The sequence below is a fragment of the Solea solea genome, chromosome 21 (assembly GCF_958295425.1).
Source record: "Solea solea chromosome 21, fSolSol10.1, whole genome shotgun sequence".
Taxonomy (NCBI): Eukaryota; Metazoa; Chordata; class Actinopteri; order Pleuronectiformes; family Soleidae; genus Solea; species Solea solea.
In genome coordinates, this window is record NC_081154.1 from 11,408,173 (window position 1) to 11,479,576 (window position 71,404).

The 71,404-nt window shown below is 41.7% G+C and overlaps 5 protein-coding genes across 6 annotated transcripts in view; 2 read left to right on the top strand and 3 right to left on the bottom strand.

Annotated features, from left to right (window-relative positions):
• Positions 1–5,770: 5,770 nt before the first annotated feature.
• On the top strand, positions 5,771–18,081 carry ldb3b (LIM domain binding 3b). Its single transcript, XM_058621182.1, has 10 exons — positions 5,771–5,841; positions 6,038–6,344; positions 9,308–9,459; positions 9,844–9,919; positions 12,772–12,794; positions 14,151–14,348; positions 15,424–15,447; positions 16,245–16,417; positions 16,514–16,550; positions 16,839–18,081. The coding sequence occupies exons 2-10, from the start codon at positions 6,249–6,251 to the stop codon at positions 16,933–16,935; spliced, it is 876 nt and encodes a 291-aa protein (XP_058477165.1). The 5' UTR covers positions 5,771–5,841; positions 6,038–6,248; the 3' UTR covers positions 16,936–18,081.
• Positions 18,082–20,560: 2,479 nt separating this feature from the next.
• Positions 20,561–28,447, top strand: sncgb (synuclein, gamma b (breast cancer-specific protein 1)). Of its 2 annotated transcripts, XM_058620480.1 has the most exons (7): positions 20,561–20,696; positions 20,804–20,995; positions 24,151–24,192; positions 25,013–25,140; positions 25,837–25,854; positions 26,698–26,739; positions 27,219–28,447. In XM_058620480.1, exons 2-7 carry the CDS (start codon positions 20,875–20,877, stop codon positions 27,225–27,227), a joined length of 360 nt encoding a protein of 119 aa, XP_058476463.1. In that variant the 5' UTR covers positions 20,561–20,696; positions 20,804–20,874; the 3' UTR covers positions 27,228–28,447. The 2 variants fall into 2 exon arrangements, with proteins under 2 accessions (XP_058476463.1, XP_058476464.1); XM_058620481.1 differs by lacking the exon at positions 25,837–25,854 and having other exon boundaries at positions 20,564–20,995.
• A 2,393-nt stretch (positions 28,448–30,840) lies between these two features.
• Positions 30,841–44,008, bottom strand: glud1b (glutamate dehydrogenase 1b). Its single transcript, XM_058620479.1, has 13 exons — positions 43,442–44,008; positions 39,893–39,973; positions 39,522–39,577; positions 38,906–38,969; positions 37,705–37,799; positions 36,801–36,980; positions 35,119–35,256; positions 34,809–34,946; positions 34,622–34,702; positions 33,946–34,069; positions 32,887–32,978; positions 32,280–32,342; positions 30,841–31,751 (listed from the first exon to the last, which is right to left on the bottom strand). Exons 1-13 carry the CDS (start codon positions 43,836–43,838, stop codon positions 31,632–31,634), a joined length of 1,629 nt encoding a protein of 542 aa, XP_058476462.1. The 5' UTR covers positions 43,839–44,008; the 3' UTR covers positions 30,841–31,631.
• A 6,513-nt stretch (positions 44,009–50,521) lies between these two features.
• On the bottom strand, positions 50,522–54,924 carry epas1a (endothelial PAS domain protein 1a). Its single transcript, XM_058620763.1, has 9 exons — positions 54,463–54,924; positions 53,664–53,830; positions 53,145–53,371; positions 52,452–52,536; positions 52,244–52,344; positions 51,981–52,144; positions 51,193–51,299; positions 50,914–51,082; positions 50,522–50,772 (listed from the first exon to the last, which is right to left on the bottom strand). The coding sequence occupies exons 1-9, from the start codon at positions 54,486–54,488 to the stop codon at positions 50,718–50,720; spliced, it is 1,101 nt and encodes a 366-aa protein (XP_058476746.1). The 5' UTR covers positions 54,489–54,924; the 3' UTR covers positions 50,522–50,717.
• A 76-nt stretch (positions 54,925–55,000) lies between these two features.
• prkcea (protein kinase C, epsilon a) overlaps positions 55,001–71,404 on the bottom strand; it is a 37,059-nt gene continuing 20,655 nt past the window's right edge. Inside the window, exons 3-15 of the mRNA XM_058620762.1 lie at positions 67,993–68,158; positions 67,846–67,880; positions 66,605–66,693; positions 65,572–65,701; positions 64,516–64,658; positions 63,485–63,587; positions 62,706–62,905; positions 61,717–61,890; positions 61,441–61,595; positions 60,734–60,872; positions 59,463–59,651; positions 57,969–58,115; positions 55,001–56,946 (exon numbers count right to left, since the gene is read on the bottom strand). Coding sequence (XP_058476745.1) covers positions 56,797–56,946; positions 57,969–58,115; positions 59,463–59,651; positions 60,734–60,872; positions 61,441–61,595; positions 61,717–61,890; positions 62,706–62,905; positions 63,485–63,587; positions 64,516–64,658; positions 65,572–65,701; positions 66,605–66,693; positions 67,846–67,880; positions 67,993–68,158 — 1,820 coding nt within the window. The 3' untranslated portion in view covers positions 55,001–56,796. The remainder of the gene's footprint in view (positions 56,947–57,968; positions 58,116–59,462; positions 59,652–60,733; positions 60,873–61,440; positions 61,596–61,716; positions 61,891–62,705; positions 62,906–63,484; positions 63,588–64,515; positions 64,659–65,571; positions 65,702–66,604; positions 66,694–67,845; positions 67,881–67,992; positions 68,159–71,404) is intronic.

Genomic DNA, 71,404 nt, shown 5'->3' on the forward strand with positions numbered 1-71,404 from the left:
CCCGCGTGCCTCGCGCTCTCACCCGTTCATTCACCGCGCGCGGTACTAGTTATTTTCAGTACCAGTTATTTTCAGTACCAGTTATTTTCAGCGGCGTCCCAGCACATGTCGATCCAAATTTCGGGGGGGATCGGGCAACGTATGGCAAAGTTATAGGGCACTTCCTGTTTAAAATGGCCGACTTCCTGTTCGGTCAAATGCGCGTCCGTAAACGTGTTCAGGGAACTTCCCTTGTCTTACATATCAAGTTTTTTTCAGATCGGACAATCTTAGAGTTTACTTCCTGTTTCGGGCATTCCACTTCCTGTTGGGAGGTCATCTTTTGCAGACATGCTCAGGACAGGTCCCTGGTGTCACATATAAGGTTTCGTGCAAATCGGACAACATACGGCAAAGTTAGAGGGCACTTCCTGTTTACAATGGCCAACTTCCTGTTCGTCTCTGGAAACATGTTCAGGGAAGGTCCTGTAACTCACATATCTAGTTTTGTGTCAATCGGACAATGTAAGACTTTACTTCCTGTTTCGGGCGTTACACTTCCTGTAGGGAGGTGACCTTTTATGGACATGCTCAGGACAGGTCCCTGATGTCACATATAAGGTTTTGTACAAATCGGACAACGTACGGCAAAGTTAGAGGGCACTTCCTGTTTAAAATGGCCGACTTCCTGTTCGGTCAACGGCGTCTCCGGAAACATGTTCAGGGAAGGTCCAGTAACTCACATATCTAGTTTCGTGTCAATCGGACAATGTAAGACTTTACTTCCTGTTTCGGGCGTTCCACTTCCTGTAGGGAGGTGACCTTTTACGGACATGTTGAGGAAGGGTCTGGGGTCCCACATACTAAGTTTCAAGTGGATACAACAATCCCTGTTGGAGCAGCATCAAAAACTATAAATGTAATTCTGTCTGCTGTCACCAGGGGGCGCTGTATTTGAAATTGAATATTGTCATATAGACGTGTTCAGGGCCGGACTGTCATCAATCCTTGCAAGTTTGGTTCAGATCGGACCAGGATTGGCAAAGTTGTAACAGTTTGTTTTTTTAGAATTTTCTACCACCACCAGGAGGCGCTGTTTTCAAAATGTACCGTTTCAGCAACATAGTCGTCTTCAGCAACTAACCATCATCAACTATAGCAAGTTTGGTTGGGATCAGACCTTCCATCGCGAAGTTATAAGAGTTTCATTGTCTGTTATGAAAAATTATTATTATCTCCAATTTTGGCGCCCCCTATCTCGTACGCCATACAATATTTTAAAAAGCTTTTGATAACTTTTGATGCTCAACTCGTCCACATTGATCTCACCAAGTTTGAAGGTGATCGCACAAAAGCTCTAGGAGGAGATAATTGAAATACAAGCTGTCATATTGTCTGCTGTCACCAGGGGTCGCTGTTTTCGAAATTGAATATTTTCATATGAACGTCTTTAGGGCCGGACTATCATCAATCCTAGCAAGTTTGGATCAGATCGGACCAGGATTCGCGAAGTTGTAGCAGTTTGATTTTTTGTCCCGAAAATCCGACTTTGCGTCGTTGCCATGGCAACACCGTTAAACGATTTGTCGTCATATTGCTCACGCATCATCTACCATGTGTTTTGACTGTTGTCACCAATTTTGAGTGCAGTACGATTATCTGTGTAAAAGTTATTCCCGAAATTGTAAAAAAACTTTTTTTTTGTGTATTTTCTTTCACCACAAGGAGGCGCTGTTTTCAAACTTCACCGTTTTTTCGTAGACGTCTTCAGCCATGGCCCATCATCAATGGTAGCAAGTTTGGTTCGGATCGGACCTTCCATCGCAAAGTTATAGGAGTTTTATTTTTCTGATGCGAAACATCAGAATCATCACGAACTTTGCCGCCCCCTATCTCGTGCGCCGTGCGACATTTGAAAAAACTTTTGATACCGTAAGCTCCTCAACTGGTCCACAGGGACCTCACCAAGTTTGAAGGTGATCGCACGAAAACTCTAGGAGGAGTTAGTTCAAATACCATTGCTGCGAATTCGCCAAAATCGCCAAAAAATGGCCAATCAACCCAAGATGGCGGATTTCCTGTAGGTTTCACAGGAAAGTCGTCATCGACTTTTTTGACCGTCCCCACCTAATGAACGTGTGTACCAAGTTTCGTTCACGTACGTTAAACCCGACATGAGTTGACCTAATAGAAGTTTTTTGCGTGACTTTTTAGCCCCTCCCACTTCCAATTTTCCACGCATTTTCCCCGAACGACTTTCAGACGTAAATTTACACCAGGATTGATGCGGTCACAAAAATCTGTGAGTTTTGGGGTATGGGAAAGGCCTCAAAAATGCGATTTACTTTTAGGAATAATAATAATAATTAAAGCTGCAAGCAGCGTTGTACGGGACCTCGCGGCCGCCACCCTCTACCGGCATGTCATGTATAACGTGGGCTCTGGCCGGGTTCCTTATCTCGCATGTGAAGTTTAGTGCAGATTGGTCGACGTATGGCAATGTTACGGGTCACTTCCTGTCTGGGAGACCTACTTCCTGTGTGCAGGTCATGGTTTGCAAACATGTTCAGGGTGGGCCCTTGGTACCACATATCAATTTTGGAGCCGATTGGTCAATGTATGGCCAAATGACAGGGCACTTCCTGTTTCGGGCGACCTACTTCCTGTGTGCAGGTGATGTCTTGCAGATGTGTTCAGGACGGGCCCTTGGTACCACATATCAAGTTTCGGGCCGATTGGTCAATGTTTGGTGAAGTTAATGGGCACTTCCTGTTTTGGGCGACCTACTTCCTGTGTGCAGGTGATGTCTTGCAGATGTGTTCAGGGCGGGCCCTTGGTACCACATATCAATTTTCGAGCCGATTGGTCAATGTATGGGCAAATGACAGGGCACTTCCTGTTTCAGGCACCCTACTTCCTGTGTGCAGGTGATGTCTTGCAGACGTGTTCAGGGCAGGCCCTTGATACCACGTATCAAGTTTCGGGCCGATTGGTCAATGTTTGGTGAAGTTAGAGGGCACTTCCTGTTTCAGACGATCTACTTCCTGTGTGCAGGTGATGTCTTGCAGATGTGTTCAGGGCGGGCCCATGGTCTCACATATAAAGTTTGGAGCCAATCGGTCAATTTTTGGGCGAGTTACAGGGCACTTCCTGTTTAGCGGCGAAACGCGATAATCAAAATGGCCGACATGGCGTTGGGGTCAAGTTCGCATTCGTAGACGTGTTCAGGGGCGGGGTCTCGAGTCACGTATGAAGTTTCGTGTGGATAGGCCAAAGTATGGCGAAGTTATAGCACACGTGTTGTTTCGTGGCGAGCCGCCGAAATTCGCCAAAATTCCGATGGCTGCCGTGGCCACGCCCCTTTGAATCTGCGAAAGTTTTCTATAACTTTAGATCTTGGATGGGTCTGGAACAATTTGACGCGTTTTCCGCGTCGCTACGATGAACGCCCTCAGACAAGTTCGTTCAGTTACGAAACTTGTAAAACGCCAAGATGGACGCCAAATCCAAGATGGCCGACTTCCTGTTGAGTCGAGGTCATGGTGTCAAAAGGATTTTTTGTTCGGCTTGCGCCGAACAATCGCCCCTCCAATTTTGGGGAAATTCGGTGAAACTAAATTTTGCCTGCTCCATAGGCACGTGACCTGTGGGGGCGCTACTGAGCCATTTTGCATAGTTTTTTCGCAATTCCACTATTTTATCGAATTTTTCGGCAGTTCTGATGTGCGTGCCAATTTTCGTCCGTTTTCACGCAGGGTCAGGGGGTCAAATTTGAGATCCCGTGGCATGAAAGAAAATAATAATAATAATAATAATAATAATTCCTAGAATAACAATATGTCCTCGCCCACTGCGTGGGCTCGGACCCTACGCGCACTGTGTGAGTGCTTGGTCCTTGGTCCTTGCACACTACTGTGTTTGTGCACGGTCCTAGGTCCTTGCACACTGCTGTGTGAGTGCGCGGTTTATGTTGCTCGAATTACAATAGGTCCTCGCACACTGTGTGAGTGCTCGGTCCCTAATAATAATAATAATAATCTTTTGCATTTCAATAGGGTTCTTGCAACCTTGTTGCTCGAACCCTAATTATTGCATTTAAAATGTCAGTCAAGTGAAAGCTGAGTATTAAAAGTTTTCATTCGGTATAGGAATTTTAAAAAAGAAGCTTCCGAAAGTAAGGTCAGTGACCCCTGAATAATCTTATCTAAAATAGAGCAACATATGACGCCAGCTGTGTGTGTATGTGTGTGTGTGTGTGTGTGTGTGTGTGTGTGTGTGACAAATACACAGTGCAATCACACCTGTTATCCTTCACAACATCCGCAGGGAACAGTTGTAATGTTCTGCTCACGTGTGTCTTTGTGTGAGCGAAATGTGATGATATGTGTATGATTCAGATTATTTCAGTCGGCACAAATTATACAGTAAAAATAATAATAATAATAATAATAATACATTTGTGAGTCTATATAAATAATGTCATTCAGTTTACCTATCGCAAACACAAGTAAAGTCTCCGGTGCTACTGAGGACATGACGCACGATCCCTCTTGGCAACTGCACACTACATTAAGCATTAACAAGCCGGTCTGCCAGGAAGTCGTCTCTGTTCGCCATGTTAGCGGCTATTTTGTCATGTGTGTGACTTGTTGAGCTTTGATAGTGAATAACTATAGCTATGTTCAGAATCACACTGGTCATTTTCAAGGTGCATGTGACAAATGATCAGTAAAAAACATCCAGAGCATATTTAGTTTTTACCATCACCAGCTACAAAAGGACCAGTGTGTAAGAATTAGTGACCTCTAATGATGAGACTGCTTGTTAGGAGACTATGGTGGCCCTTGCGGACCAGAAAGGATGACCTATGATCAAGCTGCTGTAGGAATATAGCGACACAACATGGTGGCCCCGTAAATCAAGACCCTTCCTTTAGAAAAAAGCCTGTGCATGCCTTTTGAACAAAAACTCAAACAAGTGTTATTCTACATATGGTTTATACTGTTCAAATTTCAAATTTAACATGCAAAATCTGATGTTCGTGTACAACATGTTTTTTTTTCTCAAAATGTTTTTGTTTTTCTTCATTTTAACTTCATTAAAACTGCCAGATATTGAACGTGCAAACGTGCACTTGCTCACAGGACATTTTTTTTATGGTTAAAATAAGCAAAGAAAAAAGTCCAGACGGACATTTTGAGGCTTAGGTGTTAAAGGGTAATAACATGTGACAGGATTATTCTGTGATTCCTAAATGTTACAAATTTGGGCCCATAAATAGCGTATTATTATTATTATTATTATTATTATCATTACTATTATTATTATTATTATTATTGTTATTATTGTTATTACACTACACTTAACTGTGTGTGATTTCATTTGAACAGCAGTGGCTGGCCGATCACATGCACAGACTCAGACAGAAGCTGTTTCAAGGGAATCAGCACTGGTAATGTGTCGTTTCCTTGTCTCGGGCACGGTGAAGAATGCGAGCATGAAAAGCAAATGACATCAGTACAGTGTGCGGATAATAGTGTGTTAGCAGCATAGCAGCATGAACTGATAGCAAAGAGAGTGAATGAGAGAGAGAGAGAGAGAGAGAGAGAGAGAGAGAGAATGTGTTGCAGTAAGAGGGGTCTATATTGGCCATGTGAATTGGCAGTGAAGCATTCTGGGGCTTCGTGTTTCAGGCCTTATAAGGGCCACGGCCCCCAGTGCCTCTGCTCGCGTCGGCTATTCTTAGGCTGTCTGTCCCTCACCCTCAGCAACCCTGCAGGCAAGAAACTCTTCTCCATCTTAAGTTTAAATTTAATGTTGGGTTATTTGACAATTTGCTTCGAGTTTTTCCTCAGAGTTGAGGTTTGTTGAGGCTGTTGTTTGACTTGAGGAAAAAGAGCTTTAGGAGGAGCTTTGCCCTTTATTCTCTATCTGTGTGTGTGTGTGTGTGTATGTCTGTGTGCACGCATGCGTCTGTCTGTCTGTCCACACATATGTGTCTCTGTGTGTATTTGTGTGCATGGCTGTGTGTCCCCGCATATCTGTGTGTGTGTAACAGACGTTCCTCAGCAACACCACAGCCACCAGAGGGTGTTTGTCCTGACGAGTGGGCGCAGACACGGAGGTGAAGCCAGGACTGACAGAGGAAGTACCGGTCAGGACAAAAGGATAGCAGGGGAGGACGCAGAACAAGGGAAGGCCGAGCAGGAGGAGAAACCACACAGCCAGCAGGAGTTGTTATCAGGGGGAGTGTTGAATTAGAATCCAAGATGAGTGCGTACACAGTGACTCTGAGTGGCCCTGCTCCATGGGGCTTCAGACTACAGGGCGGAAAGGACTTCAACATGCCGCTCACCATCTCCAGGGTAAGGACAGAATCGACTCACACCGGCTCAGACTCAATGTGACAAAGCCACTTCCAAAGCCAAATCTATGTGACACTGCAAAACAATAATCTGATGTGAGGAAACAATGCACCGGCAGTGTCACCCACACTATGATCACATGTGACAAAAACCTTACATCAGTGACACCAAACTGAAACTAAAGACTAATATTACACACAGCTCATTATGCCGATCCACACTCATCCCAGTTTTAAGCACAACACATTGTGCTGCAAGGTTAATGTTTCATGGCCTTCTGACTAACTCAGTGTTTTAATGATCACAAAGTGCTACAGGTTTTTAATGAACCTCCTACAGAGTAAAATACAATTGAACCCTTTTATCCATTATTGACGACAGGCTGTTTTCAACTTTGCATGTGCATAATGATGTATGGTGCACACCTGTGATTAGTGTGTCTGTCTGTGTGTGTGTGTGTGTGTGTGTGTGTGAGCGTGCGCTAGCAGATTGTGTTGGGGTTATGTAATGTTTCTGTAAATGATGAAGACATGGACGGCTCACATGTAATCTGGATTAGGTTTCTAGAATAGAGCAGTAGAGGAGACACTTTCCCTGGGTGCTGGTGTGGCTGCACTGGTTACATGAAAATGTGCTCTCAAGAAACTAAACGAAACATTTTCATGAAGATCTTACTCTGGTAAAGACAGGGATAATTCTCAGCTCAGTAGAGTCATATTGTTAATTAAGGGAAGGGCAATTATTGAAGTATTTAAGATTATTTTTTATTTAAACAATCATAATCCACTACAATACAAAGTAGGTCACCCAAATGTATTGTTTTACATTAATAATGTAATTTTTGTAGGAGGGAAAAGCAAATATGAGTTCATGTCTCTGTGAGGGTCTTCCTCTGTTTCCCTGCCCCCCCCCCCCCCTCCCTCTCTCCCTCGCTCCCTCCCTCTCTCTGGCAGGACTTCTGGTGTATTTCAAGCATTTCCTTTAAATAGCATTGATGGTGGATGAGGTGTTGGATGGAGAGGGGTCGGAATAGGACAGGAAAGACGCAAGGCGAGCGAGGAAGCTAATGGCAGCTTGTGTTACTATTAGTAAGCTTATTCTTCCCTTACAGTCTTTGGCCATAATGACAGTGGGACGGACGCCGGGAAAGAAGAAAGTAGAAGGACGGTGGGGGGGGGGGGGGGGGGGGGGGGGGGGTTTAGAGGAGGTGAATGTGTACCTCAGAAAAACAATGTGGGATATTTACTCTGCTCGCTTCCACACATACGGCCCCTGAGTCTAGATTGATGCTCTGCTGGAAGACAGTCTGTGTTTGTATTGATTGACAGCGACACAAACCTGCTCGTTGATTGGCCTTTGATTCCATTAAAGATTTCACCTTATCTCAGGGAAGAGGAGGGCTTTGATTCAAGTCAGGTATGGCTTGATTTGTGTCACTTGATGTGTGTTCATCCTGAGGTCACGATGGGCGGCTCTGGCAGGTTAACATGAAACACTGCAGTTTGACGTGACAAGTCGGGTGCCATTACAGCCTGACATTACTGCCGTGGTTTGGATTTCACGCGACTTTTGCCAAGAACTAAGAAGGCAAAGAGGAACGAAGAGTGGGCTTTGCTGCTGTCCAGTCATTTTATACATTTATACACGTTAACCTAACCTTATTTAACACGTGTCACCAATGTCATTGTGCTCTATTTACATTCTCTCTTGAGGCTGAGATATTTATATTTGGAAAAAACACGTCTCTGTTCTCCGATTGGCTGCTGTCATTGAGCTAATGCACATGAAAAAAAAAAAGGGAGAAAATAACCCAGAGTCTATTTTTATCAACTGATCTAATGCATTTTGGCACACTGTAAAAAAAAAATAACAACCATTAAAGTAATTATAACTGCTCATCTGTCTAAGAGAGTGCTGATCTATGTCCATACTAACAACGTGTTATGTTTGATTCATATGAAAACATGCCTGACAGCGGGGGTCACGTGCCATCATGTGGCTACATGTGGTTGATTACACTGGGTTGGCCATGCAGAAGGTCTTGTGGGGCTTTGAGAATTCAAATACATCAAACAGCAACGAAAAGGAAGAGAACAGCTGAGACACTGCAGCATGATGGATGATGTAAACACAATAAATGTCAGCAACAGGTGTGTGTGTGTGTGTGTGTGTGTGTGTGTGTGTGTGTGTGTCGGTTTGGGGAATGGGGGGGTTTGGGGGCACAGTTGGGGCAATCATAGTGAAGCCACAGACAGTATTGCTTATTTTTAACTCTTAACAAGTCGACTGTAAGCCAAGTCACAGTTCAATCACTAATGTCTGGTCTTTGCAGCTTACTTAACTGAATATATTTTTATATTATTTAATGTACCTGAAGGTCTGTGACGTCATTTATTGCAAAGATAGAATTTAAGTTGATTTAACCATCGCAAACTTCCATTCAGTCCATGTTGACTCTCATTAAAAATGTGTCCTGCTTTTTCTTCTGCCCAATCACCAGAAATCCCGCTTGCTTTTCTCCTCATTTATTTCACCAACAGAGTCTCGTATTCTTTCTGTGGACATTGTTCTTACTAAAAAACTGTGGTTCCACTCCGTTGGTCGACCTAACGCAGAGAATCTCACGCAGGCCCTTCGTCTGCGGATCAGATGAACTATTTTGCTTCATCAACTTTTCTCCTCTCCAACTTTAAGTCTTGTTTGCCGAGCTGCTGATGTGAACTGAGGCGTTATATTACAGAGGAAATCACACATCAGCTGAGCTGTGCTGGCCTGGGATTTGAAGTGGACAAAATGAACATAGTGTAATATCCTGATATGCATCAAAGCTCTCTTTCTTTTATGGAATGACACCCACTCTATAGGGCAATTAATACCAGTATGCAGAAATCTTTATGTAAAATGTCTGATTCCCATGCTTGTGTGTCGGTGCGTGTCTGACTTGCCTCGTTGACCCTTCACAGATAACTCCGGGCAGCAAAGCGGCAGGCGGCAGCCTGGCCCAGGGCGACATCATCTCAGCCATAGATGGGGCGAGCACTGATGGGATGACACACCTGGAGGCTCAGAACAAGATCAAAGCTGCCTCCACCAAACTGATGCTCTCCATGCAGAAGTAATCGACCTGCACACTTTCCAGAAAACACAATTGAAGCCTTCAGTATTTTTGCACGTGTTGCATCAGTGGTCAGACACATAAAATGGATCTGCAGTCGATGATTTGTGTCTGGTATGGCCAGATTTCCGATCATTAAATGGGATTATGCAAATATTTTTTCCACTGCGGCTGTAGGCAGGATGTTTTTGCAGGATGTGAATTTATTAAAACAAAAGCGCTGGAAGTATCAAGTTCCCAGGCTGAGGCTGAAATGTCTAAGAATGAGAATAAGAAAAAGTAATATTTGAGTGAAGGGAGACGTGACAGTTTTTTTGTTTTTTGTTTTTTTAAAAGAGAAAATAACCAGTCATTTTAAAGAGGGTTTTGTTGTTTAATCTACAGATCAAGACGCCCTGCACCAGTCCCCACAGCAACTCCAAGAATGGACTCACCCATGCCAGTCATCGCCCACCAGAAGGTACAAACCCCCACAGTGCCCTCAAATAAACACAAGTCAGCACACACACACATACAGGTGATCATGGAAAACCTAACTTACATATATATATATATATATATATATATATATATATATATATATATATATATGTATATGTCTGCAAATGTGATTCCTGTGTTTGTGAGAACTCTCCTCTTTGTAATCCCACACTGGTGTTGCACACTGCTGCCCTCTACTGCAAATTATTCACAGTGCAACTGCTTTGCAGAGGTCAAAGGTCAAATACCAACCGCATGACAGGGAAATTAAGACCAAACAAACCACCACCCCTCCCCCACCGCCAAGTCTAAAGTGTCTAACTGGAATCAACATTTTGGGGAAGTTCAAATAGAAATGTCAGTGTCCTGTGACAAAAATGACTCCCAAGTCCATAAAGAAGGATCTAGAGCTCTTCTCCACCAGAGTCAAAGCTCCTGCCTCCTCACCAACGGCAGCAGGACATTTCCCCCACTGACCTCTGCTCTCCTGAAACTCTGAGAGAAATGATGCTGATGCAAAGAAAATGAGGAGACGGTTCAGCAGCAGCTCCCTGGGGAGTTTCTTCTATGGAGTCGGTTAAAAAAAAAAGGGATGATTGATAATGAGTTTAATTCATTCAATTCCTTTATGATCCACTTTAAAAGACGACACACTCACAATCTAATGTAACAAAGGTAGAAGACAAATAAAAGCACACACACACTTTGCCTGTTTGACCTCACATGAACAGGATATAGTCAGAACTTTCCATCGTTCCCTCACATGTGGCACTATTCAGAGGCTGCATACACACAGACATAGCTGACCAGCAGCCAGGTTACAGAATAGCAGGAGATCAGACTACAGGGCCATTTGAGGATCTTTATTACAGGCAGATGTGACACACTGAACTAAAGGTCGGGTCGCCACAGCGTCGGACTGAATCGTTTCAGTTGCTGTTGGAAAACGTTTCAAAATTCATGTGGTCAAAAGTTGAAAAAACATGACTGCACAACTCTTGTGAATGGTATTGGTTCATTTATTGTGAAATAATAAGGAACTAAGGAGATGATGGTGCAAAAAGTAAACCGTTTTGGAGAACTTTCATCTCTCTGACTTCCCCTTTTGAGGCTCATCTTCTAATGAATGTCTCTCACTTAAAATTGCTGTTGAGTTGCAAGAATGAGATTTTTCTAGGAAGAAAAAAAAGGGGGAAAGAAGCAAAGCAATGTCAGGCATTAGAAACATGTCACATGCTCATGTAATGGGTCATGGAAACATGTAGTTCAACTTATTCAGTCAAACTAAAATAGCCTAAACTAAAAAAAAATATAACTAATGAGGTAGAGAGTGATATTACATATTTACAAGATTATGTAAGTTATAGATTTATTCGTTTCATGAAAAGATAATTATCAACAATGAAGTGTGTTACTCAACTCCAGGTTCATCGTTTCCTCTCAAAGATGTTTTAAAATACATTGACGATGCAGATACAATTTCACTTTTATATTATCAACTAAACTCAGAGGCACTGAGACATAACTGCACTAACTGAACTGTATGTTGCAACAGCAGGAGTGTGGATACAGTTACTGTGAGGGAGCTCACCTCAGTGGGATGGGTGAGTTTTTAGTCGAGGACTCAGTCCGAACTGGCCGGAGGTAAATTTAGGGGTGTAATCTGCTCGGCCTCTGACATTTCACATCCAGATACCAGTCTCTACTAATGCATTGCCCCTCTGGAGCTGGGCCTCCTTCACACTCACAGCCAATCGCTACAGTCAGGTGTCGGGGAAACGTGCTCCGGACAGACCACAGCACGATGACGGCAGCGTGCTCATGGAATGTTCTGCTCTGGTTACACGTTAGCACTCTGAATCCCCTGAATGCCTCTTTTCCAAACCTGAGATTAGCCAACCCATCTCTCCCACCCCAGCCTGGCAGGACAGAGAGGTCCCAAATGTGAAGCATGTTACACTTCACCTACTGCTTTACCTTCAGTAAATGTGTGTACAGTAGAGCACTCTGTTCATTTCTCAGCCCAGTGCTGTAGAAGATGGGAAATATTCCAGCCATGGAGCCCCCTCATGTGTTTCCTTTATGTATAATGAAAAGTAATGTCTTACAAAATGATCATTCCTGTACAATTCCTTGCACTGAGAATAAAATGTAGGATTTTATGATAGTTTTGTTGGACAAATCCTTTATTTGTTTAGCACCCCTGCCATTACTGCAGTGGACAGACTCAAATTCATACATAATAATGACAACGGTGGAATGTACCACCTCAGTGTGAATTACAAAGTGACGTGAAGACATATATTATATGTATCATTAAATTAGAGAACATGTGCGACATTGTAGAGTCTCTATTGTAATTCTTGGCATTTTGGTGACTGTATTTCCACGTAAATGTGTTGAACTCCTTTTTACACGTGCTACAGCGAGACCACTCGTCTCCTGTTTGTCTCCTGTATGAAACGGCAGCTGTGGTGACGTACGTGGATAAGGTGGCCTGTGTGTGTGTGTGTGTTGTGTTTGCGTCGTTGTGTATATTTGCGTCCGACCTGTGCTATATGTGTCCCTGCAAACTGTCATGTGATTAAGACACGTCTGCCGTTGTCACTCACCCACCCCCGCGCTGATGCAAGGGAAGCTGGGAAATATTTTGGCGGTGACAAGCGGCTGCTATTCTGACCTGTACACGGGGATTACATGGAAGCGCTGCTGCATAGCTTCCCGCAAACACACACGGTGCCATTGTTATCACCAAAATTCCACTCATGAATAATTACATTCTCTCCTTCTGTCTGTCTGTCTGTCTGTCCATCTCTCTCTGGTGTGTTTCAGGTTATCGCAAACACAGCTGCAAAGTCAGTACCGTCCCATCTTCCATATTTAGTGTTGTGCATGAAGTCTGCTTGGAGTAGCAGGAGCAGTGGTTTGTGGAGATACTGTGTGTCGTGGTGTCTACACAACATGGATTCATGTGTGTGCAGTCAAAACTAAAGCATAACGTGTAACTATAGTGTGTGCTGGTCAATTGTGTGTCCGTGTAACTTCAGCAACAACTTGCAGGCAAGTTATTAACAGCATCTGGCCCCCAGAGGTGGAAACTTAAAGGTCAAGTGCGTAAAGTTTAGGAGGAAAAACATTTTAATAAATATAAAATGAAGCTTTATTAAACAGTTTATGGAGTAGTTTGACTGTATGGTGAATATACACATAACTAAAAGGACCAAAATCATCACTTTGAAGAATATTTATTGTTTATATTTAATGGTTTTCCACCTCTGCTGGTCCCTCTTGTGGATATGAATCAATTTGTAGTATCTAACTGAATAAAAGCATGAGCTGTAGTGAACCAGTAAAAACATCATCTGCAGTGTGTGTGTGTGTGTGTGTTCCATTGTGTGTCATTTGAAAAAAAAGCACATAATAATCTGTTAGCATATCTGGCTTTCACTGGTCTCATTTCCCTTTGGGTGAAAATGTATATGTTCAAACATAGAGTTAACCCTTTAACACCAGCGCATCGCAGATGACGCGTTTGTGCAAGAGCACTTTGCATTACTGGAATTACGTGGCGGTTTGTGCTATCAAAACATTCGGAAACAACAGTTTGTAAAAGCTGTTTCTCAAAGCCAACATGTGCACATCAGCATCTTTGTCTCCAGAGAGGAGAGAGTTGGAAAAACACCTGTACATAGTTTCCATTTTTTGGCCTGTTTTTTGAACAGTGAGACAAAAACTCAAACACTTGTCAATTTTGATATGTGTTGTACTGTTCAAATTCTAAATTTAACACGCAAAATCTGGTTTTCATACAACTACAGTGTTTTTTTTTTCTGCAGTAAATTGTAAATAACTGCCAGATATTGAAAGTTATTCTGGAAAAATTGACAAAATCACTTAGTTACAGAACATTTTCTGGCCCTTTTATGGTTAAAATAAGCAGAAAAGTACATTTTGAGGCTGTTAAAGGATTAAAATGCAAGTCCTGCTGGATTAAGTCTATGTTCCAGTTCCACACGACATAGTAACGCTAACCACCTCTACTCACTGCCCCCTGTCTGTTAGATCACTACACACCAACCCAGTTTCCTGGTTTCTCACTTTGTCTCTTTCTCTGTTGTTTCTTTTCCTCCTTACCCTCCATCTCCCGCCTTGACTGTTAACCTCTCATCTTCACCCGTGCACCTGAAACCACCTCCCTCCCTCCCTCACAGTGTGGAGTACACTCCCAGCTTCAACCCCATAGCTCTGAAAGACTCTGCCCTGTCCACCCACAAGCCCATTGAGGTGAGAGGTCCGGGCGGCAAGGCCACCATCGTTCATGCCCAGTACAACACGCCAATCAGCATGTACTCGCAGGACGCCATCATGGACGCCATCGCAGGGCAGTCACAGGCCAAGGGACACGAGGGGTGAGGTCACACAGTGAAACTAACCTCCAGTCTTTTACCTGCTCTCTACAATCACACACTCATGATATAAAGGGTCAGTTCACCCAAACGACTGCTGCTGCTCAGTGCTGAGCAGGAAGTATTAGTGAAAGAAATATCTTTTTGTAAAATAACATGTAAGGGGGAAAAAAAAGTATTGATATTTGAATTATGGGGCAGGGTTTTTATAAACGGTGTGTTTTTTGTGTCCTGTTCATCTGGGTAACCTGAGCAAGTTTGCACAACCAACACCTGCTCGGCTCATGGGTATCATCGTTTTTAGAGTTAGGGATGAGTCAAAATAATATCCAGCATCAGTCAAAAAAAAAGAATTATATAAAATAATTATAAAAAAGTTTAAATTCAAAAACCCCAAATATCATGTAAATGGTAAATTAAGCTCAGGCTACACCAACGTCTTGTGTCCAGAAGACGAGTGAGAGATACAGTGATTGTGTGGACTCATTTTAAGATAAATGTAAATGTGCAATTTTATAAAAAAAATACAAATAAAAGGGTATTTGTAGATACTCAAGGCTGTGATATTGGAATCACTAGTGGACACAAATGGTATTTAGCCATCCTAAAGTCATTTATCATTCCAAACTGATGAAACAATATCTCAGAAATGTTAATATACTGTATTAATTAATTAGTAGTAAGTAGTTTAATTACCTTCCCCACATTTTGCAAATTGATATCTCACAGCCTCTACAAAAAACAGATACGTCTTGCAAAGAGTTTTTATTATTATTATTATTATTATTATTAGTATTATTAGTATAATCATTATTATTATCATCATCATCATCATCATTATTATTATCATTATTATTTTGGGTGAACCATCCTTCAGCATATTTTCCCTGAAAAGCCCAAACCAAAAGCAGCAGTTAAACACAGACGCACATTTACAGCCTATGCTGCTTCAACTTCATGTACTCCTCGGTGCATTTCAACCACTTTCCTCTGCTCATTTCATCCACAACCAACCAACCACACCTGTGCTGTTCTCCACCCATCCCTCCCCATCATTCCTTCCCGGTTGTGACCTCAGTGAGGAGGCCGGCTCCCCCCTGGCGTAAGTACAGCGGCGCTCCTTTTCCATCCCGTCTCTCCTCATACATGCGTCTCCTCTGTGTCATGATTTCTTAACAGCGTGTGTGCATCGCTCCATGAACTAATGCACCACTGGATCTCTCTGTCCGTGTCAATGGGTTTATGGTTTTTATAGCTCTCCTGGATACAGTGTGTCCAAGATGTTTGACGGATAAACTCACTAACCTAAACTCGGCCAACATGGACTTATGTGTATTGTGGTCCGAGTGTAAGAGAGTGAATGTCATGCTTGAGGTTGTTCTGGTTTTTTTTTTGGAGTCCTGCTCCAAAAGCACCAAAGCCTAAAGTTATCTGATGGGATTTCATGACATGGAATCACATTGGGGGTTTTCTGACTGACCTTTCTAACTCAACATTAAAGAAAACACTACAATCAAAAAAAATGGACCCTCAGAAGTGTAAAGGTGACTTAAACTTAACAGGAGTTTCTTTATTGTGTAGTGTCACACTTTGCTGTTTTATCTTAACTCCCGTGTGACAATAAGCACATTAGACTTGAAATGTTTACTCCTGAAATGTTAGAACAAAAGTAGCCGATGTATAGTTTTCATATTTTCCCTTTAACAACCTAGACAAAGACATTAAACATGGGAGTTTGAAAATGCTCCACCCTTTTTGTGTCGTATCGTTCCAAATGTGAGACAACAAGAAACACAGGACAGATATAATCTCATCTTTGTTCCATAGATTATCACATAAACCGCGCACACACACACTTTCATATTCACAGGTCTAACAGTTGTCTCTCTCCCCCTGAAGTGGGGCTGCTCTGCCCGTCAAGGACCCTGTGGTAGACTGTGCATCTCCCGTGTACCAGGCAGTGATCAGGCCAGACGCAGTATCTCAGGACATGTCTGAATGGGCTCGTCGTGCTGCCAACCTGCAGTCCAAGAGTTTCAGAATGCTGGCCCACATCACCGGCACTGAATACCGTCAGTAAATCCACCGCTTCCACCTTACAGCCTTTTCTCTCTTTCTATTCTTCTCCACTCATATAGGGGACTAACCACGTCTCTCTCTCCATACAGTGCAAGACCCAGATATTGAAGCCCTGCAGAAGTCGAGGTAAGGACGAGTTATGACCTCACTTTTTGCAAACACCAAATTGAGCTCAGCATAAAATGAATACTTCATCATTTTTTCTTTAAGGAAAGATGAGAAAATCAATAGTCTCATGTCAATAGAGTAAATAATGTATCTCAGAGGCCATTGATAATTTGCATACACAGGCTTTATCATCATATTTCTCTGTACAGACATGGATATCAAACGTCGAACCTTGAACAACAATGCAACGAAGTGTACTAACATGTGATATAAGAGTCTTGTTTGTCCTGCCTTCCACACCCACAGAGACAAGTTTGAGTCAGAGATGAGAGGACCTCGCTTTGCCAAGCTGAAGACCTGGCACAACGGACTGTCTGCACAGATCCTCAATGTCCAGAATTAAAGAGGAGCAGGACAGACGAGAGAGAGAGAGAGTGAGAAAATAGAGAGAGGGAGAAAGAGAGAGAGAGAGTGCGAGAGGAGGACCTGGACAAAAGCAGAGGCTTTAACAGGAAGAGGATAAATAGCAGAGAAAAAAAAAAGGCAGGAGGAGGAGGAAGGAACTCCTCAGCGATGTGAGATACTGTTGTAGTAGATTAGTAGAATGTGAGATACTGTTAGTGTGAGAATGCGTAATGTGTTCATAGGATCAGTATTACCTGTCAACTGTATCTGTCTGCTGCTAAGATCTGATCTGGCATTTAGGTTTGTCTTTTTTTTCCTTTTTTTTTTCCTGTTTGGATTCTGTCTCTCTTAAACGAAAGGGAAATTGTACAAAAAATAACGAGTATTTCAAGTGACAAACACAGAACTGATCACGTTTCTTCTACGCCACCCAGTGCATAAACCGCCAAGTCGTGATTTACAAACACCAGTCAGCAGCATGCGTGCAAGACGAAGACACAAGGATAAACACACACTTTGACATTTATCTATATGCACAAATACTGTATGTATAAAACAAACAAACACATGCACTCAAAAATGTATTGATATCAATGTGAATAAATATTTTCTTAAAACTAAACAACCGAGTGATTACGAGTGTTACAAATGAAATGTGTCACTCGTCGTGGCACGTGTCCTGACTGACAGACAGCATTCAGACAGAGCGTCTAACAGCTTTGGACAGGATAATATGAAGATAATATGATGAGCTGGTGGCTCCATGGACAGTAACAAAGCTCCATGAGCGACTTAAGACCATCAGTGCCACATTGTCAGAGCTTATTTTTGTTTGTTTTTACAAATCTGCAGAGCTGCAGACCTCGTGCTCAGACTTGACCATTTGGAAGTGCAGAAAACTATAAACAGACCATATTTTTTGCAAGCACTTTACACACTAAGCTGACACACACACACACACACACACACACACTGCAGCACTATTTTCATTTATGTTTTGTGCTCTCAAATGTTAACCCAGTATTTATTGTCCTTTGAGCTCTGTATTTGGTCTCCTCCTGAGTTAAACGGCTGAATGTACCACCCATAAGTATGTATGTATAGTGTATAATTACTTTAAAATAAAGACTCCTTGGATTTCTTAGTCTTAGAGTAAGCCTTTTATATACTCAAACATGTACACTGACAGTGTCAACTCAAATGCTTCAAAGCATCGCCAAAATGCATTGTGGGTCTTTTGCTTCACTTTGCTTGGCTTTGCTTGCATCGTACGAGTAAGAAGTTTAAAAAAATATTTAACTTCCCAAATGGCAGCGTGCATAATTATGTAAGTATACCAATAAGTGCTAGTCAATAAAATGTATGCACACTACAGAGCTCTAAACAATGGTGGACATCACATCATCATCATCATCACTATAGATGATCAGTCGCCTTCGAGCATTAATGTTACACATAAGGTGTTGGCTTTACAGAAACTGGCATCTTTGTTACTTTCTACAGCAACCTGAGTGGACTCTGGTGATATATTTTGAAGCGAGAGCTTAATATGCAAGCACTGGTGCATGGCTTTGCCAACAGAAAGTGGATGCATAGACCGATTAATAAGAAGAAGAAGAAGAAGAAGAAGAAGAAGAAGAAGAAGAAGGAGGAGGAGGGAAAAAAAAGAGGGTTGTACTTTTCATGTAAGTAAAGGTCACCGTAGTTTCTTGACACACGACGGAAAGGGAGGGCTGAGGTGTCTCATTCTCACTTATTCTTACACACTGGAACTTAAATGACACTGACAAGAGTGAGAAAATCCTAATCGTTATATTCACAGGGAAACTGCGGCCAGATGCAGATGATATTGCACAAGAGGCGGGGCAGATTCTGGACAGATTCTGGACAGATTCTGGACAGATCGCCAGCCTCTAGCACAGGGGTGTCAATCTCAAATGAGCTGGGGGCCAATGAGCATCTAGTCTGGTCAGGAAGGGGGCTGTCTAGATGGGCATGGATGGATGGGCAATATGATATAAGATATTCATGATATTATTACACAGAATTTCAAAGTAAAAAAGCTTCTTTTGATATGGATTGCCATATGCTTCACAACATAAACATATTTATGATGCAAAATAAATCTCTTAATATCAAAAACCGGAATAAATCTAAAATGAAGTCAGTAATAATGTAATTAAAATACCTAACAAGCTCATACATGTAACTTAAAGTTGAATATAATACATTTACTTATGTGTTAATTACAACTGAATGTCTTATTATTACCATTATATAAATATTACATATATACATTATAATATTCTATCACTTCACTGGCAGCTGTGCCTCAGCTACACTCGTCGAAGGCCATGTTTTCATCGATTGAGGGGCTTCATGTGGCCCGCGGGCCCCCAGGTTGACACCTCAACAGTACATGGCCACCATACAAAGACAAAGAACCATTCACACACGTGGAGAATAAAGTCCACATACAAAGACTGTGATGAACCCAGTGAGCCTCTCACAGCAACACCGTGACCTCACCATCATTTTGCTCGACTTGGTCTCAAAACAAACAAACAAACACTGTGTTACTGTGATGCAGCTCTTCATCAAACTGCACACACTTAATACATTCTAAATTCTAAAATATCATAGTCCAATCACTAGCGTGGCCATATTGCTGTGTCATTATGTAAAACTTCATGGGTCCACCAGGGGGCAGTGTGACCCTGTACATTCAAAAACCCAGAAGACGAGACCTCATCCTCTGCAGAACAGCACTTCATGGATCAGTTGCTCCACAATAAATCACTTCACGCTTCTCTCTTCGACTTTATCAGACACGCTTAAAAAAATAAAAAAATAAAATAAATAAATAGGAGGAGAAGCACCAAGAACATTATTCTGCTGCAGCAGTTGTTTATCTCTGCTCGCCACCCTTTGAGTAAAAAAAAAAAAATGTGTATATATAAAAAATGGAGCTGTGATTTAATCAAAAGCATCAACACCGCTGACTCAGCAATATATGGCAGCAGTAGGACCTTCAGGAGGAGGGGAGGAGGGGGGAGGCAGTTATGACTCAGTCAGGTGAAGATGACAAAGCAATTTCTCTTCTCTCACAACAATAAAAAAAATGTCTGCATGCACTCTCTCTTTCTGTCTCTTCATTTTAAGATTTGCTGGCATTCCCTCTTCAAAGAGTATACTATATAATAATACTTAGAATAAATAAATGCAAGATTATAATTTTTTTAATTTAATTAAGTATCTTTTTATATACAGTATATTTATTTATTTATTGTCGTACTTTAACACCATAAAAAAGAAAGACGTTTGAGCTAAATTTGGAGACACAACACAAATACAGATTAAATGACAAAATCTCATAAGATTTCATAAAAATCAAATCAAAAGTATTGCTAAAGCTCTGCTCCGTTATGTAACCGTTCTCACAAGCTCAGCATCTCGAAAAGGTGTGTCCAGAGCGGCACGCCAATCATAATATGCAAACAGCTTGACAGAGGCTGTGCTGTGCATGAGTGAGCATCATCAGGAGGAAGATGGATGAGAGTGGAGGGATAGCTGAGGGGCGGGGCTGCAGCAGGACTTGAAAATGCTGCAGCATCAGGCCATCTCTCCTCCTCCTCTTCCTCTCCTTCGTCTCCTCTCCATCTCGTGCATACCCGTCGTTTCCTCCACCCTCTTCGTCTCATTCTGCGAGCTCTCGTCCTGCTGTGCAGTCCTCTCAAACCCTCTGTTGTAGCACCAAAGGTAGGAGGAGCCACCAGCACACACACATTCACACACACATTCACACACACACACACACACTCCCTCTCTCTCTCGCTCTCTGACATCCCTGCTGCACACACTGTAAGCACTAGCCAGCCATTCAGCCAGCCACCCAGTCAGGCCAGTTTGGAGCAGCCCAGCCGTTTCATCGCCCAAGATGGATGTACTGATGAAGGGGTTCTCCATGGCCAAAGAAGGAGTGGTGGCCGCCGCAGAAAAGACCAAAGCCGGGATGGAGGAGGCAGCAGCCAAGACTAAGGAAGGGGTGATGTATGTAGGTATGTAACACGTCCCGTCAGTCGAAAGTTTTGTGGGCAGATGCTTCTCGTTTTCCTGACGTGTGAACGCATCATGTGTTTTTGCACCACCTGAGGTGGGGTCCCACGGGTGTCCGTGTCTGAGACACTTGTGACAGGTGAGGAAGAGGAGGATGCAGGAGAAGACAGAAAGGAAGGATGAATGGACGGACAGAGCACAGGCAGGATACTGCTGCAGGACTGGTGCAAGGCAGAGGGTGGGGGTCTGAACGAGCGAGGGATGGATGGATGGAGTGAGGAGGATGGTTGGAGGGATGGAGACAGAGATGATGAAAAAACTTGTCACTGAGGAGCAGGACAGGAACTAGTGGAGGACTGGTTTGTCTTGGGGGGGAGAAAAAGAATAAAACGGAATGAGATGAAGACAGAGGAAAGACGAGATACTGCAGAATGAATCATTTATGTGAATGTATTATATTTTTATTCACATTAAATGGGTAGCAGTTTGTAAAACGATGTGAACCAAACAAAGCTACAATGTTCCTCATCTGTCGGCTTTTTTTTTAATTCTCAGAATGGCGATAAGCTACATTTCACTAGCTCTCATTAATATTGAGAGCTATTTTTTCACATGCATTTTAAAAAGAAATGTACAAATACACCATGAAAATGAAAATGCACAATGACAGAACATTTAATATGTGCAGAAATATGAATGATATACATTTTAAAGCTCAGATCTGGTGTGGTCCTCTTGCAGTTCAGTGCCCTTTACAAATTAGCTTTAGCAACAACTGCGTCACATCTCAAGGTTACCCCTAGCACTAGGCTTTTAGGCCTCCTAAGAAAGGAGGAAGGAGGAGGAGGAGGAGGAGGAGGAGGGGTGTAAAAGTGAGACCGTGGGTGAGGAGTGAGTGAACTGGAAGTTAACGTCATCTGCAGTCCGTCGCGTCTGTGCTGTCACTGGCTGTCACGGCGAGAAATCTTAATGAGGATGATGTCAATTTAAAGAGACTAATGCACTCATTTCAATGTCACACAGCTGAGGGTGTGTGTGTGTGGGGGGGGGGGGATGCAGACGGGGGCAAGGATCACTTTAACGTACTGCAGTATTTGCCCTGCCACCCCTACCCCACAAAGGAAAAGCCTGTCAGCTGATGCTGCTTTGATGACTAACCCCACAGCTCGTAAAACGCCCCTCCCCCAATCCCCACCCACAAACCCATCCCACATGAAGAGAGAAGGATGGAAAAGATGCAGAAGGAAGAAAAAAGATGGAGAGAGAGAAGAGAGTTAGGAAGAGAAAGGGAGGGGTGTTCTGGTCTGGTGGCTCCTGGATGAGGAGACAAGGGTGACAGGATGAGAGAGAGACAGGTGACATGTAGTGATGGAGAGATGGATGATGGGGTGAGGTAGAGGCACAGGAGTCACCAGGAAATGAAACATGGATCTTTAAAAGGAGTTCAAGGAGATGAAAGGGAAGAGGAAAAAGCAGAACGGAGAGAGGGGAGGATGTGATCACTGAAGTGAGGACAGTCGATAAACGTCTTGAGCAGAATGCACAAGAACACGTGTGGTTACACAGTATCGAGGTGTGCATGCTCACTGTAACACACAGGCCCAGACCTGGACACACACTTTGATTTCATTTAACTGAAACATACAGAATGTTCTGTGTTTTGAATGAGCACAACTGTTTATATATCATGATAAATCCATACACTATCCATAAAAAAATATGAAAGAAACTTTTTTTTTTTCAGATATTCAAATTTAGCTTTCTTAGAATGATTTGTGCTTTAGTGAACAGTGAACACACGTATGAATATTCCAGTGCATATCATTTACATAACTCTTTGTTGCTGCAAAGACATTTCAATTAAACATGGGGCACTCTGAGCTTTAATCTCAAAGCACACACATCCTTTACATTAATCTATATTTTTTTGTGCATTTCATCATTTATTTTATTACCAGGGGGGGAAAGCCTTCACACACTCTAATCCATGCAATCTTCATTCAGTGAGGTATTATCGTTTATTATCAGGATTATTCTAACACTCAGCTGTGCCCCTGTGCATCACCTTAAAATAAGACTGAAAGCTGAGAGAACTAAACACGTATAGTGCATCGCTCTGTATGACGTGAGGGGGCCAGATCTCCGCACAGACTCAGAGACTTGCAGCACGCTCCCTCTGTAGGGCTGAGAGAAAGAAGCTGTGTCATTGCAGTGAGAGCGTGTATGTGCAGTGCCAGTGCGTGTGTCGGTCTGTGCTGCAGTGCCGCTCAGCACTCAGGCACGTGGCTCATGTATCACGGGGAGCGTGCAGACAGATGGAAGGGGAAGCAGAACACAGAGGGAGGACGGCTTGGATGCTGTCAATGGCAGCATCTGCATCTGTGGAGCGACGTACAGACACAGAACAGTGTGTGTGTGTGTGAGACTCACTCTTCCCATCCCTCACTCAGGCAGATTATATAACCACAATTTAATCTGCTTGGGATCATATTATAATGAGCATAGGAACTGGTGAGCAGGAAAATGCAGAGAGAGGTGGCAGGAAATGAAAGTGTCTAAGCAGATAACCAACCGATAACCGTTCAAAGCCAAAGACACAAGCGGCAAAACGTAGCGTGTGGAAAAACTAGGTCTTTAGGTGTATTTTTAGAAAGAGCAATGGATAACAGCAGCTGAGGCTGCCCTGACTATTCCTGTCTGGGGAACTGGGTATACTGCTGAGATCAGACTTTCTCTATATATGAAAAAAAGAAATGACTGTTCACAAGATTAAAAACACTACATCACCTGTGCCAGCAGACGCAAGACACAGAAGCAGAATAAGGAAATTTAAAGGTTCACGTAAAGAAAAACATCATACAGCAGACCAAAGGGTGTAATATGTACTGTATGTTCATATCATTTCGACTTCTGTCTTTCTGTCAAGGGAAAAGTTAAATGGTTGAATAAAATCTAATGATTGCACTCTGACGTTCAGCATTAATATTATAACAGTTTATTCTCCTTTCATTGTTTAAGATATAGTGAACATCATGAACTAAGCATGTAATCGCACGCAGTTTAACTACAAATTTACAAAAAAAAAACATGGAACTGTCACACCATCATGCACTGAATGACTTCAAACTGTAAATGTAATGTTGTCTTTTATTTCCAGGCAGTAAGACAAAGGAGGGAGTTGTGTCATCAGTAAACACAGGTAAGACATGCTTTATATTCTGAAGCATTTTAGAGGAATTCTCGTGCTATGACTGTTATAATCTGCTTGAACATCATAAAAACATCTTTTGTCAGGGGAGACAAAACCAGTACTTCATGCTGAATACTGAATTTATTGGATAGTGCCTGTGGACACAGGGCACAGTGTCATGCAGCAAAGCGAACCACAGTCCAATGTCAGGCGTGGCTTCGCTGATAAACTCTGAGATTAAAATCTCTAGTCCACGTTGAAATGACTCACACAGTGGACGAGACACGGGTCCTTGATATTCGCGTAGGGAAGCTGTGCACTGATCTCTGACAGAGATGTGGCGGTTCAAGCCTTTACCAAACAAAACAGGGATACTGTTGTCTAATGAAACTTCAAGGAGCGGGACCAGTTTTTTTTTTTTATTATTTTTCTAAATTGTTCTTTTGTTAGATGTTCAATATATGTGGAAAACACTGGATATAAATCATTTTAATATTCTCATGTGCAAAAAGCAACAAGGTGACAAGTCACAATGGCAGCCCAGGGCCAAGAGGAAAGGAATCGGACTTCTAACTGAAGGGTTGCCGGTTCAAATCAACCGGGCACAGATAAGTGCTGCCCACTGCTACTGCGCATGTCTTGTGTGTGTTCACTAGTGGTGTGTAAAAAAAAAAGAAGAAAAAAGGACAGGATGGGTTAAATGCAAAGGTCAAATTCACTATTACCAATCGGTGTGAGTGCAAACAACAAACAACTAATAATACACTAGATTACTAACAATAACTAAGAATATGTTGCACTACTCATCCTCCTCCATTCTGCCTCCCAGTGGCCAACAGGACCGTGGATCAGACCAACATCGTGGGAGACACAGCGGTCGCCGGGGCCAACGAGGTGTCACAGGCATCCGTGGAGGGAGTCGAGAACATCGCTGCGTCGACCGGGATGGTCAACCAGGTCGGTAACCTTGGTAACCATCTACCATCTAGACAAGAGCAGACATGTTAGAAAAGTGAGCGTTACTTACAGCACAGTGGAAAGATCTAACAATATCAATAATGTAAACCTGAGGACACTCACAGGTTCAGAATTTCTGGTGTGTGAGAATTACTGACATCTAATGGCCAGACTACAGACTGTCACAAACTCCTCCCTCTCCCAGACTCCTCAGGGAACTATGATGGCCTTCAAATAACAAAAATGATGTTCTTCTTTGTTTGTGCAATGACGGTGGCCTCCAAAGAGCAAAAGTACAGTACATATAATCAAAGGCAACAAGAAAAACAGCCATTTCTATTTTAAAGCAACGATACATGTATACAAGTACACTTGTGTGTTGTATTGTCAATTTCTTTGAATAAATCCCCCAAAATGAGCCGCTAAATTCTCACTTAAAGTCAGACTAAGTGGTTTGAATAATGTCATCATTATTATTCAAGTCGTTTGTTCGTTGTTTTGTAAAGTTTGTCCGTCAAACTTTTGTTGGATGTTAGGGCCATCCAACATCTGTGTCTTTCATGCATGTGAGCTTCTTTCCTTTGTTTCACTGTGTGTGTGTGTGTGTCGTACTGTGTTGTTGTTGTTGTTGTTGTTGTTCTCCTCGCTTTGTTCTCATTTACACTGTTTTGTGTCTCGTCTGTGTTTTCCTGATAGGAGGAGCCTGTATACGAGGTGCCTATTGGACAGAGCAGTGTGGGGTCATGAGTCATTCCTGGGGAGGGCTGCGGGGTGAATTAGACAGAAGTAGACGGGAATACTCTGCATGTTTTATGCACCACGTTATCAGTTCATTAGGTACACCTGCACAACTGAATTCAACAAACACGTTCTAAATATAATGACAGCTACATTCAGTTGTGCAGGTGTACGTCATAGACTGGTAATACCGTGTTAATAAACAGACTGAGTGAGCGTCACGTGGGTTTAGAAGAAACTGCTCAAATTTAGCATCTCGTCTAAAGTGTCCAATGAATTCCATGGACACAGAAACATCATCGTTTGAATATGGAAGTCACTTTCTTCTGACCTCTCAGACGCTTGCTCATTCACACAGAATAAATACTTAAACAATTCACCTTTCTAACCACTGTAGCTCATTCATGTGACATTAGCCGATTTACAAATTAGAGCCAGTGAATGTTACTGTACATTACACATGGACTTCAAAAAACTTCATGCACTGCTCAGGCTGAACAAGGCCTGTTACACCCAGAGTCTGCCAGGCGGAGCTTTGAGTTCACTCTTTTATGCTCTTAAGCTATAATCAACTAACCAACCCCCTGCTGCTTCACGCATGATAATAAGAACAAGTCAAAGGTGCAACAGCATGGTCCTCGTAGCCTGTACTGCCTTATTATTAAGTCTCAGCTCGGCTAGGAAGGTTACAGATGTTTGTGCTTCTGGCCCTCTGCCCTGATATGACTGCATCCTCTCATCCTCACACAAGAGCCTCCTCCTCCTCCTCCTCTCTTTTTTTAAGTCTGATTCATTCTTACTCACTCTCTTCTCCGACAGGGAGAATACGGGGGAATGGAGCAGGGTGGTGAAGGAGGAGAGGTAAGAAAACACCACAGGCTGCAGCAGCAATCAAAGCAGAGACGAGCGTTTTTTTATAAGCAGCAGCTCCGTCGATGTGTTCAGTAAAGTGCTGATAAGTGTGTTTGTCAGAGAAAAATCAAGTGCATATTTTGTAGTTTCAATCTATGATATGAGTCCAAACCACAGAGTGACGGTGTTTCTCAGCCAAACACAGCACTGAATGTTACAACTCTGAAACACAGAAGAAAAAATAACTAAATGCAGCATTATGTCACATATTTAGTATGTAAAGTGTACTTTTTAATACTGTGAGATAAAGACAGAAAAAAGGATACTTCCCTGTAATGTAATGGAGTAGAAAAGTGGAAAAGTAGCAGAAAGTGGAATAGTAAAATATCTCAATATTGTGCATGCTTACATTTCTACCATATACATTGTGTAATTTTATTCAAATAATGAATTTCTCTTTCTTTCCTTCCCTCCTTCCTCCCTTCCAGGGTTATTAGTCGTCTTCAGGAACCCCCCCGCCGATCTTTTCCGTCAGCCCCCGGCTATCCTCTCACCTTGCTGACTCCAGATGTTCAACATATTTTTCTGTGACTTTACGGAACAAAATCAACTAAAAACAGACTCTTCCAGATGTTGCACCTCAGCCTCCCCCTCCCCCCCGTCCACCCACTTCCTCCCCCCTCTGATTTTCTGCAGCCTGTAGCTTTCCCTCCCGCCCCCTACCTCACCTGTGTGTGTTATAGTGTTGTCCTGATATGAATCCTGGTGTTGCTACTGCCCTCCGCCGACCACCTGATAGGGAAACCTCACACACAAACTCACACACACACAAACAAAAAAAAAAAAAGAGACACACCTTCATTAGGCACATGCATGAAACACACACACATACAGTGCATAGAGTTAACGCCAGCACAGACGCACACACTGGACAAAGTGAGCGGTTTGCTGTAGGAAATGAAATTGTGGTTTTGTGAATACAGTTGAGCCGCTGCAGTCCACGACATTAACTCTCTGTGAGACTGAGGCGGGGTGTAAGCTGCTGTTTGTGTTCCCGTGTGTCCATGTCGGCTTATATAGTATGTGTGCGTGCATGTGTAGCTGCAGGTATATACAAATAAAACTAATCTCCAGAGGAGATGTGCAGGGGAATCGAGCACTAATGGCAGATTTCTTTCTGATGTGTGTGTGTGTGTGTGTGCAGTAGTTAGTTAGTGACAGTAGACTGCATGAACAGATGTGTAGAATGACCCGTCGTGTGTTGAATCCGTAGAGTAGCAGCTGTTCTCCGTGGCTTTGTGTGGCTTAGTGTGCGTTTCGGCTTGATGTGTAGAAACAGGGTTGTTACAGTGACATTAACTAAAACACGCTGCTCATTTTTCCTCAAACATGACATTATGAAAACACGAGGCATGTTTGCTGCGACATCAGCTACGGTCCATACTCGATTGGTTTTATTAGACCTGACCGACAGCGACATTCCCTGCAAACAACCAGTTTTAAATGCTAAACTGTGATCATTCTTTCCCGTCACAAGCAGTGTTTCCCACGAGGAGTAGCCAGTCGGTGCTAACTTAGGCAGAAAATAAAGTTAAAGGCTAAACATCTTTCTCGCCGCTGTTCAAATGTACAGAGCTTTATTTGAAATCCTCGTGGAGACCCGAATGATTCCAAACAAGTCAGGATGACTTTTGGGGGGAAATGTGCATAAAATGCTGTAAACACACTGAGAGGAGATTATTGGATTTGACACATCTGACATCAAATAGCTTCAGTGAAGCGTTAGTGTTAACAAGTTATACAGAGTAAACCGTCACCGGCCACTTTATTAAGTACACCTGCTCATGAACACATCCTGTCAGTCCACCTACATGGCAGCACCTCACTGCATTTTCTTGTGTAGTCACGGTCAAGATGAGCTGCTGAAATTGAAATTGAGCATCAGAGTGAGGAAGAAAGGGGAATTTAAGTGACTTTGAATATGGCACGGTTGTTTGTGCCAGAAACCGCTCATCGACTGGGATTCTCGGGGGCAAAAAAGCCTTGTGGATGCCAGAGGTCATAGAGGAATAGCAAGCCTGGTTTGATTTCTGCTGTGACATTTGGATAGTGGAGTTAGAATTTGGGAAACCAGGGCCCCCCCTTGTAACACCACAGCCTACCCGTGTATTGTTCTATGTCCACACTACCCATCCTCTGATGGCTACATCCAGCAGAATGTCACAGAGCTCTAACCATTACAAACTGGTAATCACGACGAGTTAATGTACTCAAATGGCCTCCAACGATCACCCTATCAAAATTCAATAGAGCACCACTGGGATGTGGCGAAAAGGGGAGATGCGCGACGTGAGCGTGCCGCAGACAAATCTGCAGCATCTGCACGAGGCCATCATGTCAATATGGACCAAAATCAATGAGGAACGTCTACAGCGCCTTGTTGAATCTATGGCACGAAGGATTGAGCTGGTTCTGCAGGCAAAACATGGGTCCAACTTGGTACCGGCAAAGGTGTATCTTAAAATTGGCTGGTGTGTCAGACTGTCTGATTCAAAGTGGACTTCAATCACTGCACTGCAGTCGCTTAGTGTACGAGATCATGTGCCATATTTCACAGGATTCTCTCAAGACATTCTTGAGATATCATGTTTACAAGAATAAAGGAAAGAACAACATTATGCCTCCGCGCTTGGCTGTTGCCAGTAAAGAGGCATAATAAACTGGGTTTAGAGAGAGGGAGAAAAAAAATAAAAAATGAGCAGCTGATAATATCACATCTTCTCAGCATAGTTGCTTTTTGGTCTTTGTGAGAGTGGCTTGCATGTAAACGAGGAAAAACAGGCAGGCTTATTCAGATTTCTGTGATAAAAACGGGCAATCTGTCCAACGAGGGAACAGAATGAAGGTTTGGGTTTCATTATAAACCAGCTTTATGTGTAGTTATGTGTACAGCTTGAATTCTGGGATACGTAGTTGACTCTAGGGTAGTTTTCAGTCCCCACTCACTAGTCGAATGCCCGCTTGTTCGGACGCCCCCCGCTTATCATCGGTCTTGAGCCAATCGGATGACTCTCTCCACCCCTTCACTGCTCATCTGCATGGCATCGGTGTGTGAGTCCGTATGCACTGTATATGTGTGTGTATATGTTTGTGTTAACATAGAATGGGTTCAGCCAGCAATGTGTGTATGTGCGTGTGTTTGTGTCTGGAGCAGGTTTGCGTGTTTTTATTTTGAGGCCAATGGAAACTGATGACTGCATGTTGCCTTATCAAGCAATCTAACATTCTCACAAACACACACATGCACTACACAACACATATACTAACACACACACACACACACAAATACGCAAACACAAATTACACATCACATTTAAGTTGGCATCAAAGCAGACTCGCTGATTTTATAAACGGTACTGGTGAAATTAAAAGAGGTTTTGTTGAAATCCACACACTGTGTCAAGAATTCATTGAAGAGTAAACACTGCTGGAGTGAACATTAACCCAAAAAGCTTTATCTTCCTGCTTTGCAAGTTTGAAAAATAAAAATGGACAACTAACAGTTATTTTGCAGGGGTTTATGAGCTCGACGAGCCAAAAATAAAATCCAGGACATAAACCCCTGCAAAAGAGAAATCGTTGTTTTTACAACTTATTTTTGTTTACTTGTACTTGCTGCTTAAGCGATATTGAACGAGCCTCTCTGAAATACAGTTTTAACAACTCCCACACTTTGAGGCGCCGACGGCATTAACATGGATACCAATAATCCAATCCAACTTATTCTCAATGTTTACCTGCCAATATTGTATTACATTCATGTGCCTATTTCAATTCATAGAGTTATGTCTGATTATGACTCACGTTTTCATTACATCTACTGCTGGGAAAACAGCAATCTAATCAGATTAGGACACATGCATCTACACAATGTGACTGCAGATGTGTCCTAATCTGATTATTGGTTCTTCTTTGTGTGGACCTTATACAGAATGAGGTTTCTTTACATGGTAGTAACTTTTCATACTATGGTCATAAATGGGTTATAAGTGAAATATTGTTGTGCATGTTAACAGTCAGTGTAGCAATAAAATAAACTGGTGTGACAAATGCCTTCGGAAACATTTTTATTGGTTTCAACAAAATGAATAAAAATAAAAAATTTCCTCTATGGCGATTTCTATGGAGGAGGAAGTGTGGAGGGTCAAGAATTAAGAAAATTCAACCTGGGAACAGATGCCTCACCCACTTCCTGCTCCCCTTTCTTGGCCAGTGGAGGAATCAGGGAGAAGCTGCTTTCAAGGTGAGGAGAGGAGGAAAAAAGGAGGCAGGGGAGGGAGAGCATCTACTGGATTCTGACAGGTAAAACTAAATGAAAATGATATCATTTTTGGTAATCCTATACCTTTACTGCTAAGTATGGGTGAGAAGATTAACTCAAGAATAATAAAAATGACTCTTCTCTTATTCACACATAAGTAGCTGATCTAAATCCCTTTTAACTGAAGTAAAGGTGCTCTCTTTCAGAGCAGATCTCTTTCTGACATAAGGCATCTGTAGTGCGGACAACTGAAACAATCGCAAACAGGAAGGATCACGCGTGCATTCAGCGATCACAAAAAGGGGCGCTTTGAACATGGCTACCACCCATACAACAATATCATTAACATTTATATGAGGGCAAACAGCGATTTTGATATAATGGCAGCACAAATATCACAGAATAAAAACCATTAAACAATGTGTTGACGTAAATATGTCTGTTTAAGAGCCAGAAGGCAGCGCTAAACAGTGATATGTCATCTATTAAGGCTATGGAACAGGTGGAAAATGGATGGAGAGGGAGAATAATAGTAGGAGAGTAGAGGTAGGGAGAGCAAGTACAGCTCACGACTGGCCGTTTATGTGAAGGTGAGCCCAGCCTCGTTGTACACTTTGAAGACCTTCTCGATGGCGTTGACGTAGGCGGCAGTCCGCAGGTCCAGACCCAGGTTGTACTTGCTTGCTGTGCGCATGATTTGCTAAAAATGTAGGAAAGAAATTAGAAAACAATAGAGTTCCTAAATATCTCCTTCAAGGGATAAATCAACATGACCTGAACACAGATAATAAACAATAGGAAATGTTCCAAACAAGCTACCAAATGCTTTAAAGATAAAATGATGAAAGCAATTAACATCACGTCGAGATAACTGGTCAAACCAAAAATGCAAATTGAAATAACTATGAAATATATTGAGTTAATGACGTTCTATGCACATAATGAGCTTCCTAGCTACTTTGTATAAATGTGACATATAGATTATAACATATAAGTAGATACACTGAAACACTTTTCAATTAAAACTAACAATTAAAAGTATAAAACCTTTTATGTGACGAGAGGAAAGACATTTCAATTCAGTGTGATCGACAATATAAAAGATAAACATACACAGAAAAACACATACTAATATTCTGCCAAATCATATTCTAATGTATCTAAATCATGAATCAAAACATATCAAATCAGTGTCTTAAATCAATCAACGGCTCGATCGATCCCTTACCCGGGCAGATCTCTCCATGGTGTAAGCTAATCCAGAGTGAACAATGTCCTTCTCAGAGGCGCCCTGCAAACAAAGACCAATCACACAGTCAATCTCAAGGGCTGGATTCACTAATGGATCAAATAATTATACAATCTTGTTATTGTATGTAATAAAAAAAAACATTACCTTGATTATGACACTTCACATAAATGATGTAAATCTGACTTTGATCTTTCACCTTATAGTAACACAGGTTGGCTCTGGACAATGTCAATTTAAGACATTCAATCGTGTCACCTTATATTAAAGTTAATACCAACATCATGTGTGGGTATTATCGGAAAACTCAGTCTGTAAAACATGCTGCGTAAAGCATGTTATGTCCCAAAGATCAACACTGAACATTTACAAGTGTGTTACACCGCTTACTCAATATTATCAGACTAATCAGCCCCAACCTCTGCAAATATTCTCTTCTGTATCGTTTTGTGTACAGCGCACAGAACAATATGCTTTCAGGTTGTACCACATTTGCATTTATAGGAATGATGGTTTAACATAGAAACAGCTCAGAAAAAGAGGACAAGAGCTTCATTCAGATAATTTATCAGTAGATGTTACTCACAGCGATTCTGGCCTGGAAGTCAGCAGTGGGTACAATGGGTATGGGTCCTCCCTGCTTACCAAACTTCCTCTCTAAACTCTCCTGCACAGACACTGAAAGAGACAATTCATCATGATTAATTCAATAATAAGAGGTTATTATTGTTTTTGCATCAAAAACTAATTCCAGCAATGACACACGCGTGTAGTTCAACTGGTTAATGTAGTTTCGCAGTATTACAATATTAGTGACAATATTCATCTTTAGTTTGATATAATTCTACAAGGTAAAAGTCACATTCTGCAATTAAATTATAGGACAGAGGTTGGCTATGGCAGTCCGTCTTCTTGGACAGACCGTCTCAAAATAAACCCTGGAGAACAAGGAGGTGAAGAACAAAACCTGCCCTCTGTAGATCGTATTTCCGGTCTGCCATTATTTGTGTGAGAGTCAGTTGGTTTCAGAGTAAGGCTTTAATGGAATGGTAATGATTTGACCCTCCTCCAATGAATAAGGAAATGCACTCAAATATAAAAGAACCCACCAAAGCATTAGCTCATTTCTCTTTGTCAATAAACCTTCAAAACATTACATTATTACATTACATCAAAAGAACCATTCGGTAGCAGAGAAGTGTCTACACTATCGTCAGCAGCCACAAACAAAACCACAGTTAGTCTTGTTAGTGCTCCAAGTAACAGTTGATACGTGTCTTTAATTATATTCCCAACTTTAATTCATTATTTAATATCCTTAATTCATTCAAATGTCCATGCGGAGTGACGGCACAAAATAATTAGTAATAATAAATACTATTAATATATTAATATATGCTCGTATATTATAAGGCCACTTCCTCGTCCTCCTAATATTACACAGATGTGGAACTGAACTACTATTTCCATTCGTTATTGATTCTAGCGTATGCGCGACATTGTCAATGTCAAGAAGGCAGACTTGCTCTGATCGCAGACACGTGGAGGAAACATACACCGGAAGTGTCACTCATAAACATAAATGCTGGACCCTTCGTTACTTCTGCATTCAAAAGTATAGCTTTCACCGCTGCCTTCAACTCACTGAGCAGGTGGTAGTTGGAGTCTCTCTCATATTTGAAGGCCAGTCTTCCATAGCTGACATGGTTGAGGTTCTTCAGCCACTCGAAATAGGACACCGTCACACCACCGGCGTTGAGGTACATGTCCTGCAGAATCAAACATCACATGCTCAAAGATCTGAACAATAATCCCTCCTTCAATCAGAAATATGTTCATCACATTTCCTCTGTACTGGGAAATCTGCTAAATAAAAGCTGACCATTAAAAGACACGGAAATAAACTGTATGCAAGTAAGGCAGTGACACAACATTACAGATAGTGGCTGCTGTTAAACACCATGTCCAACCAACAAACAGTTTAAGTATTACTCTTTCTAAATGAAAACTACAAGCAATTTCTTCAAAATAAAGGTGGCATTATCGTTTACAACATGACTTTTTTGCCTACTGATTAGGTAAAGATATTTCTGTTTGACACTTAAAGTTACTTATTAACAGTGATAAAAAAACATCCCCAAAAAAAATCTGTCATCAAGTTCAAATATTTCTATGTGGTGAACTAAGCTGAAGGAAACAATGAAAGCCATTTTTGTTTTGTTTTCATATCACGTCGTACTAAAATCAGTATGTCTGAGCAAAGAGGTTTCCCATCTTTCACCCTTGTGGTAAGTATTTATGTCTGTGACGTGTGAGCTTACAGGAATAACCATGACGTTGTTCTCCAGGAAGACCTTGTCAGCATCTGGGGTGGTGGGACCGTTGGCACCCTCAGCAATGATCTAAAGAAAAGCACACGACGTATCACGGGACTGTGACCAAGTCACACTGTTCTTACTTCTATCAATCCAGATAATGGTTTTAGGTTAGCTATAATTGGCTGCTTGCCTTAGCCTTGATCCTGGGCGCATTAAGACGTGTGAGCTGCTTTTCTCCGGCAGCAGGGATCAGGATGTGGCAGTCGGCTTCCAAAATGCTCCCCTCGTAGGGTTTGGCTCCAGGGAATCCCACAATGGTGCCATGTTGCTGTAGTAAGTGAAAAAACATAATTTCAGTATTTTAGGAAGCAGCAATTTAGTACAACAGAAATGTTGCCATATGACAATGAATGGGTGAGATTAAAAAGAACTCAAGTATTTGAACAACAACAAAGAAAACAAGTTTAACAAATAAGAGAGACCAACTCAAGTGACAGTACCAGTTTGTATTCCTCCAGCTGTTTGGGGTCGATGCCTTCTGGGTTGTAGATGGCTCCATCAATTTCACCAACGCCCACACACTTGGCTCCAAACCTGTGCAGGTATCTCATGGAGTGGAGACCCACATTACCAAAGCCCTGTGAGAAGCATACTTAGATACTTAGTGAAGGTTAAGTTATTAGTCCATAACAATTCCAGTGACAGTACGGCAACTCCTTTACAAAACATAAAACTTAACACCTAATATCACTCCTAGTGAGGCTTTGAGACCTTAGGTTAAAAAATACAATACATCACACAACTCTAATAAAATGCATCAAGTGACAAATTTCAATTTATACTGTTGTATTCAACCTGAAAGTATGCATCAACGACTCCATGCAGCTACAGCTGTAGTGCCACCATGTGGCCAGCTAAGTTTATTACACCATCATTATATGCTGTATATGACCTGAAAGCAATAACCCAGACAGGTGTTTTCATAAACCATTATGTGTGATGAGAAATGGAGACAGGACAGATAAATGTAAAGGACACAGATGGTCATGAAGAACATTTTCTTGAGAACTTCCTGGTTACAAGGATAATAGGTGGACTGAGCTCTGACCTTCATTCCTGTCATCTCATGGTTTATTACAATTTAGATCTGCAGGTTATACAAGTGCAGGTGACAGTGACACAAAGAGCCGACACATTTGATTAAAAAGAATCAAGTATGATAAGGGTGTACAAAAAAGATGTCTTCCTTCTGATAAACCTCGAAGAAAATGTAATCTCTGCACAACGTAATCCTCAAATACACACTGTGTCAGGAGGATTAGACTCTTGAACATTCAGCTCTTTAGTGACACTGTCACCCCATGACTATCATACTCCCTTCAAACATCTACTCAGGATATTTCACTGTATTACTGCTAGAAAAATGTGTTTTGAAATAGAAAGCACTAGAAAAAACATTACATTTACTGCCATCCAGGTAGACAGTTTATTTTTATTTTTTTATGTATGTATTATGTGTATACAAATACATACATATAAATAATTATGCAAGGTTGAGGATGAAGATTATCTGATGGAAAAGTGGTAATCATACACATGATATGTGGTAATCATACACATGATATGTGGTAAACAGCAGTGGCACAGCTCAGCATGTAGAACAACTGTGTCCTTATGTTACATCTATCGCACGTGAAGAGCAGCCTTAAGACAAGTGGAAGTGAAACCGCAAGGGAGAACGTTTCCCTTTGTGTCTTTCTCACACAAAATTCTCTTCTTACACATTAACACCTTCAGTCATTTACACTTGTAATGTTAAACTTTATCAACCTCTATGTTCACTCTCTTTGTTTAAAACCTTTGGTGTGCACTAAAAAATGCCCTGAAATGGCATTGCTCCCACTTCTTACCCGAAATTAGTTATTCATACATAATTCATTATTTCCTATATCAAAGAAAAGGAAATTCCCTCAGTTTCACGCTTATATGTTTGGCACAAAGAGATCAGAGTCCCGACTAGAACAGATGGCATGGCTCTGATTGAGGCTCTAAAACCCCTTAATGAATGAAAACTTAAGTCCTGTGAGTTTACTCTTCAGAACAGTTTCTAGTTTCCTGCATGGTCAAACTGTGTGTGTGTGTGTGTGTGTGTGTGTGTGTGTCTGTGTGTGTGTGTGTGTACCTGGACAATGAAGGTCTTGTCCTGGAAGCCAGGTGTCAGGCCCAGCATGCTCATGTAGGAGGCCTCGTTAATGAAGTTCTCGATGCCGTGGAAGACTCCACGACCAGTGGCCGAGATACGTCCGTGGATTCCTCCCTGACTAATCGGTTTTCCTGTGACGCATGCATGGGCGTTGATGTCCTGCAAACACACACACACACAATAAATTGTAGAATATTATAAACACAGCACTAATAGGTGTTTGGGTTCAACACAAGACATTCATTGCAAACAAATCAGACACACCAACACTATACCTGAACCCTCTTTCAGATAATAAAGCTGAATCTTGTATGAAAAGTATGCATCATCTAATTCAACGCGTCAGTGAAAATCAACGCAGCAGAGGGGTTATATAAATTCAAATGCTAACATTATACCATCATGATTTATTTTTATCACATATATGAATAATATATCAAGGAAATAACCTTGATATATACACAAGCAGTCAATACAGTTCATGTGTTCAGCTCTATTGTTTGCAGAGATACAATACAAATGTGTTTTTCATATACTATACAACAACGTAAGTTTGACCCATCAGCTCCTAAAGTTAATCATGTTTAATATTCTTCCTCCTAAAGCCGTATTTCCACCAAGCTTGGATGAAAATGGTAATTTGGTAGGAGAATGCTAACTACACACATGGAGCCTTTAGCAGTTTCTAAAAAAGCTTCTTTCAGTAAAGCAGGAATCTGGTCAGCCGGGAAGGGAGAGGCAGGAAAGCACTGTTCATGCTTTTCATGTGAGTCATGCCTTGGTTTTTTTTTTTTCTTTTTTCTTGTTTTTTTTTTTTTCTAATTTGGCCTATTATGGGGTTGGTACCAAAGAACAAACTGGTTTTCCATGTCCGAGGACTCACAGTGTGTGCAATGGTGTTGGCGTATGTGTCGGCAATCCAGGACATTTCCCTCTCTCCTGTGCTCATGTCTGGGGCAGGAACGTCGATGCCAGGTCCTGGTGAAGGGAAAAAGTGGAGGAGGGGGAGAGAAAATGGGAGGGTTTAAGTATACAAGCTACTGCGACGCTCTTTGGATCCTAAACATTCTAAACAAAATGAAGGTTAGTGATAGTACAGCTTTGGACAACGGGGGGGGGGGGGGGGCTGGACTGTGAGCACCAGGATTTGTGTCTCTATGTCATTCATATTTACATGTGTTCTCAGGTGTCCAAACAAAGGTGCAAGCAGAGGTGGGGGATGGGACCGATGAAAGAGAAAAGAGTGTTTGACCATGGTGCATCCTCTCTGGCACAATGGAGCGGTAACATGCAGTGGGTACTTTAGAATTCAGAGTGTATGACGTCAATAGAGAGGAACCTTGTATAAAACCTCACAGAATAAAACTATGGAGGTCAAAAAAAGCATGTGACATATCACTCACTGCTGTGTTTGGACTGAACACATTCTAAACACCAACATGCATCCAGGCAGAGATGATGACAGTACCCATAGGGGCCGTTAACCTGCTGGTCCGGGTTTATATTCATGTGATCTTCCTCAGTATTTGTTTACTATTAGAACTTACAACTTTCTGTATTTCCTGCAACTTCCTGCACAAAATAATGAAAAATTGCCATTGCAGTTCCAGCAATAATGTGATATTGTAGTTTTTACTACCCTGGCTTTATTTTGTCACTGAAGTTACCTTACACTGGCAGATCAAGATAACCATAATTATTCATAATACATTTGGGCCATGGCGAACAATAAATAAAATACCTGGAGCAGTTTTGTACATTTCAGTATTGCTACTTAAGTTAAACATCTGACTACTACTTCCTACCCAACTTCTATCATCTTCTATATAGAGCGTATATCCTGACTTCCGTGCTTTCTTCACCTCTAAATTAGAGATAGAAATGTAGCATTTCCTCTTATCCACCACCATCGTATCCCTCTACAGTTGACAGAGACACACCCTGAGCTACACCAAACAAAATAAACAGCAAACGAATGCAAGCAAATGTTTTTCCCCCGTCAGTGGAAAAGTGCAAAAACATTAATGAAGCATATACAAAGCAGTGTTATCAACAATTATTCACAAACATTTTTAAAATCTCACCAATGAAACCCTTCTTGGCCAGCTCAATGGTGAATCTCCTTGTGATCTTCTCCAGTTCATTGTCCTACAAACAAACAAAGTCTTGTCACATTTATATCATTACTTACTGTAAACAAAACACTATTGCCTCTATTGTAGTTTCAATCAGATTGTTCCATTTAGAAAGATAATACGGGTATGTTGATAAAATAGATGTTTTCCCTTCCAACTCATCACAAAATATTCATTTATTGTTAAGTACATCTGGTTCATTGTTGTAACTCTCATTCCTACAGCTCAGATTAGACTTCTCCCTCACATCCTGATCGCTGCCTCTTTTATTATTTGTAACTTCCACTATATTTTCCCTCACTGTGTGGATGACTAATAATGAAATACAGCATGAAAAGCCTGATACTTTGCAGCCCTGCCTTGTGCATACTTGAACGACTGAATCACCCTCTGAGTTTTTTGCACTTGAGAAAGAGAGGAAAACATATCCCTGCAATGATTGTGAAGTGCTCAGTTTAAGCCGTTTTGCTTTCCTACGAGCATTATCACACACAGTTCACTTCTGTGCAGCTCTACATATGCGTGTAAAAGTGAGGAGGAAGAGTCTTGACATTAGAGGGCTTACAGAATAATTCTTGGTGTTGATCTTGACTCCAGCTTTGGCTCCTCCAAATGGCACATCTGGAGGAAGCGAATACAGCTTTAAAACCACAGGCACATAAATAAACGAGTGCTAACACAAAATAAGATTCAAAGACGTAGATGCGAAAAAAACAACATTGACAACTGTCCTCTGCTAATGCTGCATGAAAAATAACCTAATGTCCTGGTAAATTAAATAAAAAGCAGTGCCCTGGCGCTTTCAAACATTAACAATGCAGTGGATAAATGACAAGAACCTGGAAACAAGTACAGTTTTAATATATATGTGCAGACTGGAGATCAGGGGGATAACTGTCAAGAAGCTTTGTGGAAAGCTTAGACTTTAATACCTACCGACAACAGCACACTTGTAGGTCATCAGAGATGCCAGGGCTTTCACTTCATCGACACACACATCTGAACTGTAACGGATACCTGAGGAGACACAAACACAATGAATTAAAATTTTTATTTTCTCCATTATCTGAATGATATTTTCCCAGTTTAACTAGAGGATAAAGACTGGACCATTAATTACACATGGTATGTTCTCCACAGCCACATTAACAGGTCAGGGAGATCACTGACTGTGTCTGGTGGTCACAGTAATGGTGGTTGGTGGGTGGAGATCGCAGGAGCCAATCGTGGGCCCTCATTCTGACCTCAGCCGCAGCCATTTCTTTCTGCTGTCTAAAGTTTACTACTGTCGCCAGGGCAACAATGTGTAGGCAGTGCTACACGAGAGCATATATTAGAGAGCGTATATTATACCCAGCTACTGCACGAGCCTCAGTGCCCAAGTCATGCTACTACTCCTTATTGGCACAACAATGTATTTTCATATGCACATTTCAAACTAGTGTGAGCTTGACCCGGTAATACTAAATATAACACATCTATATTTAGCTTACAGAGAATTACCCATAGGAAACTTGCACAAGGAGGAGACTGGAGGATCTTTACAGTTGCAGAATCACCGCACACTTTTAAAAGTGCAGTAATTTGACTGCAAGCTAAAACACAGGATCACAAAGTTCTTTTATTTGTGCCGCTGAAGGCAGAGCCTTTCAAGTTACACTGAATTACACAACAAAAAGATCAAACTTTGTAAAAACAAGGCTTCGTTTTTTAAGAGTGCTGCAGTGGTTCTCCTTTCGCTCTACATATCCATTTATCCACAGATCAGCTGAGTTACCTCAGGCCAACCAAGGACAATCTTGAGCTCAGTAATGAAATTACATGGGAGAAAAAGGCCTGGCTGCTTACCCATCCCCCATCCAACCACCCATTTATCCACCCAAACCCACAGCCCATCACAGCAACAAGAAGCTGGATACAGCTATAAACACATTCCTCTGAAATGAAGAGCAGAGCCCACACTAAAACTCAAAGTTTCCAGTGTAGTCAGAGAAGTTGTTTGTACAGAAAGGTTGCCATGACAGCGCTTTCCGTTTCAGAGTTGTACTACTGGTTGAAACTTTGACGAGCTGCTTCACACATGATTCACATGACAATCCACTTCTGCACAGAAAGGAGAAGAAAGTTGACCATTTAGCAGACTAAACAAAACTATAACTTGCTTATACTTAAAAGCAGGGTTAAGTTCCACAAATGCTCTTCAAGCAGAGTCGACAATGTGCTCTGTTGCAAGCTGCTGAGCAGTGACAAAAAGGGCGGGTGGGGTCAGATGGTTAGAATGCCAACTTCAGTAGAAGCAAAGAAGTTCTAGAAATAGAACTACCCCTGAGACTGTTTCCACCAGTGAAGATGAACGTTAAGGACTGAAATTGAATTCTGAATTTGGAATGTTTGCGAGACTGGTAAATCGACAGCCATTACTGCTAGCATCAGAGAAGCTAACTCCATATTCAGTATAGACCAGTACAGCATAGTTTTGCAGCTGTTGATTCTGGCTTGTTCAGACCTGTACTTGTACTTAAGGTGCTTACATGCAGAGAATGAGCACCACATGCAAAACAGAAACAGCCTTTGAACTTTGAAGTTTGATCTGAACACAGCTAAGGGTCTATGCACAATATCAATGATTGACTATGTTTCACTATTACACCCCTATAATTCCACTCATCTAATCAAAGAATGTGGATAACGGGGCCTAGCAGTATTGTTTACAGTGCCACTTCAATCAACACATTATCAGTTAAATAATACTAAGTGTGGGCCAAGTTAGGATCTGAGACAAGACAGTTCTGTGATAATTTTTAAATCTGTCTGAAGAGTTGAGATTTCAGCATGTGATTTATTTATTTGCCAGACTGTTTAACCGTTTATATGAAATAAAAGGAATAATTTAAGTGGCCAACCATTGCAACAACTGGCTAGCTGCTTATTTGATCTACAACATGAAAAAGATGCTTTCATCTATCATTGTGGCATTAAAGACAGCTAATGCCATGCAGGTTTGATATAGATTTTCATCTTGGTAATGCTGACCTCTCCTCCTCTCCTCAGACTTTCATTAGGTAGACCCAGGTAACTGTACCTCTAATATTATTGATTTGAACTAGAGTGTCTCTTTGTTGTTCTCTCACCAATAACTGTTTGCTCAGCTTGTGACACTGTAACATCATTACTAGGAAAACTGATCCACTACTGAGAAGGGATTCTGTGACTGATCATTTATCTGGATTTTATAAATAATGTCTCTCTGAATCAACTTGAATCGATAATGGTCTGATCTATTCCTTTTAAAAATAATTAAACTAGTTCTTGTGCATGGTCTTGCGTGGTGGACAGGCCTCCATAGAATACATCAAGCAGGTGTGGTGGAAGGTTTTATAGTGTTCATACCAGGCCAATGTCCATTCCATACTATTCAAATGTGCCTTTTGACTGACTGACTGCATTACATGTCCCATTCCAGTGAGGAAGCCTTTTCTACACAGCACCCTCCCCCACCTGTCACACTGCTGACAAATAGGAGTGCCTGAGAACGCAACCACCCCCTCCCCAAGGTTCACACCTCCCATCTTCCAATGCATTTGGCCCCTCTGCTCAAATATTACCCAGAGTGCACCACAGAGCAGCTTTGAACCTTAAACTCTGAACCAAAAGGGCATACATCACTGAGTACTGAGGATATTACAGCAGCCGGTTACATGGCACATACTGCTCCTTCATGACATGAATGGCATCTATTCAATTGTCTACTCTAGAGAATGGGAAGGACCATGTTCTTTGTATGTGCTTAGTGTTATAGCTTGTGTGTCTGTTTATTTCATTCAATGAGGCCTGAGTTGCCCAATGACATAACAGCGGACTATTTTAATGATCCAATAATCAGTTTGAATTCTCTGCTCTCAGCTTTTTAAATGTTTCTGGTTTCTTTGCACCTCAATGACCTTGGTATATTTGGTTTGTGGAGAAACACACACATTTAGAGGTGTGGGGTAAACAATCTTCCGATATTGTATGGACCAAACAAGTTAATCATGATAATAAAATGTGAATCTTAGGTCATTATTTTCAGTTATTTGCAGCCCAACAATCAAGTTAGAATAGAAGAACACCACATAAACTGGTGCATCCACTCAACAGTCCAACAGTATGATTAACTGCTTGCCTTGAAAGTGAAATACCCTGTTCTGCTGGCTCTAAAGCTAACAAGGCAACGTTACAGGGACAGGTGAGCAAAAGGTCACCGTAAAGTGATGGCAATTCACGTGAAGCGGTTATTCAGAAATACGAATGTAGCGTTGGTTAGTTGGGTATATATATATAAAAGCAGTGTATTTGTGTGCAGTGGTGAGCTACAGCCACAGCTGTTGAAAGCAGCTACTTGTGTTTGATGATTTTGAGTAGCTAACGTTGCTGCTAACTAAGGCTAAGTAGCTGGCTTTAGCTAACTGTCAGGGACCAGTCAGCGAGGTGTAGGTCTTTTCTCACCTCCTTTACAGGGTGTTCTGTGCTGGCTGTGCTGGGCGCGGTAACCCTCCACCACCTCCCACTCTCCGTTATCTCTCTTAATGGGGAAAGACACGCTGAGGACGTGGTTGCAGGGTTTGATGATGCGCAGGATGCCCCGCACACGGTGCCTCTTCTGCTCGGGGGTCTCCCTCGTCTTCAGGTCCTCCACGAGCTTGTCCTCCACGATGGCAGCGCCACGGTCGAAGAAGCCCTCCACCATCCTGAAGAAGTTAGGGTCGTCGGGCTTGTCCGCTGCGTCGGCATAGTGACGGACCCGCATCAGGGACGAGGACACCGGGAGAGCGGAATCCACGCATCCCGAGGCCAGAGCGGTACCCGCTGAGCGGCTTAATAGCTCCCCGAAATACCGATACATGACTGAAACTAGCAAACAGTGAAGACGGACGACTAAAAAGAAGGCAACTAAACAGCGGTGACGACAGGAGAGGGGGGCGAATGAGCAGCACAGCAGCTCCTCACCGAGTAACGTCCTCTGGCCGAGTGGGGAATGACATAATGTGTATGTTTGCTTAAAAAGGCAGCGCGAGGCCAAGGAATCAAAGAGAGAGAGAGGGGGCTTCTCTCTACGCACGCGGAAGAGGAGGACCAACCAACAGAGGCGCGCGCCCGTGCGCTGTCAGTCGCCAGCACGCGCTTATACTGTTGAATTGATCCCCCATCACACACACAGACACGCCCTTATGGCGAATCATTTCAACATTTAATCGCTTGTATTGTATGTATTGCATACACACCTAAATGCGTTATTATTGCATAACAGTGGATTGTGGATTTCTGCAACTACATTTCGACTATCCATGATTCTAGTTTGAGATGTCCACACATTAATTATGACTATAAACAATTCCACTTCCATCTTTATTTCTCCTGTTAATGCACTGAACAATGTCAGGCTCTAAATACAATAATATATAATTTGTGCAATACCTGTTGTTTACTTTGACTACATGTTTCCATATCATTCATATTTTATTATGTATCTTTTTTTTTTAATCAACAATGGTCTGTCCTTTTGTTGTATAACTACAATTACAGTGATTTATCTAATGCATTATGCAAAATGTATACCCATCCAAATGGAGATTTAATCCTTAGAATCAATCATGGCATTCGTACCAGCCTAAATTGGAATTCAGTTATGATAAAACATTGGAATTTAAAAGAGCAGCAAACCACGGCCCTTCTGAACAAAACAGCCCATGTTCCAGCAGGAAATAGAAATACATTTTAAGCCAAACCATGACTTGAAGGTCCCACTGAAAACTACAGAAAGCACCACAGGAGTGGACATTTCTGCATTTCTCTCATGGGTCATAACCTACATCCCAAGAAAATTCCATTCAATTCCATTGTCTATTTTTGACCTTTGCTCCTCACAAACAAACAAACACACAATGGCAAAGGTAATAATAATACAATCTTTAATGAGGTGATAACGTTCCCTCAGTATAATGACAATAAGGCTACTACTTAACACACTAATAAATCCATGATTATTTTATATCCGGAAATTCGCTGGTAGATAGAGTATAAAGGTGCATCAGCCTTGTCATTCATTAGCTCCTGTACAGCAGCAACAGTGTTAGAGCTTTGTACTTTGTGGCTTGATCAAAGGATCTGCAGGGCCTGCTCTTTATCAACATTTATCTTATCTGTTCAGTGACACCGTCGTGACATAAAAGACAGAGAGAGGGGATCAGGTGAGAGATAATGCAGAGGGCCGCTGGGTTTGCACCATTGACCATCAATACCACAGTCATGATTAGACAGCTACCTATAAATTCAAGTTTACAGAAGAGAAGGTAGTGACTCGATGAGTCTGCATGCTTACATGGCCATAGTCACAATGCTACATCATTGATGTGCAGACAGTGTTACCACATTCATCAAATGCCTGACCAATCACGTACTGATAACCCTGAATATGTGTCATTGATGTGGTGCACTAATGTATGCACATACAAGTGTTTTCTCCAAATGAGATAGCATGATGTTAGGCAGTAGATTGTATTAGTACAGATGTGAATCTTTGCTACCATGCAGTTGCCAACATATCATTTTACAAATCTGACTACGCCTTCAAGTCTCTTAACAAGAAGTGCAATTTTTGCACTGGGTATATTGTTGTGCAAGTGCATCTACCACATCCTATACACGAGGTACCTAACCTCAAAGTGTCTCCTATGTAAAGCTATTTTCAATCATAAATTTGCACATGCAAACTTGATTTTCCAAAGCGACAGGTTACTCGTACTGAGCTAACCTGATTGAAGGCCCTGACCCATGGACTCTGCACAGGAGATAAGATTAGACGCTTCCTCAGGGCACAGGTGCAACTGCACATTTATACTGTCTGCTCAAACTGTGCTACAAATACACAATTGCACTATGTGAGAGGGAAACTAAATTACAGTATGTCATTTTATACATAGAGTGGGTTTATTATATGTAAGCACACACACACACACACACACACACAGGTCTGGTGCAGGTTTGCATGGTCACATTGTACATCTGATCTGATCTGTGTGTTCCGAACATCCTGTTTTGTCTCTCTGACGTCATAGGGAGGAAATAATCAATAGCAACCATGTTGCCCTTTACAAACCATCGTAACTGGAACAGAGTCAAGGTAAATTGTCACTACTACTGATGCAATAATATCACCTTTGTGAGGGAGGGGTTGTAGAGTTGCAGGACAAAGACTGCAGACATTTCCCTTCTTTTTTTTCTTTTCTTTTTTAAATACAAAGAATCCTTTTATGTGACAAACCAGCAAGAATGGACCATGAGTGTAAGGGAAAGTGGTTAAAACAAGGGTTTTGTCTTATTAATGACTGCTTTTCCAAATTAACCCAAAGCTCATATGTTAACATTAAATATGGAGACAAACTCTAAAAACACTGTCACTTCTTTTATAATACACTTGTGTGTGGTATTTGTGTTGTTATGTTTTATGTTCTTTATTGTCTAGGATTGTCTCAGTGGTGTGCATGTACTTGCTTGTGCACCAACAACACAACATGTTTTTTTAAAGGACTTTGATCTTTGTTCCAAAGGTTAATTTCACTCAGCTCTGTTGTTTTCACCCTAACTCATGTTAATTCTACAATAAAACAATTAAAACGACTAACATTCATTTGCATGTTAAGTTTACTGGCCCTCTTTCCTTCATCAGACCACAGTATTTCCCTTTATGTGTTTATCTTTCACAACATCATCCCGCAGTTTGCGTTTCACTCCTCTGACCTGATCAACATGTATCTATACTGGCTGTGCTTCAGAGTGTGAGTGCTGTCATATCATTGGCTCACAGCCTGGCAACACCCACCCAACCATGTGGGGGTGTGTCAGAGACATATGATTATGTTCAGTCAGGTCACATGGTGCTTTGCCTGGAAACACACAAGAGCTTGAAGGAAGTGACACCATTGTCCTGTCTGTGTATGAAGGTTGTGATAGGTTTGTGTCAAACCTTGAATTGGGAGCCAGTATGAACCTGTTCCCTCCACTATCTCTGCCTCATAATGGGTCATACTGGAATGATTGAACAACAGGAACATTATGTAACATTAAAAGTACCTCAAAAACTACCAAAGGTCACCTTGTAAACCACAGACAGTGTCAGAGAACAAACGGTAGTTTGAAGAAGCTGAAAATGCTGAACAGCGTCTCCTACAGTTAACGAGGAAGAACTTTAAACTCAGTGGATAAAACTGTTTCAGAAGTGTTTTCTTTTTGAAATATGACACAGAATGAATGAATGAATGAATGAATGAATGAATCTGTGTAAAGGGGTGGCTATCAACAATCATCCTTATCCTTTTAATCAAATAGCAGAGCTGGACAATATTTTTCTCATACATTTAAAGTAATATATGATTTACTTACTGAGGTAAATAATTAATAGGAGCAGGTCAATAGAATATACTTCAGGTTATTCAGAGATAAACGTGATGATACAGCAAGGCAGCTTTGGTGATGATGAAAGAAACTATAATTAACAGACAATCACTTAACAAATTCATACCAAATATGCATGCAAATTAAATCTAAAAAATACTGATGTTCCTCATAGTTAATGACATTATTATTATTATCTTTCATTATAAATGTATTGTCTAAGTACTCTAATATCTATTCTAGAGGACATTTTATGTTTTTATAATCTCTCAGATCAGGTGTGTTGATTATTGTAAAATATCTCAAATAAGCACAATTCTGATGCATTCTATTAAACTTTGATTTTAACAAGAGATCGAATCTGTCTGGACTGACTGATTTGATGGAATATATTCCATTAATAAATTTCTGATTAGATTACAAACTAGTATTGCCCCTAAATGATTTAATTAAGTACCAGTTTAATTGGAATGTGCAATACTATGACTTCACACGGCATGTTTTTAATACTAAAATAAAATCCATGCTCATGTAATTCCTGGGGTATTTTAGACTCTTGAATGTGCTTTTGTGGAGCAAGTTTTGCACCACTATTTATTGTGCATCATAACATACAGTGATGTATGAAAATGTAAGTATATAAGGAACACAGCTGCCATGCTGAAGATTCAGACTGTCAGTGACAACAGATAAACACTAGATGGAGCAAGTTGTGAAGGCTGTGGTCTAACTGCATCAATGAAAGGGTGAAAATACAGTATAAATACAAGCCTGCATAACAAACTGAGTTTCCTGAGTGAGGCACGAAAAATAATTACTCGCAGTGTCATTCATTTCTGCATGAATGTGAGAGATAGTTCACCTGACATTCATGAACCATTTATATTGGAGGGTCCATAAGAACTGGAACCAAAGAATTAGCTGTCAAATGGTGATGAATAATAACTCCTTAAATATTTATAGATTTATTTGGATGGCTTATTTAAGTAAGGCAATACGGACATTAAAGATTCAAGTCGGCTTTTTTGTTGAGTAAAGGTGGTGATCGATTACAATACAGAAATAATCATTTACGTGCTCGAGTATTTTTATGTCAGTGAAATGGGACAGGCCATAACCAAGTGGAAAGGTACCTTAGCATGTGACTTCCAGGTCTCTGCCAGGTCAAGAGCTGAGGTACCCTTGAGCAAAATCCCCAATCCCCATTGCTCATTGTTAACTGGACACTCCAAATCAGTGTCTCTCAATCCTGGTCCTGAGGACCCACTGCCCTGCATGTTTTAGATGTTTCCCTGCTCCAACACAACTGCTTCAAATGGTCAGCTCGTCAACAAGCTCTACAAAACCCTGGTGGCAAAGCATTCATTTGAATCAGGTGTGCTGGAGCAGGGAAACGCAGGGAAAACATGCAGGACAGTGGGTCCTAAGGACCGGGATTGAGTGACACAGCTCTAAATTGGCCCCGTCCACAGGGGGGCGTCACATCACATGTACTCCTTGAGCTGATACCAAGCCTGGATAAATGTGTGCATTGCATTAGAAACCGCATCTGGCGAAAATATCTCTGCCATATCAAATACGTGTGGTGACCCCTAATGAGGGAGAAGCCAAACAAAAGTAGATGAATGTCGGTGAAGATGCATGAAAGTAAAAATGATGTGGTTATTGTCAATGAGTTTTATCTGTCAAATAATATTTGCAAAATAATGAATCATGTTGTCATAAAGCCTACTTCTCTGATATGTGGTAGAGGTACTGCAGTAAGAAGAACGGTGAGATACTGAAACTGAACTTTCGGTTAAAGAGTGTGTGTGTGTGAGTGCATGTGTGTGTGTGTGTGTGTGTGTGTGTGCATATTTAGAGGCCAAAAGGTAAAAAGTTGAACACGTTCTCACGAGAACTTTGTCTTCACTGTCTAATCAGGAAGCTGTGGCTTTGACTTGCTTCTGCTCATATCACATCATCAGCACGAAAATACGCACAGTGTGTGTGTGTGCTGTGTGTGTGTGTGTGTGCTGTGTATTGTGTCTGATTTGACAGTCAGACGTCACCCCACGTGTCAGGTGACCCAGACGGAAACCCCAAAGGAAGTAGGGTCAGGAACACAGCGGTCAGGAAAAAAAGTCAGACAACCTGGTTTCATCAACATATGTGAACTTCAGCTCTTGGTGTACACCACTGTCAACTGTCGACTGTTGATCAATGTCTACACCTTGAACTTTCAGCTTTCCTCTAGGAAGTCAGAAGTGGTGCTACTGCAACCTTTATGCAAAAAAGAGTCTGTGTAACTTTGCGGTTAGTAAGGTTACAGAAATCAGGGACTTTTGAGTGTGGCCTGCAGCACTGCAGATAATTAAGATGGCGAAAATTTGCTTAAAAAGGGCTCAGGAGAAAAGGTTCTGTGCAAGAAAAAAGGCTGTAGTTTTATTACACAAGAATAAGCAAAGATCCCTGAAAAATCTCAATAACCTTAATCATGAACCAGAAATAAAAATGTACTTTTAAGGAAAAACATGATTCTAATGTCTGTATTAGTATAAAATCACACACACACACCTCTAATCAGCCTGACTCTGAGCCCTGGGGCAGTGGTTCTCAAACTTTCTATACCAAGTACCACCTAAGAAAATCTTGAGCTCTGAAAGTGACACCATTCTCGCCAACGTTAAAATACAGTGGTGTAAATAGGCTGAGCAAAGTCAGCTACTGGCTTTTCAAAGGAGGCAGATTTATTCATGTATATCATCCTCCTCTTCCTCACATATACTTCAGACACTGGTATAGTGAACTTAGATTAAAATGGAGCGGGAGATAAGGTGACTCTAATTATTATTATTTAATTTATTATGTTCATTATGTTGTTATTTGTTTCATTTTCTACACACATTAGAGCAGTATTTCTCCAAGTACCACAAGAGCGAAGCTTGTGTACAACTGGTGGTACACATACTACAGTTTGAGTACCGTGACCCTAGGGAGTATGGGTAGGTGAAAAGGTAGCAGGGAACCTTCTCACAGTCTGACAAAACTGCAAAAAGAAAAGAAACTTCTTTAATAGCTTGAAAAGAAAGCACTTTTTCACCAAACTTTGCTTTCAGTGATAATCAACATCTCACATATAGCTCTAATACCTCCAGCTATATCCAAATATTACACATCAAAAACTATTCTTAGCAATATTGGAGAAAACAATGAGTCATTGTGAAGTAGAAAGTTTTAATTGTAATAAAATTTAGTTTGATCAAAAACCACTGGCAGGTATTCACAGAAGAAGGTAGAAGAGGTTACCGGATGAAAGGTAATCAAACTATTTCTGTTACTCCAGTGTCAGCTATCTGTTGACAGTCTGGTCCACAGACAGCTGCAGGGACGGCTCCTCCACTCCACTGTAAGACACAGTAACACTGCACTGAACTACAGTATATTTCACTATAAATACCTGAAAAATGTTTGTTTTATGCAGTGGATTAGATTGTATGAAGGTAGCTTCACAAAACACTGTACTGTAACTGTGCATGTGCACACACCTGAGGACGTAGGTAACACAGAGGATGCTCAGTGGCTGGTGGGAGCTGCGTCTAGACTTGGAGGGTCGCACCGAGGGGATGACGGCGCTGTGACTCTCCACCCAAACATAACCTCCACCTCTCACCAGCATCCTGTACTGACTGCTGACTGACTGACTCTTCCAACACACTGCAGAGAGAGACACACACAGGGAGGGAAATCATGTATATACAGGTGTGTGTAGAGAGAGAGAGAGTGTGTGTGTGTGTGTGTGTGTGTGTGTTTGTGTCACCGCTCACAGTTCAGATGATTCTGTGTCAGACAGTTTGTGTCCAGCATGTGACAGAGGTCGTAGATGGAACGGCCCAGCAGCTCCTCAGGACTGTAGCCTAACAGCAAAGTCACTCTACAACAAACACAATGCAGCGATGTGGATTTATTTTTACTGTTCACTCTAACATAGTCTTCAAGAACGTGTTAATGATTCAAATGTGCTGTTAGAGGTGTAAAATCCGTGCACAGACCTAATGAGAATAGTGTTACATTGAAAAGTCACTTGGTTTTAATTCTTCCGAACACTGTAGACATCTCAATATTCCACACGTACAAATACAAACCTAATTATCATTGTTCTCAAAATTCAGCTTGACATATTTGGCGTCTGTCTAAACTTCTTTAGAGTTTAAGATAATAAATGATTGAATCATAAAAAACATCTGAACTGAAGCTGTGTTAATCCAGTGGGTGCAGGTGAAACTGCGTCCGTCATATGAGTGCAGTGCCGTGTTGTCTGTGTTTTGTTTGTAACCAAAAAAAAGTCGTTGTTGTTGAGTTGAATGATTTCCCTTCAGTTTGTTCTGAGTAATGTCAGGATATGCAAAACTGCAAAACGAAATTACAACTCCTCCTTGTTCCATGACATACAAAACCATTCACCCGGTGTTAAGCAGCGGATGTTTCAACTCAACAACTTTCACTGTGACTGTGTCCTAACCGCTCATTCCTACTAAACTAGCTACAAGTTATTAAAAATGTACAGATCTGAGCTGATTCACAAAAAGCTAATGTGAGGATATGTGTAAATCACCTCTGGTCACAGTATGTGAACCGCATGTCCATGCTGTGCTGGCTGGTGAAGGTGTGTGTGCTGAGGAGTGTGTGTGAGAGGGGCAGAGGTCGGCAGGTCAGCAGCAGACAGGAGGCCGAGGAGGGAGAGGCACAGACATTCAGCCGGCCCCGACAGTGCAGAACCTAAAACCACGCAGTTTCATTACAAACTCAGCAAAGACATTCCATCAGAGAACTCTCGATGCTCCATTATGTTCGCCAGCATTACTGATTCTCACCAACCTTCCACGTGGCTGTTTTAAGGTGGCTACTTCTTCCTCTGTTTGTCAGGCCGCTTTTAATCCTCATGACAAAGTCCCTCTTTGCATCGCTCCAGACGTCCTCTAACAAAAACAAGCATAAAACATTACAATAAAAGATGTTTAAATCAGTAAATTACTCAAAAATATATCGAACATCTGACAAAATGTCCACACACACAGAGACACACCTGCCATTAGACGCAGATTGTTTCTGATTTCTTCCAGGTCACAGGGATGAGCGAAGTCAAAGATATTGTGTCCCATCAACTCAGTCTGTCAGAAAACAAATGATACATACGTCTTTAAATCATAACTAAATATTATTTACTAAATGAATGTGTGTATTCTTGTATTTGTTGCTTTGTGAGGACCAAAAAACGTATAAACCATACAGTGTAAGGACATTTAGTCTGGTTTTCATATCTTTAAAGGGCTTTTTCAGGGTTCAGACCTGGTTTTAGGGTTAGAATTGTTTTAGGTTAGGATTAGGCATCTAAGTGTGATGGTCCAGGTTAGGGTAAGAGAGCTATATGAGCCCTTTTTGAAATAAATAAAACAATGTTTGGATTTTATGTAGTTCACACATGACTTCATTTCAGTGTTGGAAATATCTCCAAACATAGGACGTGGCGTGTATTTTTAGTTGCCCAAATATTAAAACACTTTCATTCTTCATCTTGATCTCTAAATAAGAGGTGTTTGGGACTTTGAAAGCTGTCTTTCGAAGCTACAGGGAGCCACCGCAGAGGGGCTGAAGAGCCACATGTGGCTCCAGAGCCTCAGGTTGCAGACCCCCAGGCTAGGGGATGCATTACGTCTATGATGTTCCTCACTTTGAATGCTGTGCAAACATGTGTGTGTGTGTGCATGTGTGTATAAACCTGTGTCAAGCCCATGTATTTGTTGACGTTGTCAGACAGGTAGATGACGTCCCCCCCAGTGGACAGGACCATCAGAAACCCATCCAGGATGCTCAGATACATATTTGTCTCCTCTTTCTCCGCATGGCCCCATCCTCCGTCACACACTTGTGGTTCCTCTCCTTTGCCCAGGGGCCGTCCGTATTTTGAGGCCCCGTGACTGGTCTCGGCGTTAGTCCCAGTGTTCACTGGAACAGCAAAAGAAACGAAATGAATGCGAAAATGCAACAGAAGTTGTTCACTGCATGGGAAAGATTTATTTTTTCTGCTCTATAATTACTTTTCTTTTTTATCAGAGGCAAAATATACACTAAAATGAACTTAAATAACATGTGGAATCTATTATATACTGTGTATATAGAATGAATGGATGAAATGTGTCCAATTAATTGAATGGTTCATTTTCTTTTAAAATAATGCATTTATGGAATCACTCAATCGTGACCACAACACAGATGTGTGTATATTGACTTCAGTTACCTTTGAACAGCGTGTGCATGCGTATGTAGCTGATGGTGAGACGAATGATGGACGGCTTGTCCAGGTTTGCTTGGACAGACGGTTGGACGGGCAGCAGGCGAGACAGATCTCCAAACACATCAGACTCCACTTGCCGTCTCTTTTTGGCCGCCTCGCGACTAATGGCCCTGCAGAGGTCCACAAGAATCAAATCTTAGAGACATTTATGTAGATATTATACAGTAAAATTACTTTATGTAAAATAAAGACACCATGTAATGCAAATGCTTTGTCACAAACATGCTATACGCCACCATCTGAATATAATATCACTGTAATTCTGTATTTGTTTATTAGGGAAATATGATACCAGTTCAAATTATAACTTAACAGTTTAAAATACAATACTTACAGTAGTTTTGAGACAATTGTGTGTCAGTGATGAAATTAAATAATATTAATTCAAAAATGCATTATTTACAATTGTCAACATTGTATTTTTTATATTTTATTCTCTCTTATCAATGCTGCAGATTAAAAAAAGGAATATCTTCCAAAACCTTAACTTTGAAAGAAACTTAGTTTCTAGATTTGCGGAAAAAGAAAGCCTTTAAGTTAGAAAATCTCCACTTTTAGTTTTTTGTCTGTGTGTTTCCAATAGACCACATTTTATAGATGAAACTTTTATGTATCTTACTGAATATCCTCATGTAGATTTGAGCATCGGGGTCAACGTTTGAGTCAAAAAGTCAACCCAACATGTAAATAAATCTATATTCAAAAGAGAGACACACTGTCAAAAAGCCACGTGCAGCTGTACCTTCTCCTCTCCTTGTCGGCTGTCATCGTGTCCAACAGGCAACTCTCTCCACTGTCATGGTGATCGTTGGCTCAGAAAAAGAAAAGAAGGCGGCAGCAGGAGTTCACAGCACAGCAGGAGATCTCCCCACTACACTTTGCACCATCACAGGCAGCGTAATTAATCAGAGGCAATTAGTGGCGCCAAATGTCACAAGGCAAGTGGTCCCCTACAGCACAGATGACTTCATCACACTCCCCAGCAATCATCTCCTCTCCTCTGTCAATGTGCATCATATACAGTAGAGGCACCCAATATGGAGAGCACTGACAGGTCACCTGACCTACCCCCTCCTCCACCCTCTCCTCTCTGCTTCTCCCTCTCTTTCACAGAGGTTCAAGCATCCTTTAAGACCTGCCTCTGAGCAGCAGCGGCACATGAGGATTAACGCAAAGGAAAAATAATAATAATAATAATAATATACTGTAACTGAAAAAAAAAAAATAGATCAAATGAACAGAGAAGGAGGTGGGGAAGAAGACACAGAGGAGTTGGGGAGTAACGTCGACAGCTCAGTGTTTTATTGGAATCAGACCAGACAGGACTAGCCTGGCTGTTGCACTACATTTTGGCACAGAGTAAATTAAAGAAGTGTGACCAGGAACAGCCTTACATCTGGGTGCATGAAGCTTCACTACACTCTGACTCTACTGCACACAGAGCAACCAGCTCACCTTCAGATCACTCTACAGTACGCGCAACAGTCCTTCTGTATGTGTGTGTGTGTGTGTGTGTGTGTGTAAGAAAAACAGTGAGAAGAGGAGGCAGAGGTACGAGAGAGAGAGAGAGAGAGAGAGAGAGAGTCTGTATGTGGTGTTTTGTGTGAGTGTGTTTGAAATGCGAGGTAATTCAGCTGCTGGTTCTCCAAATTTCATTTTACCCAACTGTAACAGACCTATAATAGTATATAGTATGATACACAAAGGTTTCCTCCAGATACACTTTACAATAATAATAATAATAATAATAATAATAACAATAATAATAATAACAATAACGATAAAAAAGAGAGAGAGAGCAATAAGAAAGCCATTCTTGAAAAAAAGCAAAAGTCAGAAAAGCAAGTGGTTTTTTGGCTGAGCGAGACAGCTGATAGAGGTAAAGGGGAAAAGGGGAATTGGTGCTTTTGAGGGGGAGAGGGAGGAAAGGGGTTCTGAAAACACTGACGGTAACTACAGAAATGCCGAGGACAAAAATTCACACACTTGACAGAAATAAAGATGCATTCACACACAAAAAATGTACATTCACAGAAGAGAAAAAAAACCGCCCACAGGCCAGCACATTCTCGCCGGCGGGAGCGACACGGACTCTGAAACTAGCAGATGGATGCGATAGCTGGAAAAAAACGTGCTTTTCACTGCTACACGGGCCACCCGTAACACTCTGCTCCACATAATTAGTTCAATAGCCTGTATCTTGTATGCTCGACATTCACTTTGTACACAGAGGAAAAGGAGGACAAGATGAAAGCAAGATTACAGTCATACAACGATCAGACCACAACCCAACACAAATAAAAACATTTTGAGGGAAGAAAAAAAAACAAAAATAACACGTGAAAAAAATAAAATATATAGATAGTCAGGGTATTGCACAAAGGGTATTTGGCCCTAGCTGGTCCACATTAAGGACAGTAATAACACAGGTGGGTGCTTGTCCATGCGCCACGATTCTCCTTTACTAGCAGACAATACCAACACAATACAGCCACTCAACACAGGCTATATACAGAGCTCTGCACCCAGCACCGACAGTCCACATGTATACAGGTGCTGGGGAGAGAAGCAGAGTGTGTGTGTGTGTGTGTTCGTGTAGTGTTTGTGTGCGTGCATATGCAGTAGCTTGTAGGTATGTGAAAGCGTGTGAAAACTTGAGATTGTTGAGTGTGTGTCTGTGTCTGTGTGTGTGTGTCTGTGTGAGATCCTGTGCTATATTTGTGCACATGGGAATGTGTGCGATTGCATGTGCAGGTGATTGAATTCATGTTCATATTCATATACATATACATCATAATTCATATTCATAATAAACCCAGGCAACAAGAACAACACAATGCAAGTAAAGAATATTCCAAAAACAACAACAACCAATAGCTTCAAAGTAAAGGATTGTGTGTGTGTGCGTGTGTGTGCGTGTGTGTGTTCATGTGTGTATGTTGTCTAAAGGGATTTATGGTTCTAGTGTCAGTATGTGTGTACTCGTGTTTGCCAGGTTTTAATGTTGTGTGCTGTGTGTGTGTGCATGCATGTGTCTGTGTTTTTGTGTGTTTCTGTGTGTGTGTGTATGTGTGTGTTAGGTCTGTGTTTCCTCAGGGGCGCAGTAGGAGAAGTCCTTGAACTCCTCTTGGTTAATCTGTCGGATGATGGCCTCGTCTGTCGGCGTCAGCACGGGGTCTTCCTTAGTGAAGTCCTGGTCAAAGTTATTCACATCTCGCTTTGTCTTCTACATTGGACACACACACACACACACACAGAAAAGCAGAGAGAGTGAGGGGGAGTGGATGTCTAAGAAAAGAAAGTTTGCCACATTCTAGTATCATGAAAGTGATGTTAGAGCGACACCTCCTGATTATTAAGAGGTACTGCACTGTTTGCACATTATGATAAACAAACAAAACACACTATCACACGAGTTATAACACTGATTTTACTGTACGTGTTGGAGCTTTTAGTATTTAGCTGCTGGTTTATCATTAATTACACATTTTTCTTATTTATTACTGATGTGATGTCATTCCAAAGCATACAAAATAAGGCTAAATGACTTTGAATAAATATCTAACTGCAATTATTTTAACAGGAGTTTTTGATTGCGATATGGAGTGATTGCGATATGATTTGCGATATCAGAGGGAATGATCACTGATCAATGATCAGAGGGAATCATTTTCATTCAAAAAACAATAAAACAATTAAAATAATTCTGTAAATCTGTGGAAAAACAAAGATGTTCCCTTCAGACTGCAGAATAAGATGTTTATAGATCAAGACAATAATTAATCTAAAATGATATTTTGACACACATTTAGGCTTGAACCGATTTGAAAATTGCAGTAGACTATATTGCGATTTTGATAAAATCTCGATAAATTGTTCAGCCCTAATACAAAATAACAAAAAATCATGTTAAATTAAACAAAACATAGCTAATGTTACATATGTAGGATGACTAGACCTTTTTTTAGGTAATACAAACACACAAAACTACGAAATACTGTAAAACCTAAGTTTCTTCCCATGGTGCAATAGTGGTCTTATGATTAAGTTTAGTTTGACTTGTTGTATTTTTATTTCTATAGATTCCACAACAGTGTTTTAAAAGCTGTAAACCATAGGGTAACAGATCCTGAAACAAATGCAGGAATTATGTAAAGCAGGCTGAAGGTTTTAATATTTTCTTCAGATTTACAGTTTTGTAGGGAGTTAATACGTCAGTATATATATGTGTGTGTGTGTGTTCCTTACAATTCGGGGTTTAAAGGGTGGTTTGACTTTTCTCTGCTCCAGCAGGACCCAGTCAATCTCTCTGAAGAAGGGATGAGTCTTGATGGCCTCCTCACAACCTTGGCTCACAACGCAGCCCAGACGCTTGGCCGGGTTCTTGGTCATGAACTACACACACACACACACACACACACACACACACAGAGACACACAAAAAAAGCATTACACACTTTGAGATTAACCTGTCTGACAAAAACAAACCCTTTTTAAAAAGAGGCTTCCAGTCGAGGTTTCATGCATAAAATAATGAGGACAAAAACCGGATGAAGGGATGAGCAAAAAAGCATTTCAGCGCTAATAATAGAGCTGAGGCATTAATGGCTCTGTGAACGATACAAACAAAGTGGTGTAATGGCAGAGAGATGAAACAGGTCAGCAAAAGGGCTGGTGTTATTTTTTTGTGACTGAAAGCTGCGCCACATTTGTTCCACCGTCACATCACTGCAGTTGGAGCACTTTGTCATTTACTGTGGTTTCATGATGCCACTGTTAATACTTTATCCTTTTTTGACTGACTTTTTTTGTTCTTCTCTGCATCCGAGAAGCACGTGTTAATTGCACTTGAAATGAGTGTGATTCGCTCTGAAGAGAAAAAGAAATGACGGTGTGATATGAAGATCACAGGAGAGTGATAAACACCTTAAAATAATGAGTGAAACCATTCTGCGTGACATGGTATCTCCTCACAAAGACGCTTTAAAATGTGCATTAAACAAAGCATACAGCCGGGCTTATATCAAGATAATCTTAGACTGAGACTCGTAAATTTTGGTTTTAATATAGGGTATTTTCATCCTATTCCATCTGTGGAACTAAGTGCACAAGTTGACTTTTTCCTTACTTCATAGGAGAAAATCATGGTGGGCAAAATAAGGCCTTTTTTGAGGTTCTATATTATCCATTTTTCCCATTCATTTTGGGATGTGGAATACTTTGGGAATTCCCTGCCTTCTGGATCTGCTGGCAATTCCTTTGCCCTCTCTGACAAAAGGCGTTCGTTTTGCCATGACACGTACGAGAGTCGGACATTTTAGTTGGCCATAATGCAGGATCACTGAAATGAAGTGTCTCCTATCATCCTGCTCAGACTCTCTGACAGGGCAGCGAGCGAGCCCCTCCCACTCCACTGTGACCGTCATCTGTCGAGCCACAGTCGTCACAGACACCCCCAAAAATCTGAGTGTAACCTGTTCTGTCCTCTGCAGAACACGAAAGATATTGCCCCATTTCCCCTTTTTTGCAAACACAAAAATAAGAAAACCACAAACAACTAAATATAAATAATAAATGACCACATAAATCGTAAGATAAAAGATAAATACATGGTCTGATCGACTGAATTCAATTATACACTAATGTAACTATTTTACCATAATGTCCTTAAGCACCAGCAAGACTCGGTGATGAAGAGGATGAGAATATCTCTATGCGTCTCTATGTGGGGACGACACGTACCGCTCGCAGGATAGAAACAGCCTCTTTGCTGAGCCACACAGGATACAGGACGTCGTCATGGAGAATTGACTCGAACAAGTCGTCTTCATTATCAGCTTCAAACGGAGGCTGTCCGGCCATCATTTCATACATCAGCACGCCCAGGGCCCACCAGTCCACCGACGCTCCGTACTCCAGCTCCTGCAGGATCTGGATTTAAGAGAGGGGCTCGGTTATATGGAGCCATTTTCTTGGAAAAATGATGTGGTCCACAATTTTAGATAACAACACAACATGGGACATATGACCTCTACTCGAAGATTACAGAAGATAAAGGCGATGCTCTCTGGGAAGATTAGGACACATACCTTTAACAAAAGGTCATAACTTACACTCTGTTTAAGAATGTTTCCATTAATCTAAAGTTCTATTGAAACAAAGTTCCAGAGCTTGAACATGTGCCACTCAGGAAATTACATTTTAACAGGATGAAACTTTTAGATGATGTGGTGGTTTTAACAAAACAATACTTCACTTAAAAAATTCCCTCAAGATACTCTTTTTCTATGTGATTTTTCCAACCATCCCTTTATAAAATATTTATATTTATCCACATTGCAATGTAACCAAACCCTTAAGTCCCTTTTAGCCAGGTGAAAACCGGTTTGTATGGGTATCTAGTAATGTTTCACCTATGTAACTGGCTTTCTTAGTCCAAGCTTTTGTCACCTTGTTGTCTAATCAGCACGAGGCTTGTTGTCCTAGACTCCTCCCCCCCTCCTTTTATTAGCACTGGAGCTCTCGCTTTATCACCTTTCTCTCTCCACTGCTGTAAGAGTTAGAGAGGCTCGTCTCCTGAAGCACCTTTTTTAGACAGCTGCGAGTTAGCTTCAGAAGAGGCGTTACCCTTTAAATGGAAAATCTGCAAACTAACTACGAACTTCCACACTCAGATAAACGTAATCTGGATGTACAGTATTTCAGGAGCATGTTGTTTGGGTTTTCTCAGACTAGAGGCTACATATATGTAGTTTCCAACACAGTTAGATACACTAAAATATCCTAATATTTCAATGTGTCATACTGCTTGGATTCTTTGAAGCGCTGTATCAATGTACCGGAAATACTTGTTTTTTTGTTGTTTATGCATTTAACATAGCTATTTTTATTATTACACTTTTCCTTTAAAATAGACAATTTTGTGGAGGAAAATAAATCGCAATAAATCGTCGCTCCTGTATCAGGACGTGTATCGCGTCACCGGACTCTCGCCAACACACAGTTCAGCTCACCTCCGGAGCGATGTAGTCGGGTGTGCCACAGAAGGTGGTGGTGGTCACTCCGTTCATGATGCCCTCCTTGCACATGCCAAAGTCTGCCAGCTTACAGTGTCCCTCGGCGTCCAACAAAATGTTATCGAGCTTCAGATCCCTGCGAGCGAGCGAGAGAGAGGGTGAGACGGAGACAATGAGCACCATCTGGTTTCCACAGCAGTCGTGCTCACTGCGAGAAAAGTGAGCATGCGACGTGAGAAAAACCCACGAGAATCATCGCGTTATGCAATTAAAGCGGTGTCATACACCTTCTGGTGTGCTGTGTCCAACTAATGAACTTTCAACTAAGTTATCCATTCAACCTAATCAAACCTATTTCTAGCTGTAGAGTGTCTTTATATTTGTAGATAGACAGACTTATTAGTCCCTTTGTTAATATAGCACCACAACACTTAACATCTATCCCACACATCAGCAACACCTATTACAAACGACAATAATACTGCCAAACATCAACCATTCATTTCACAAATAGACCTATTACAGTGCTCTACATATTCTAAAATGCATCCTAACACACAGAGCCATGATCTGTGAGGTCATAAGCACTAAACAGGGGCTGTGCTGCCATCTTACCAGGATATGGGGACAATTTTATGCATTGTTTTCTTTTTAAGAGATGAAAAAAAAAATGTGGCCATAAAAGAGCTGCTGCAGGTGTGTACCTGTAGATGACCCCATTACGGTGCAGGAACATGAGGGCTGAGGTGACTTCGGCAGCGTAGAACCGAGAGCGAGGCTCATCAAACTTCCTGGATCGCTGAATCTGGAACATTAGGTCTCCACCGTTCACATATTCCATTACAAAGAACAAACGGTCCTGCAGTCAGGGAAAGACAAACAGGTATGAGACTGAGAAAACAGAGATTAACTATCAAGTCAGGGTGTTTGTGTGCTGTCTGGCTCTCTCTCTCTCTCTCTCTCTCTCTCTCTCTCTCTACCCGTGTCTGGAAGCAGCAGTAGAGCTGAGTGAGGTAGGGGTGTCGGCGGGCGAGGGCCAGGATCCGCTTCTCGGTCATGGTGCAGTCTACGTCATCGTCCTGCAGGATCACGTCCTTCTTCAAAACTTTGACAGCATAAACCTCCTCTGTCCCCTTCAGCTCTGCCAGCATCACCTGAGAGGGAGAAGATGAGGAGGAGGATGATGAAGAAGGTGCTGTTCTTACGAAGTCACTATACTCGTCATGTGTTTTTTGGTGTTTTTTGGTGATTTTTGTTTGTCATCTGCCTCTGTTTGGTCTTCATGAACCAATTTGTATGCTGCGTCTTTATCGTAAAACTCATCACTTCCCGTTTTCCGTGCGACACGAGTTTTAAACATAGCAGGACTAAGAAATACAGTCATTGTGTGAACTCATTTGACTGTGAGAGACGTTTGTTTGTATTTAACACACTACAGTTTTAACAAAGTCAATTCATTATAAATAGTAGGTCAATTCCTTAACGTATGAATGTATTCATCCATCCATTTTTTACCGCTTTATCCTCCACTTGAGGGTCACGGGAAGTGCTGTGCTCGCCAGTCCATCACACCAGCACACCTATGATCAATTTAATGTGTCCAATTTGCCTAAAATCTGCATGTTTGTGGACTGTGGGAGGAAACTTGGAGAAAGCCCACGCACACACAGAACATGCAAACTCCATGCAGATGTATGAATTTACATTAATAATATTGTCACCGTTGTGTGTACGTTGTGCATTTGCGCGAGTAGTGAGCGGTTTGTGTTTGCTGAAGTAACACTTCAGAAACAACTTCTGTCATTGTACGAGTGTCTATTCTTGTGACATTTTCAGCTAATCCAACGACTATGACTAACACTGAACAGGGTGTTAAAAGAACAACAGCAGCAGCAGCAGCAAAACAGTCTCTACAATAAAAAGTTCACCAGCAGCCGATGAGTAAACACCGACGCCTTTGCCGCCGCACCTTGCCGAAGCTGCCTTTGCCGAGAACCTTGATGAAGTTGAAGTCCTTCAGGGTCCTTCTCTGACTCTGTCCGTTCTCCCTGCCTGCCGACGAGGACGTGGAGGAAGAGGAGGTGGTGGAGGAGGAAGAGGAGGTGGAGTGTTGGGGTCCCTGCTGGTCGAGCGAAAGCGAGTCCTGCAGGCGCTCCAACTCTGCCAAGTCTGTGGGCGTCAGCGGAAGAGCAGATCAGACATCAGTGAAAACAGCCTGACTGCACTTTTTCCTGTCACTGTTTGGTTCAGAATAATTCGCAGTTTGTCAACAATTTCTCTCCGATAACCTTTCAAATTTGTTTCCCCTCCTCTGTTATAACCTGAGAAGACTCAGCGAGAGTGTCTCTGAGCAGAGGGATTACACAGCAGCTGTAACCGGCAGTGTGTTCATCATAGCTTGGCTCAGTAAAAAAAAAAAGAAATGGGAATCCTTCCACCACAGAAAAAGTTAACTTTCATATCAGAGCACGATGACTAAGTAACAAATGGTGGTGGGTGGCGGGGGATAAGTCCTACTCTAGGTAAATCATGCTTATAGTCTCATCTAAAAGGACAATGTTAGTACCTTTATTTAAAAAAGGAGAAATAATATTATTACTGAAATCAAATGACCGTGTCTTGCTGATAACATTAACACAGTAAAACTGCATGCTGGTAAAAACATCTCAGAGGGCTTTGAAATGTCTCTGTGTTTGTGTCAGATCTGTGTGGTGTGATGCTGTGTGTGTGTGTGGTGTTCAGTGTTACCCTGCTGTGAGGGGGAGGTGGGGACAGCTGGCTGGCTGAAGCTGTTCTCCTCAGTCTGAGTGAGCTCAGGAGGAGACTGAGGAGGGTCCTGCCCTGGAGTCAACTGCAGAGAGAGAGAGAGAGAGACAACATGACCGTTCCTTCGAGCATCGGGAGTCACTGCGACATTAATCTCACGTTCTCTTCTTCAACCCTTGCGTCACCTAATATGGTTATCTTAGCTAATCAGAGGCTCTCCGCTGTATGAGTGTGATAGCATTTGGTAATTATGGTAGCTACCATCTTATTTTCAGTGCTATTTCCAGCTTGGAAATGATAATACTGGTGCGGTAATAACAACAACAATACCATGTTATTTCTCAGGTCATATCCAGGTAAAAGCTTGGTAAAGAGAGTTACTACAGGCTACGATGAATGTGATACCTTCACATCAAATTGTTTGGGAATCACAGGGTGCCTCACGATACGATACGTGGTCCACGATACCAATAATATCGCGATACAAGGATTCTGTGATAATCCATATATTGCAAGACAATCAATATAGCGATGCATTACGATATAAAACTAAACGTTCGATTTGAGGGGAAAGTTATCCTCCCTTATGTCTCATACACGCATTTTCCTTTGCCGTTTCTTGTAGTGACGTTAATAAAACTTCCCTGTAAGATAATTAATAAAAGATAAAAACTTCCCTATAAGATAATTAATGTGATTTGCACAACACGACGATCAAAACAGGCAAATAAAATAGATGTGCACACAAACACAAGCTGACAGACGGATACACTGATCAGGGTGATAACATGTAACTGAAAGAGCCAGCTGGAGCACAGAGTGCACACCGTTGAGAAAACTGAAAAAACCTCTTGCAAAAAACATAAACTGAAAACTCTTTTGAGTTTGATGTAAAACACATGCACCTTGCATAATCACAGTAAAAATTGTGTATATTTCTTAAGTTATATTTCAGTTTTTTTGGAAATTGAAAGCTGTAATAATGCAAATATCTTCATGAATAAACAAGTTACCTTCCTCCTGCGCTGTGCCGTGTTGGAGATCTTGTCAGGCGTGACTCCCAGGTCAGACAGCACCTTAGCAATTCCTCGGGCGTCCACGCCGCAGTTAGGAGCTACATTTTTCTCGCACCGCCTGTGCACATTCATCTTACACACTGCGGAAAAGAGCAAAAACTCCTGAGTGGGTTCAGGTGACGCCAAGGAAGCTATTCTGACTCAAACACCTTTGTTTTGCAGTTACATCTATCAGACAGTGAAACACTGTAGGTCATGAAAGTTCATATTGTTGTTGTTTTTTTACTTTGTACAGGTGATGTATTATTAAAATACCTTCACACACACACTGAAGGTTATCGAAGAATACGATTGATGCTGCTGTTGGATTTATTACAACCACAACATTGTTTGTTCTATTTCTTTTATTTACATGCCGAGTCTAACCTAACTTACTCCATGCATCCAGTTTTCAAGGATTGGCTAGACTGGCTATATATGCTTTATTATTGTTATTTTTTTATTGTTGTTTTCATCTTCAATTGCAACTTATGAGTGAAACAGTCGTCCTTCAGGACAAACCAGCTGTCGGTCAGTCTGTTAGATTTTGCTTCTGGCTCAAATCACCACAGTGAAATGATTCTTCCTCAAAAACAGTCCACAGCAGAATATCTGCTGTCATATTCAGCTTGAACAGTTTCCTCCGAAGACAGTAGAACTGCAGGTGTGTATATGAATATGTAGGAGGATGAGGTCATGCCCTGGATGTATATACATCCTTATAGATCAGCACCAGGCAGCTACACTCTGTGTTTACCTTTCGTCTCAACAGACTCAGAAACAAGCGATTGATTATTGACTAATACATCAATTAGACCTATTTGTAAAGCTGTAGGAGCTTGCACTCCCTATAGACACTATTTATACAGTTCATAAAAAAACAAAATGAGATTTCTCAAATTGTGTGTTGACATTTCTTAATAAACAACTAGTTTTAACAAAATCAAATGAAAATTAAAATCAATTAAGGTTCATCTGGACTATCATGGACATATTCGTTTTATTATCACTCACCTTTGCACTGCAGGCCCTGCCTCATGAGGCCCCACAGCAGAGAACCACAGTGGTCACAGAAGGTGGGGACCTTGTAGTTGTGGATACTGAACTTATGGGGTATGTTAACACTGAACCGCTGTGAACCCACCTACAGAGAGACACACACACACACACATACATACAAAGGTGTTGGTAATAAATTATGGCAGGAATAAAACATGTTTCTCAAGTGCGTGCAGTGTACACGTTACCAAAGTAACCCGGATTATGAACAAAAGGCCTGAATGGGGGTTTTTGTCCGCGAGTACATAGTTAAGTCAGTACGTTTTCATGCTCAGTTAAGTTGAACTATGGTCGACGAACACGCCATTTACTTGAACTGTTCTCCTTGTCCATGAGCACGAGTAGGGAATCAATTTATAGACTGAAGTGTGTCCGCCTCTGCTAGGCTAGGCGGCAATCCGCCCCCTCTTTCAGCTTGTAGTATTAGGTGGTTTCCCATTTATCTTGCTTGTCTTACTCCCATCCATGAACTTAAAAATATGACATGATTTAAGCTGACACAGCAGTTAAACCGGCCTCTTTGTCAGTTCAACAGAATTTCACCATGTTTTTCGAACATACACAACATAAATTAGTAGCTCAACTGCCAATCACACAACTTCGATTTAGTTCTTAAAACCAATACTTGTTTTGTTCTAATGTCATGTAAACACACTGAATGTGTGTATTTATGGTAAACATGTTTGTGTGCATGTGTGCATGTGTGCATGTGTGCATGTGTGCAGGTGTGCATGTGTGCATGTGTGCAGGTGTGCAGTAACCTGAAATAAGTTTTATGTAATAAGGGTTATAACTGGGGGACATGCGTCCTTAGACTGATCAGATCTGAGGACCCGTTCAGGATGGATTGGGAGCGTTCAAACGTCAGCTCACTCAGCATGAATGTTATAACATTAGGGAAGACATTTACTTATTAACACATAATGCTAAAGAGAGACGAAAATGTATGGGGGTTTTTTTTGGTTTGTTTTTGTGCGTGTGTGTTCACCTCCTCCGGTGTGTCCTCCTGCTTCTTCATCCCAGCACATTTGGTGATGATGAGCTCGTGACAGCGCTTATGAACGACACATGTACACACTGGAAGCAGAGCATCAAAGAGAGAGATAGTGAGAGTTTGTCATAGCGAGAGTCTTTCTTTCTTTTCTTTTTTTAAATGATTGTTCCTTGTCTATGTTCAGAGAAAAGCTAGGAGAGAGAAATAAAAGGGGTGTTCCCATCATTCTGACGCAAAACCGAATTAGTATGTGAGCCAACTGACCTTATTAAAGGTGTCAGGTATTGTGACTCATCTGCTTTAAATGTCAGTATAAAAATTTTACACGCACTTTTTGCTCTATTTTACTTTAGGGTTCCATTTTCAGAATTCTGCGTGTATCTAAAATGTGAAATTGTGATCGAAAACTCGGAAGACACGAAGAGTAAAAATACGCTCCGTGTTACAGGGACAGGGACAGCGTGAATATCGTCAGCCGTACTGATTAAAATAGAAGCAGACCAGGGATCCGTTTCAAAAATGTCATTTGCAAGCACAACTCGCAAGCTGATCGCAACTACTCTGCCAGTGTCACGTTTGCCAAAAAAAAGTGAAACTTTCACAGAGCAGATACTGTAATATATCTGTATATATCTGCTCATAATGATAGACAGACAGACAGACAGACAGACAGATACTTACATGTAGACACAAACAACAAAGGTAGAAGTATAAAAAAGGGTGATGTGTAGCAGTAAAATGGCAGTAAATGATTAGATTAAATAATTAGAGTCACCTTATCTCTCGCTCCATCTTAATCTAATTTCACCATACCAGTGTGTGAAGTATATGTGAGGAAGAGGAGGACGATGGGAGAGCAAATTATCTTATTGGGAATAAACCGGCCTCCTGTGAAAAGTCTGTAGCTGACTTTGCGTCGAGCAATACACCACTGTATTTTAACGTTGGCGATAACGGTGATACTTCTACTACTACAACTAGCTCAATATTTTCTTAGGTGGTACCTGGTATAAAATGTTTCACAACTACTGCACAAGAGGACCAAAAATTCAACACACATCTACCAACAAATATAGGATGTGTCGAAAAATGCAGTTTCGTATTGGTGGGTACAGCCCAAATCACAGCTGTCATTCAGTGAGACGTAATCCCTCTTGTGTTCCCATCGCGCTTAAATAATAAATGATGTGTAATGTTACCTGAGAAATTGGAAGCGGCCAGAGAAAAGTACTCACCCTGACACTGGTATCCCTGCTTCCCCAGCACGCCCCTATCACACCACACACACACACACACACACAGGAGTTTGCATTTCAGTGAAGTTGGTTTAACGAAACATGACATTACATCAATTAGCATGTGTGTGTGTGTGTGTTTTCTACCATATAAAATCTCTGCAGTGTGAGCAGTAGGTCGGTTGTCTCAGGTAGGTGGCCATGAACTTGTGTCCGTTGACTTGATGGACGCGTCGCCGGACGGCGCCCTGTCTTCGGCGCGGGCCGATCCTCTCTCGAAACACTCGCTCCTCATTGTCGTTAGTTCCCGAGGCTGTGGAGTGAGCAGAGAAACACATGACTTTCAATGAATGTTAGTTTTTTTTATTTATTTTTTTTTTTAAACTTCTGGGTAAGTTTCAGATGAGGATTCACACACACACACACACACAAGGATTCACACTACACAAGTTTTCTAATGTCCATCCGTTTTTCCCTCCTGATACAGCTTGTCCAAATAAGGGCCATTTGCATCATGCTGCTCAAGATGTTTAATCATTCAACGGCCTCTCATCTTCCGTTTCCCCCTCTCCCTCCCTCCTTCCCTCCCTCCTCACAAACACCCCACACCTACCAGAGGCCTATGCATACGTATGTGCATGTGCATACTATTTATACTTTCATGTGTGGGCACTAAAACGAAGGACAGCATAATAAAACACTCCTCCTCAGCGAGCAACATCCAACCAGCCGTTCCCTTCCTCTCTGCATCTCCCCACAAAGATAAATGATTTCCGAGGGTAACCTTAAGACAAGAGAACCACCTCCACTCTCACTCCCACACACGCGCACTCCTTCTCTCTGCGCTCCTGTCCTAGTTTGCTATTCTTTCCCTCTCCCTCCATCTCTCTCCTGGGTGCGTTATAGATGTAGTTACTGCAGAGCCTCTCCAGAGTTTGATTACAGACAGGAGGTCTAGGGACCGTGTGTGTGTGTGTGTGTGTGTGTGTGTGTGTGGGTGTTAGTGTGAGACAGTGGTGTTGTTGAGGGAGGTGGGGGATAGGGGGGGTTAAACAGGCCATTAGTGGGATCACTTTGTTTTACATAATACATCATCCATCTGTCCAGGACAGCATCACATATTGCAGACAAAGATGCAGTGGCTAGGATTGTTGCCTCACAGCGAGAAGGTCACCGGTACGGATCCCGGTTTGACCCGAGTGCCTTTGCATGTTCTGGTTTGTTCCCACAGTTCAAAAACAAGCACATTGGACCTAAGTGAGAGTGTGAGAGTGAATGGCTGTCCATCCCTGTATGTTGGACTGGTGACCTGCCCACGGTCGCCCTTTGTCAGCTGGGATTGGAGGATGTAGAGGATGAAGTGGTAGAAAATTAATGAATGAACAAACACACACACACACACACCCAAACACATACTTAGTAAGAATTTAGACACAATGCATTCCCTAACCTTAACCTAAACCTAATACTATCCAAACCCTAAAACCAAGTCTTAACCCAGAAAAAGGTCTTTTAAAGTGTGGCAGAACATGAGGGTTTAGAAGAGTTCTGGTCCTCGCAAAGATGTATGTACAAGTACACACACAAACAGACGTGCTGACAAGGAGGGGGTGATAAGGCGTATCAACGGTTAGGAGTGATCGTCGTGGAGACAGACGTACTCTGGACCCACCTGGGAACTGGCTGTCCAGTAAACACACACACACACACACACGCACAAAGACACACACACACACACACACACACACGTGGGTAGACAGAGCATCCGATCTGACACAAATATGCAGATAACCAGCAGAGAGAGCAGAGGAAACACTGAACTACAGATGGTGGTATAAACAAATATGACATCAAAATGAATAACAATATCACTCTGGCAGGAGCCCATCTGCCTCTCAAATGATGAATGAGACTACAAGTAGATGTGTGTGCACAGTAAAACCTGCTCACATTAACCTAAGAACATGAAAAAAAAAAGTTCCCAAAATCATGATAACAGCAGCTGGAGGAAGGAAGGTTGTGGCTGAAATTGAAGCAGCTTCTCAGATGTTAAGCATGATTGCAGGTGCTTTTTAAAACATTCATGCGCTGCACACAGGAAGTGATTTCTTTAGTGTGGAGGCAGGTGGAGGCAAGAGCGACTTTGTGCTCGTAAAAGTGACGGCAAAAACGAAAAGGAGCGCCCACAAAAAGGTTTTCATGCTGCTGCTGCTGTATACACACAAACGCTCCCTCACACCAGTCTGATTAGAATGGATTAAGGATACACAGCAAACAAATATTGTCACACTGTTTCTGTTCACGATGACAAAACAGAGACATAATGAAAAAACGTTGTCAACAACAACAACAACAACAAATCACAGCAGCTTTGAAGGGAACAGAAAAGAATGAAGACGGAGAGGGGACTGCAGAGGATCAGATTAGGTTGGATTATTATTATTTACTTCTTAAAACCAACAGATGCAGAGGGATGGAGAGGAAAGAAGGAGGAGAGGACTAGAACATGTCCTTCCAACGTCTGAAGCTGCAGAGAACAGATTGCACCAGGGGAAAAAATAAATCTGCTAAAAATACCACCTCTTCCTCTAGTTTCTACTTCTCACCCTGTATCTCTGCATCCCTCCTATCTATGAGTTTGCACACACACACACACACACACAAACACACCATTTGTTTTTATGAGCATGCATTAACATGACGAGCACTCAAGTCAGCTGAACTCAGAGAGGAAGTTCAGGAGTGGGTGTAGTGTGGGTCGAGAGGTCACAACAAAGAGTCCAATCATTGATGAGGAGGGCAAGACACGCACGCCTGAGACTGTGTGTGTGTGTGTGTGTGTGTGTAATCCGTGGCTCAATCTCACCTACTATTCTGAGAATCCACTAACTCTCTACTGCCCTCTTTATCTGTCCTTATGCGAGGAAACTACGTTCACCGGCCACTTTATCATGTGCACCCGCTCGACCGCTTGTCAAAAACAACACAAATATTTAATCAGCCAATCTCGAAGCAGAAACTCAATGCCTTCAAACTGGGGTTCAAGCTGAGCAGGGAGAATGAGGAAGAAAGGTGATTGAAATCATTTCAAACATGGCATCCATGGCTGCTGGTGCCAGACAAGTATATGTGAGTATTTCAGAAACTTCTGATCTACTGGGATTTTCACACACAACCATCTCTGCAGAGAATTGTCAGAAAACAAGAGAAGATATCCAGTGAGCTGCAGTTCTCTTGAGGCAAATTGACAGACTCGTCCTTGTAGCAGATGGACACCGTTGGCAGTTGAGTGTATATTACTATATACACTATATACATACAGACTTTCAGTGGAAAGACAGCGAGCGGCTTCTATATATAACCAGGTGCGAGGATGCACAGGTGCAAGTGAGAATCGCTCTTCTCGGCACACCATGCGAGCCAGCGTAAGCGTGCAGAGCTTATTTCCACGTTTAATGAATACAAACAAGCTAAGGTGATGGAGGGAAACAAGAGAACGAGAGAGAGAGAGAGAGATGGAGATTTTTCTACGAATTCTGTTTGGTAGATTTCTAGGCCT

Coding starts and splice junctions, on each gene's coding strand:
- ldb3b (XM_058621182.1), top strand. CDS start 6,249: ATGAGTGCGTACACAGTGACTCTGAGTGGCCCTGCTCCATGGGGCTTC. Junction 6,345..9,307: donor TGCCGCTCACCATCTCCAGG/GTAAGGACAGAA, acceptor GACCCTTCACAG/ATAACTCCGGGCAGCAAAGC. Junction 16,551..16,838: donor GAAGCCCTGCAGAAGTCGAG/GTAAGGACGAGT, acceptor CCACACCCACAG/AGACAAGTTTGAGTCAGAGA.
- sncgb (XM_058620480.1), top strand. CDS start 20,875: ATGGATGTACTGATGAAGGGGTTCTCCATGGCCAAAGAAGGAGTGGTG. Junction 20,996..24,150: donor GGAAGGGGTGATGTATGTAG/GTATGTAACACG, acceptor TTTTATTTCCAG/GCAGTAAGACAAAGGAGGGA. Junction 24,193..25,012: donor TGTGTCATCAGTAAACACAG/GTAAGACATGCT, acceptor TCTGCCTCCCAG/TGGCCAACAGGACCGTGGAT.
- glud1b (XM_058620479.1), bottom strand. CDS start 43,838: ATGTATCGGTATTTCGGGGAGCTATTAAGCCGCTCAGCGGGTACCGCT. Junction 39,578..39,892: donor CTACAAGTGTGCTGTTGTCG/GTAGGTATTAAA, acceptor CGCTTCCTCCAG/ATGTGCCATTTGGAGGAGCC. Junction 36,981..37,704: donor CCAACACCATTGCACACACT/GTGAGTCCTCGG, acceptor GTGTGTTTGCAG/GACATCAACGCCCATGCATG.
- epas1a (XM_058620763.1), bottom strand. CDS start 54,488: ATGACAGCCGACAAGGAGAGGAGAAG. Junction 51,300..51,980: donor TTCACATACTGTGACCAGAG/GTGATTTACACA, acceptor TGTTTGTTGTAG/AGTGACTTTGCTGTTAGGCT. Junction 51,083..51,192: donor GACACAGAATCATCTGAACT/GTGAGCGGTGAC, acceptor CTCTCTCTGCAG/TGTGTTGGAAGAGTCAGTCA.